Source organism: Eulemur rufifrons, chromosome 7, assembly GCF_041146395.1.
Source record: "Eulemur rufifrons isolate Redbay chromosome 7, OSU_ERuf_1, whole genome shotgun sequence".
Classification (NCBI taxonomy): domain Eukaryota; kingdom Metazoa; phylum Chordata; class Mammalia; order Primates; family Lemuridae; genus Eulemur; species Eulemur rufifrons.
Genome location: NC_090989.1, coordinates 234,665,897 through 234,737,985, shown reverse-complemented (window position 1 = coordinate 234,737,985; position 72,089 = coordinate 234,665,897). Strand labels below are relative to the sequence as shown.

Here is a 72,089-nt window from a genome sequence, read left to right as displayed (position 1 = left end):
GGAAAGCAAACTAAAAATCAATAACTCTTATGAACTCAAATCAAAAATACTTGATAAAATCCCAGTGAATTTTAGCCAATAATATATTTAAAAGATAATATATCACTACCAATGGATTCTTTCCTAGAAATGTAAGTTTAACATTTAAAAATCAATGCATTTTTGATATATTAAGAAAATATACAAGAAAATCCATATGATCATTTCCACAAATGAAGAAAATAATTTGACAAAATTCAACATTATCTCAGAAAGCTAAAAATAGGTAAGTAATCCAAAGGATCACATTTTAAAATCAGATGTATTCAAATCATGGCTCTTATTACCAATAGCCAGTTTTAAGGATTCAGGCAATCAAAAGGCTCACAAGTGGCAGAGAACGATCTGGGACACTAAGCGTGGCTCCTCACGGGCTTTCTGACCTAAGGCAGAGAACATTTAAATGAAGTGCACATATATCTGCCTCATGTGATGGGGAGCATTTACATTACAAGACATTTCCATTGTATATCTCAGGGAGTTACAGCTTGTGTGACACTCTCTGGGTAAATATACCCACAAATGTACAGATTCTAGATTTATTTACTATAAACACTTATTAACCAGAGATAATCTGTTAAGGACATTGTGTATATAAGTACAGTTCTCCTAGAAAATATCATTAGACTCTCTACCCAGAGGTCCTGTTATCATGTTGACAGAATGATTAGATAGAGTCACCCTATCTTCCTTCTTTTCTTTCTCCTGGGAGCATCACCTTGGAAACAGAATACATGCTTTAATGACTTCTACTCTAGAAGAGAACTTCTTCGGTCTGGTAAAGGGAATTCATGAACAGCCCAGGCTAACATCATATAATCAGTGGTGAAAGACTGAACGTTCTGCCTTTTAATTTTATAAAAGAGCAGGAATATTAGCTCTTACCATTTCTATTTAACATGGTACTGAAGATCTTAGTTATTGTAGTAAAGCAAAAGAAAGAAACAAATACATATTGAAATGGAAGATATGAAGCTGTCTTTAGTCACTAAAACCAAAATTTAATATCAGAAAATCTTACAAAAGCTATGTAATGCCTTGTAACTCATCCATGAATTGAATAAAAGGCTACATTTGTGAAGTCTTTCCCTCACTTCACTCACCTATTTACAGAATAAGCAACTCTTTTCTCTCTTTTTCTATAACATTTCAAACATAACTTCCAACCAAATGTTGTGGGCCATCTTGGACCACTCAATTTACCTTAAGTCCAACCTCAAATGTAGATGTATCTCGAAAAACACAAAAATCCATCTAACAAAAAGCACCGAAGAGCAACCTGTATCTTTACTGAAGGATTCTTGATATCACAGAGGAGGCATTGTACCGTATGTAACCCAATAATACTTCCTAATAGTTTGTCTTAGATTTCCTCTTTCTTTACCAACTAATGATCTACTTTTTATAACAGCTTCTTTATCTCTCAGTCTTTCTCCACATTCTCTATTGCACTGCAGTTTGGCTATTCTTTTCTAACTCTTCCCTTCTGTCATTGCCCCCAATCCTCCAACCTTCTCATTAATTCTTAAAGATTTTTCCCAGGTACTTGTATCTTAACCTCAAAGCTAGTCAGTGTCTCTTTGAACCCACCAGCTCTGATGGTCCAGCTATAACTAAGTCTTCTTAGAAAAACTATAACCATGTAATCAGGCTTTGCTTACAAATGATATTTCTTAAAAGGTAGAAAGACAAATATCTATTTTATTAAAATTATTGTGATTTCTGAAGTAATCATTGTGGCCCTTATTCTTTGTCATTGTGCTTGTTTATGTAACTATGAGCTATTTAAAATCAGATTCAACCCTTTTTTTAAACTTACACTTCAACAAAGCACCTTACTCAGTGAAAGAACATCCAAAATATGTTTGTTGAGTGCATGATCACTTGAAAGCTGAGATTTGTTGTTATAAACTATTTCTCTTCTTCACATGTCGTTTCACTATTCTTCTCAATTTGTAAGTATAAATGTCATTTTTGTCAGAAATATTAAAATAGTTTAGCATTTTAATTCATAAAACTACACATAGGGCAGCTTCCTACAGCTTCTTTTATCTGTATGTAAACGTATTTTTCTCTTCTGGGATTCTACTGGATTCTTCATGTTAAAATGAAGTTTTAATTTCTTTTGTGAGAATTTGATTCAGATTAAATCCAAGCTTAAATAACAAACTTAAGTGGCAGTAAACTTGGTAAGTTAAGCCAAAAAAAGAAAGAAAGCATCCATAAACACTTAGACATAGACATTCTCAAATGAGTGCAATTTCAGGGAGAGCCCTTTTGCTCAGAGTTTAATTATGAAACCAAGCAGAGCCACACATGAATAATGCACAAATCAAAAAGCAATTAGGCAAGTCTGAGAAGTAAAAATCATTATTCCAAAATCAAGTTATACATGATAAAATTATGAACTTCATTTAAAACTAACCAAACAACACTGAAAGGTTTTCTGGAAAATGACTAATTAGTGGGACATTTTTCTGGTATTAGGCATACATACTTATTGAGTATCTACAATGTATTCATCACTAGGTTAAAAAATTTAATCATTTTCAGTGCCAATACCTTTTGAGTAGGTTTTAAAAAGTCTTTTCATGGGCAGAGATGAGATATTCTTTAGTGATAAGCTCGGAGTATGAAACCAAAAGACATCAAGCTTAGTTTCAATAATAGCTGATTATCTTATCTAACTTTTCTGGAACTCTGGCATTTTCAGGGTAGTCTTGCTTTATAGAATATTTTATTTGAAAGTCTTTCAGATGAATCATGAATAAACATCATAATCAGCAAATGATAGTAAATGATTGATAGGAGCTTCCCTACGGAGCTGCCTTCTGTGGAGGAGTGCAGAATCACGTCATGAATAAAGCAGGTGCTGTGTCCTCTAACGTTTGTGGGGGATTTTACAGTAATGCTATCTGATTTACTCCTTACAAAGCCTTGAAAGATAAATTTTCAATGCATGAACAATGATTATATAGCTCATAATTGGACTCCTCAGATTTAAACCCAGTACTATAAGTCTAAAGAAATTATCACTAAAGCATACAAACCTCACACTTATAATAAGGTAAACTTGACATTTCCAATAATAAATAATCTAAAACTTAATTCATCAAATCCAACTCATAAAAATAAAATTAAGCAATGTATAAATTGTCTCCAATTTACAGAATGGTTTTATGTATGATTTTTTGAGTTTATGATGGTGCAAAAGAAATATACATTCAGTAGAAACCATACTTTGAGTACCCATACAACCATTCTTTTTTTAACTTTCACAATAGTATTCAATAAATTACATGAGATATTCAAAACTTTATTTAAAAATAGGCTTTGTATTAGATGATTTTGCCCAACTGTAGGCTAATGTAAGTGTTCTGAGCTCATTTGAGGTAGGCTAGGCTACACTGTCATGTTTGGTAGACGAGGTGTACTAAATGCCTTTTCAACTTATGATATTTTCAATTGATGATGGATTTATTGGGATATAACTTCATCATAAGTTGAGTCTCATCTGTATTTCAAAATGGCTATGAAACAATAGAGACATACATTTCTGCACATGAACCAATGATCAACTTCAATACATGACACTAAGATTATAAAAGATTCTTTACGCTTAAAATAGTCTTTTAAACATATATATTATTTTAAGCCTATAATAGGAAAATAATCAATATAACAATATTGATAAATACAGGCAAAAGATAAACAGTCTATTCATAGATAAAAGTAAAGAGCCAGTTAGGATGAACAGATGCTCAACCTCACTAATTAGTAAGGAAACAAAGTAAAAATGACAATAGAAAAAAGTTTAACTAAACTAGTAAGTTTAAAAAGAAATACAATATCTAGAGATAGTGAAAATGCTAAAGATGGGCTCATTAATGAATAATGATTAATTGGAACAACTTTGATAGAAGGCAATTTAGCAAAGTGTTTTAAAGTTATCTTTAGTTCAAAATGTAAGTGCGGTGTTATAGTGTTTTGAAGTACAAATCGGAAAAACACCACAATATACATATGGCAACAAATTTCACATATGCTCATATTTTGCTACATAATTGCAGTCATTCCACATAAAAGGTATGAATATTTGTCACTTTATATTTTACCTAAATATTTTTATTTTACCATGCAAACTTTATCATTATTAATGGTTGCAATAACAAAATTATTCCAGTGCATGCAGTACAGTTTAATTAACAGTTTTCCTATTGCTAGATATTTAGGTTATTTCTACCTCACTAGTTTAATGTTATGGTAAACGTCTTTCTACTGGTGACTGTCTCTTTCCTTGGATTATTTCCTGTAGCTTTTGTTCTCAAACTTTTAAATTTAGATACTTTCAAATTAAAAATAATAATATACATTTACTTGAGCATACTAATATGTTTTCAAAGATTTGGGGAATTAAATAGGCAAAAATAAAACTTTACTTTTAGTCATTATTTAATTTATGCCAAGATTACTTTTATATGTTGCTTTATTTTTATTTATTTATTTATTTTTTTGAGACAGAGTCTCTCTTTGTTGCCCAGGCCAGAGTGCCGTGGTGTCAGCCTAGCTCACAGCAACCTCAAACTCCTGGGCTTAAACGATCCTACTGCCTCAACCTCCCAAGTAGCTGGGACTACAGCCATGCGCCACCATGCCCAGCTAATTTTTTCTATGTATATATTTTAGTTGGCCAGATAATTTCTTTCTATTTTTAGTAGAGACGGGGTCTCGCTCTTGCTCAGGCTGGTCTCGAACTCTTGAGCTCAAACAATCCACCCGCCTCGGCCTCCCAGAGTGCTAGGATTATAGACGTGAGCCACTGCACCCGGCCCTATATGTTGCTTTATTAATTAAGCGCCTCTGTTTTGAATTTTTCACATCATAAAAAAATTTCATTGTTTTAATATCTGGTGTTTAGATCAAGATGTTTAAAATTAAATATCTTCTTTTCCAATTTTCTTATGGTTATTTTAGAAACTAATGCTAATACATGTGGGATTTAAATTGGTTTATAGTATGAACTATAGGTCTAAAACAGACTTTTGTCTTCAAATTTCTAACACATTACCTTGATGTTGTTGAATAAATATTTTCTCTATTGTTTTCAGGTGCTTATTTTATAAATACTGCATCTTTATATATAATTTTATCTCTTCCATTCCAGGAGATCTCTTTTTGTAACAGAAATACATTGTTTTAATTATTATAACTCTAAAAGAGTTTATTATCAGATAGGAAAATTTTCCTTATTCTTACTTTGCTGAATAGATTCCTTCATATTTTTGCTCAGTCTTCCAGTTATATGAAATTCAAAACTGATTCTTTTTTTGGTTGTATTTTTCTTCTACAACAGTCTATTTTACCTTCTTATTAGTTTCATTAAACATAAATTAATAAGAAAAATTTACATATTTACAATAACTTTCCATTTTCCCAAGTTTTATATACTTCTGAAAGATTTATAGTTTTTTTCAGGTAGGTTAAATTCATTTACTGTTAAAATTATTCTTAAATATTTTACATATTTTTTCATTATTGTGAATGGGATCTCTTGTCATATATGTGAAATGACTATGGCATAAAACAAAATTATAGATTTTTTAAAATGTTGATCATTTTATTAATTTAAAATTTTTAGTCTGGTATTTGGTTTTTCTAGTCAAAAATTATGTAACTTCTTAATATTTCTTTCTTTGATACATTTTATTTCTGTTCTCATATTTTTTTTTACCATACAGTAAAAGCAATTTGAATAGTAGTTTTTCTGGTAACTTAATCATTTTAAATAATAATACTATGTGCAAAATAATACAATTTAAATATTAGTAATAAATAAATAATAGTAACAATAGTAATATGGTATGAATACATTTTTCTATTGATTTTAATGCCAGGGAAGTTAATTTTATTTATTTGGTAGGTCTTAAAAAATAAATTCAACTAATTTAATTCTAGAGATATATATTCAGCATGTACTGAGAATGAATATAATGAAATCTATAATATTCTAGACAATGAGAAGTAAAATTTATTGTCCTACCTTCAAATTACTTCTCTATAAATAAACTCACACACACATACATCATATTATAGCAAATTCTTAAGTACCAAAGCATGTAATGCAATCAATGAATATTATAGGTAACAATTGGTAATTTACATTATAGGTAGCAATTAGTAATTTGCATTTTCTTGTAAGCACTCTTAAGATATAATCTTGTAGTGAAAACTACATGTCATTTGTTTTTCTGTTCCAAATTTCAGAGTGACACTTCAAAATTGAATTCTTAAGACCTTCAAGACCTGCAAGTTCGTATGTTCTTCATCAAAATACAAACCTCAAATAAAAAAGAATTACATTTTACTGTGATATTTTCATTTTTTTTCAAAATAGCATTTAATAAACCCAACTTGTCTAACTCTGCAGATGTTCTGAGAGACTCAGGGTTTTAACATATCTTAATTTGTCAACCATCTTGGAATACACTACATGAGATTTCAGCCATTTTCGTAGATATACTGGTCTCAGAATTTACAGGTACTCTTTTTATCTCAAGTAGGAGTCTGTAGTCATAAATTTCATGAGTACATTCACCCTAAATGCTGGCAAATATTTAGGCTTAGAACCATGCCAATGAAATCCACAAGGATTTTAGTATTCCAAAGTTCCATGAGTAGTAAAAATTTGAAAGGAGGTAGAGTCATGATAAATTTTTGATAAATCATTTGGTACCCTTCTATTGAATTAAAATGATCTCTGTGAGAATTGGTATATGTGACTATAAGAAGTATCATCAGACATCATTTTGTCACCCATTATTTTCTCATGAATTGATTCAACAAAACTGGCAGGAAAAAGTAGGTCAGGTAGAGCTACATTTTTAACTCTTATTAATATCGGTTTTGTTTTTCAATCTATAATAAGTCCAGCAAACTAAGTCATCCTCATTTATCTGGTGTTACATCTATAAGAGATTGAAAATACCAAAGTGGCACATGATATAAATATTTGTTTTCTATTTTTTTAAATAGAGCTCCAAGTGAAATTTGAGATAGCAAATTAACAATACTTTAGAAATTCTTGATGTTTAAAGAATTCTCTATGCACTTTGGTTGGTTTCCAGAAACTAAATTTGAAGAAACAGGGTCTGAAGTTAGCACCTTTTGTCATTCTGAAGGCCTATTCTTCTAAAGCATGGACTGTGAAGGCAAAAACTTGTTTGCTTTTAAAACAAAAAATCCCCATATCTGTTAGCTGTACTATGGTAACCCCTAGGACAGAATAAAAGCAAGTGTATTTAGTTCATTTACTTCACTGCAGGCACTGTGGGTTAACAGTCCTACAATGCAAGTTGCATATTTAATGCCTTTCCTGCAGGAGTTTTACAACTTTGATAGGAAATAAGGATATGAGAATCTCAAAATTTTCAGAGTTCAATATTGGTTTATATAAACAGCTCAAAGTCAGCGAAAGGTTTTCCAGAAGCCTCTATAAGATTTCTGCTTATAGCTTATTGGCCAAAACTTTGTCCCCTGGCCATGACTAGTTACAAGAGTGGCTATAAATGTATTTTACTTCTGCAGCCTCTATGGAGAAGGTTGTCAAGAGAGAAGTTGGCTAGACATGATTATCGGATTGGTCATATAACAATAGTTACACTAATATGCATTATGATGAGCCAGTCTTAATTTCTTCCTTCTTAGATGTAAAACAGATTTCATTACTTGATTATTTATTATAATGATAATAACATCATTTATTAAGCATTTCTGTGTGCTAGGTAGTATTCCAGGTACTTTCTAAATATTAATTAATTCTCCAACAATTTTATGAGGCAAGTTTCATCATTCTCATTTGCAAATGAGAAAACAGGCACAAAGAAGTAAAGATACTGATTCCAAGTTTACCATCTAGTAAGTGGCAGAACCGAGACCATCTGAAACCAGAGCCTTGAGACTCTTATACCACCCCTTAACGTCAAGTTAATGACTATCCCATTTCACTCCTTAAATATCTTTTTTTTTTACCTACTTGTATTACACTACTTGTATTTTAAATGTAATTAATTATTTTTGTTTGTTTTGCATTAAAACACCTTGAGCCATTCATTCTATGCTGCAAGTGTGGATTAGCTCTTTCTCTGAAGCATGATTTAGAAACACATGGCCACACTGTCTATCATATGGTACACATTACCTAAGAATGCCTCATTTCATTATTTGTGTTATTCCACATGTCCTCTAGCAGCCGTTCCACACCTAACACCATATAATCTCTGAATATTAAAAAAAAAAATCAGATTTTTGAGGGTCTAACAGAATATACAAAATCATCTCAGTCAATTTTTTATGACAAAGAAAATTTTCAGTGATTGCTTAATATCTAAAGAATTCTCTCTGCACTTTCGTTGGCTTCCAGAAACTAAATTTGAGAAAACAGCATCTGAATTTAGCATCTTCTTATCATTCTAAAGACCTATTCTTCTACAGCATGGGCTGTAAAGGCGAAAACTTGTTTTGCTTTTTAAAAAAAATCCTCATACCTATTAGCTATATTATGATATCATTGGGCATCATTAATAATTTTGCATAAAATCTTTAATAAAAATCACAAAGAAAATGCTTTGAGCAGAAGGCCAAGTGCCAAGAAGCTGGAATGCATCAGCGATAAAGGAGTAAAGATCTCTGACACCTCGCAAATACTCCTTTGCACGAGAGTGAAAAAATGCAGAGTTGATAGAACTATAATATATTTGAGGTATAGGTGGATTTAGCTGGTGTAAAAATAATCGTAGTAAATTACTCTGAGAATAATCTAAATCCGTCAAGAATGCATAGATTTCCCTGTTGGTACAAGATCCCTCATTAGGAAAAAATGAAATCATGCAGCCTCTGACAATTCTTCCTCCCACATTGGACAAACAGGCCCTGTGCACAATGTTAACAACTTGAAGGAATGCCAACTTAGGGCAAAGTTTGGAATGTAACTAGCACGCAAATATAGGTAGATGAGATACAATCCTGGTACTGTCTCTGGTTTCGCTCAACCAGGCCTTGGGTTAAGTGTGCTACACAAAAATAATCCATAATGATAGATGAGAATATTTAAGTGTTAACATTTAATGGTAATGCTCTACTAAACATTTAAACAACGGTAACAGTGATTACATAGAAATAATGTGAGATTGATATATCAGTCCATGCTGATACATAGAAGCTGTACCCTGCTTGCATTCCTTGGCTCATGACCTCTTCTCCTACCCTCACAGCCAGGAATGTAACATTTACCACATCTTCACCTTGCTCTCTCTTTCAGTCTCTTACTCTGACACTCCTACCTCACTCTAATAAGCCCCACCCAGATAATCAAGGGTCATCTTCCTATCTGGAGATTCTTAGCTTAATCACACATCTTCTCATCTCAAGATCTTTAGCTTAATCACCTTTTCTTTTCTTTTTTTTTTTTTTTTTTTGAGACAGAGTCTCACTCTGTTGCCCAGGTTAGAGTTCCGTGGAGTCAGCCTAGCTCAAACTCCTGGGCTCAAGCAATCCTTCTGCCTCAGCCTCCCGAGTAGCTGGGACTACAGGCATGTGCTACCATGTCTAGCTAATTTTTTCTATATATTTTTAGTTGTCTAGCTAATTTCTTTCTATTTTTAGTAGAGACGGGGGTCTTGCTCTTGCTCAGGCTGGTCTCGAACTCCTGATCTCAAGCAATCCTCCAGACTCGGCCTCCCAGAGTGATGGGATTACAGGCGTGAGCCACTGTGCCCGGCCCCTTACTCACATTTTCAAAGTCCCTTTTTCCCTGTAAGGTAACATGTTCACAGGTTCCAGTGTTTTAGACATGGAAATTTTTGGGAGTAGTGGTGGGGGGCATTATTCTTTCTATTGGAGAAACATACTAGACAGATGAACTCTCTGAGGGCAGCACTCATATCTTCCTTATCTTTGCACCACCAGAACCTAGCGCAGTCATTGCCTGGCATCTCAAAGGCATTCAGAAAATCTTTACTAGTTGTTTTAACCAAAAATATTTATTTGGTATCTACTATGTGACAGATACTCTCCTAGGTTCTGGAGGATATGGCAGTGAACTAAACAAAGTTCTTGCTGTCATAGACCTTACATTCTAATGTGAGTAAGCAGAGAGTGCACACAAAAATGTGTGTTAGGTGCTGTGCTGCTAAGGGTTATGAAAAAAAAAAAATAAGAAAAAAAAAGTGCCAGGGTGCTATGTGAGATGTCCTTCCAGACAAGGTGCCTCTTGATTGGAGACCACAAACAGCTGAGGAATCAAGGCTTATGGATAAATAGAAGAATATTTCAAAAAGAGGAGATAAGAAGTGCAAAGATTCTGTGGTAGGAACATGCTTGGATTTTGAAATGTTTAAGAAATAACAAGGATGCAAATCAGACTTCATGGGGCAGGGAGAGGGATGGTACAAGATGAGATAGGCAGAAGGATGACAGATTGCACAGGATTTTTTAGTCCATGTTAAAGATTTGGACTGGACTCTAAGAAACATAGAAAGCTCTTTCAGGGTTGGAATAGAGGGTGGAAAATTCTAACTTGTATCTTAAGAGTTTACTCTGCTCTATTAAGCACTGACTATGGGGAAGGTAGGGGTGGAAGCAAGGAAACAGAACAAGGCTATTGCAATAGTCTCAGGGAAAAATGACGGTGACTTGGATTAGAGTGGTAGCAGTGGTGGTGATGAGAATTTGTAGCATTCTGGATATATTTCTAAGGTGGAGCTCACGTGATTTGATTGTGTGAGGGAAAAAGTAATTAAAGATGATTTCAAGGATTTGGGCTGAGAATTTGATGAGTAGAGGCACCATTTACAAACTGTGGAAGATTGCAAAATAAGCAAAATTTCAGTTTTGGAGATGCTTATCAGACATCAAGTAGAGAGGCAATGGGGGCAGGCAGACATGGGAGACTGGTATTCAGGGGAGAAATTAGGGCTAGAGACATACATTTAGAAATCTCAACACATAGATGGCATTTAAAACAGGAACTGGATGAATTCCTTAGGGGAGCCATTTTACAAGAGAACTGGGCCCAAGGACACTTGCATTTGGAAGTGAGAAAAATGAGGATAAACCAGCAACGGAATCTGCAAGCAAGCAGGCAGTGGGGAATGAGGGGAAAGTGATGTCCTAGAAGCCAAGTGAAGATATTCTTTAAAAAAAGAGTGATCAAATGGGTGAACTGTGGCTGAGATAGCGGTACAATGAGGACCTCAAAATAAATATTTTATTTTATTTTATTTTATTATTTTGAGGTGGGTTCGCGCTGTGTTGCTTGGGCTAGACTCAAACTCCTGGGCCTGAGTGATCTGCTGGCAAGTGCCTTTATGATCCACTCAATAGTAAAGAATCTCCATTGCATTTCCAAACATTGATGGATACTTAAACTTTATACTATGCAATTTGAGCCTGACTGGTAATATAAACTTTGGGATTTCCTTGAAGTTTAGTTAAGACTTCTAGGTTGGTCATTTAGAGCTCCTTTACTTGCAAAACACCAAAAATGTACTAGCTTTAACTTGTCTAAATTCCTTACATCCAATTATTTCCCTTCCCTTAAAAGACTAAGTCCAATAAAAACAGGGAGATTAATGTAATTCAAGAAAATTCCATTTTCTCTGGGAAAACATAACTCAGTGCAGGCAGAATAGTTTAAAAGATACTTTTGCTTTAACTTTTACCCCATTTCCTCTAGTGATGACAGAGATCAAATATCAAATGCTCCAGGTCAGAGATTAGTTATGGGATTTTTAGTTGAAAATGAGGCACTTCAATGCATTCACTTACTTGAAACCAATGAATATGTTCGTAATTAGTGTTGTTTAACTGCCTATTCTCCTACTCTTAGTAAAATCAACAATTAAAACATTGTTGGGTTATATGTGATTTCATACACCTAAATCATAAGATCTACATTTCCCATCTTTTGTAAAAAAAAAATATATAGCATGTAAAATATTGAAACTCATAGAGCCAAAAAAAATTCTCAAGTGTTCTGCCAATGTTCATTACGGTTTCCTTAAAGTATAATGTATAAATGAAAATGATTCTACACACGTCTCCTACATTATACTCTTGTGCTTTTTTCATTTCCTTTCAACAGAGGGGACATTTATAGAGGGCATGGGATAGACATACAGCAGGGGAAGCTGGTTGGACAAGGAGGATGTAAGAGAAATTTGCCAGATTGAATTCACAGTCTGAAACTAAGATCTGAGTACAGAAATCATCTTTGATGTGCATGGCTTGTTCAAGGCAAGTGTTGGGCTTTAAAGGATTTAGAGTTGCTCTTGATGTCTCCTACTCTTGCTGCCTGCCTGCTTCCCCCCGTTGAGGATATTCTCCTTGCTATGCTATAGACATATGGTTACATATTTCATTACCTTCTGTTTGAAATTCATCCATCTTGATTTTAAGTATATTTTCTCTGCTAGTTCATAATATGTTAACTTGAATTTTAATCTGGTAAACAATATGTGTAAAAATTGTTTGGTTTGATTCCAGATTAAAACCAAACAAAATAATCAACCAACCAGCCTTTACTAAGTTGAAAGTAAAAGTATATAGAAAGGGAGGAATATATTAGGAATAGTTGGTGTATGGCCAACTCCGTGATTCACATATAAGCATAAAACTGACTCTGGACATGTAACTTCAAGAAAGGGCTCAGTGAGGACAGTATTGAAAAACATAGATCCCACTGATTAGAGGAAAAATGGTCATTTATATCTTTTTTATTGTAAGATTAAATTTGTTTTCTCATCCACATTTTATTATTTAATGTCAATTAAATATTATTTAATGTCAACCAAAAAGGTTATTGAGTGTTATTATTCAGAATAAAACAGACCCAAGTTTAAATTCTAGCTTTGACACTTACTAGGGGATTTGACCCAGTTACCTGCCTTCTATGTCCTTCAGTTTTCTTAAACATGGAATGGTGAGAATCCCCACCTACTGAGATTTTTGTGATGAGGCTTATATTAAACAATTTATGGGAAAAGAGTCAGTGCAAGATAGATTTTAATTAGAAAGTAAATAATAATATATGTCTTGGAAACATATAATAAATTGACAAGTGCGTAATAAGTATATAATAACAAACGAAATTTGGGAGAAAACATTTCTTGAGTATAGACGTGTCTCAGTTATAAATAGGAAGACTTTTTGATTCATATTGTAAAGTGTTTAGTGCAGAAACATATAACATTACAAAGAACAGCTTGAAATCCTAATTATATTCCCTCTCTAGGCATTATCAAGATAATAGAAATGCAGAGGATTACTAATATCACATCAAAGCTAATGTTCACTTACCACATGATTTATAATATTTCCAAGTGTCAGCTCAGAAAACTAAGAGATTATTTATTCATCCCAAGATAAAAGAATATATTAGAGTTCTTAAATGAATAATGATTCTGTTTCTTCATGATAAGGATATCTATCTTTCTATCCATTCATCTATCTGTGTGTATGCATCTGTGTGTTTATATATCCTATCAGAATTGCAAAAGGCATATAAGTAAATGTCAACAGAATCTCAAAATACAGTTATATTTAGGACATGTTTTCCTCTAATCACCTTTATATCTAATTTCAAGTATTATTTTAAATTGGGAGAATAATACATATTATCACATATATAATTCTACACTTTGAGTTAGAATCACGGATAACAAAATGCTAATGTACAGTATCAACAACAAGGGTGAGTTGAACAGATTGCATATAGTTGGGGTCTTCCAATGATAGTACTGTTGATTATACACTAAGATGTTGTGGCCTAGAAATAATGCTTAATTTTGTCCCAAGCATTTTATCCAACCTAATATGCAAACAGTCATATTAATATATCTCAATATCTTCTGGAAGATAAAACCTTAAGCCATTTAAGAACACAAGCAACAAAATTAACTGTTATCAGACTTTGGTTTATTGTAAAATTTAGCAAAGATTTTCTTGTAATCCCTGACCCCTTGCTCTAAAAACAAAAGCAAAAACATAATTATTGCTTATTCTTTTCCCCCTACTCTGTTTGTGCCACTGTAAAAGGAGGGAGAAAAATCATTGTAATAAATAAAAATAAAGATGTAACAGAGAAAATAAATCAGTTCAGATGAGAAGTATTAGGAGCAACAGAAATACCATTAAGCAATTTCAAAATAAGCTTCTTTTAAAAAGGCTGTCTTATTTAAAAAAAAAAAAATCACACCAAAAATATAGCAGCGGAGAAGAAGGATAAATACAAGTTAATTGCACACCAGTCCCATGCAAAAAACTGGGTAATTAGCCAAAGCAGTAGTACTCAGAATCCAATTTGGGACGCTTGTGCAGTGCTTGTGAGTCCTCTATTATGGAGCTGTCACTGAATTGGTCCAAGTCTGAAGGGGTCTGGTGGCCTGGGACATCGTCTGCCAAAGTGTCCAGATAGCTTCCCACAGAGATGCCATCCAGCCCGTCACTGCCGTCGTGAAGGCTGTTGTAGCTGCCACGTAAGGAGGTGCTCTGACTCTCCAATAAGCTGCACAGGCTGCCACTGAGACTGCTGCCTCTGCTGGTGATAGTGGCTTTCTCTTCGATCATCCACTTGATGGATTCGATGCTCTCGTTGATAACGAGCAACTGGCGCATGAGCCTGACATCGGTGGCTCTGAGGTTAACCTATAGAGAAAAGGGAGAGAAGAAAGATGTGTGTTATTCTTTATTCTTGAAAGACTCCAAATTCATATAGATTCTGTCTGCGCAGTCCAGAATTTTAAATTCACAGAATAAAACATAAGCATGCTTGATCTCAGGATCTTTTTGAAAACTGCTGACTGATGATTTGATTTTGAATCATAACTAAAGAACCCACTTCCTCCCAGATGCATCAGGCTCCAAAAGGGACAACAAAATTCCCATTTCATCCTTGACCCTAACTAACCAAGCTGTCTGAATGTAGCATATTGAACAGCAGGTCCTCTGCTAGGAAATTTATTCTCTCTCTCTGGCTAGATAATTAGTTTATCCATATTTACATGGGAATATGTGTGTGGATCCTGAGAGGTGGGGAGAAGAGGAAGCTGTAGAAATTAAGGAGTCATCATCAGCATCATAGAAGCCTCTATTTATTGAGTGATAATGTGCCAGGCATCATTATAAAAGCTCAACATTCAGCAAAATCTAATAACATTGTACTCCAGGTATTATTATATTTATCCTCATTTCACAGATGAAGAAAGATAAATTTACAAAAAAAAGTTAAGAGTACAGGAAAGGCCTGCACTCTACTCTTTATGACTATATTGACATAGTACTGAAAAATGCTTTTGCTTTTAAGAAGAACCAAATTGCTCTAATGTTTACTGAATCGAAAAGGGTACCAATACACTAGGCTGATCCAATTTACAAGATGAAGTATACAAATATTTACATAGATCTTATTATTCGTTTCAGATATGTCAGGGGCACCCCAATCAAACTGGGATATGAGACTCTGGAAAGATCCTAGAACTTGCTGAAGTGCCTTCTAGGTTTCTGGTCCTTCTGAAAGTTCTAAGTTACTTCAGAGATATCCGTCTCCAGAGTCACAAAGCAGAGTCTCTTTGTAGGTCCCACAGTTTAAAGAGAACGTTTGCTAACATCAAAGGTGTTGTGGTTTGGGGGCAGGTGCTGTAAGAACTCCCAAGATTGCCCTTGTTCTTGTTGGAATTGAAGAAATATGGATCCTAAAAAGATTCCACTGCCTTGACTGGGAGGTAGGGACATGTTTGGCCACTAGAGGTCCTAATCACATTCTTTATATTTTGAAAATGGATTTCTCTTCCTCCAGTTGGAGTATTAGCCACAAAGGCTGGGCCATGCTAATTCTTTCTTTAAGATACAGGCTAATTCAGATTTATGTCAGTTTCTAAAAATTTCAAAGACACTTATTCTTGAATGACTCAAGCCATAAAGGAGAAAGGAGCCCATTGTTTTCAAAAGTATGCATTCATATTGCAAAAATATTTCCTGGTGAAGAGTTAATCCATAACCGAAGGGAAATTTTTGATTGAGTGAACATGATGAACAAACATTAGAAGGGATGAAATTTCCACCAATGACTCCAATAGATGCAAGATTAAGGATTCAAAATATATATATAAGTATAAACAGAAAAAGCATAAAATACAATTTTAAAACCCTTAATTTTGCTGGATTATTAAAGTGATTTGAGTAACTTCCTCATCTTCTCTGAGAAAAAACCAAAAATAAATTGCATAGAGGGTAATGGTGAAAATTGTGTCTCTCTGAGGTGTTCGTGAACAGAAGGAGGTGGTGGACTTAGCAAGTCTTGAGGTACTTCTCTATTTGTGGTCATGTGTCAATAACCTTGACTTCGTGTTGGGAAAGCGGGCTTTCTGGCAGTCTTTATGTTCAAATTCCCCCCCACACCCCATGAGCCATCAAGACACCAGTCAGGTTACAAATAATACAACAAATATTTACAAAATCACCAGCTATTCACCTAGGTCCACGGAGCAGCCCAGAAAATCAATATGAGTCAAACTCTTACAAAATTCTTCACCAGGCATCTGTAGCTGGTAAAACTTGCAGTGTCCCTTAAAAGGCATGGTGCAGTATCAATCTGATCATTTCCTAACGGCGCCCCATGAGTGAACCACCGCTGCAAGTACTCACATCTCCACCCTGTCCTGTGAAATGCTCCAGCCCAAGCCCAGCTCTGGGCGTCTCCCACCATTCCCCTCACCTGAAATACTTCACTCTCTTCCTCTCCAAATCCTCCCCAATCTTCAAGTCCTACTTCTTTCGTCAACCACTACTTGCTGGTTCCAGCCTCCTCTGCTGGCCTGCTTGACCTCTACGGTCCTTCTAGATTGTCCCTCACAATATGGCTCAACTTTGTACTGTTGTATGCTGAGAACTGTCCTTTAGCCTTTTCTTCAACTCAGCTGTAAACTCCTTAAAGGAAGAAGCCATGTCTAACATTTCTTCAATAATCTTAAAGTCTTTCCTAGGCACTGAATGATTTTTCGAAATAGTCATCATTTTAAGAACTGTGGAAGTTCAGCTCTTAAGGCAGTAAATAATACCTGTTCCCAGCAATCGTGTCACTCAGGGGTTAAAACAGAATAAATCTTTTGTCAGCAATTTTTGTCTGACTTACACAGGTGGCTGCATCAGATACAATTTTTTTCAATTTTATTGAACACTAAGACTAAAAGGGGAGTTGATGATGAAGTAACAAAAGCTTCCTTTGACCGTGAAATGATTTATTTAAATAAGAAAATCTTCTGAAGGCCAAACATTCACAGGCCATTGAACCACTGTTGGGGGAAAAAAATGACGAAAGTAAGTCAGTTAGAACGTGTTGATCTGGCTGATAATGATTATAGATTTAACTGTGTCTAACCCTGTGTCCTCCCGTGAGAGAGTAAACAGCTTCCCACTGTGGGAGCGCTGGGCGCGCCGGTTCACACAGCAGCAGCCGGTCCATTACAGGAGCTCCTGGCGCAGGGAGCCCCGGCCGGCCCAGCTGGTGCAACCGCTTTCTCCAAACACTAAGGTGCAGTTGTGCTACTGATGACCCTTGACAGTATGAGCAATCTTCCAAGGAACTAAATCACAATATGGCTTCTGTCTCCTATAGCCGCCCCGCCTTTCCTCACTGTTACTCATTTCAGTCTTTACGAAGTCTGGCCATCAGCTAAGAACAGAGCAGCCTTGCCCTGGCAGCACGAAACCACGTGCTTCCTTCAGCTGGGGTATTACAAGGTCCTGCAACTTTACTTAAAGGATATTGAGAGTTGGGACTCTTCCTCAGGGCCTGAGTTTAAATGTCACCTTTTGGGATACTTTGACAATCAAGGTATCCAATCCTCATGCCGTTTTATATTACATTCCCATGGCTATTGTTTCCTCCATAATATTTATGACTAGTTGAAATCATCCTGCTTATTATGTGTTTACTTATTATTTTCTGTCTCCCCCATAAACATGGAAGTGCCACAGGGTTCAGGGGACTTCATCTGTCCTGTCCACTACTCTGTGCCAAGACTTAGAAGAGTGCCTGGCACACTGTACTCAATTAGTACCTGTCCAGTGCCTGGTTTACCAACTTTGCTTCAGAGTGGACCATCTGTCAGGAATATGGGGTTTTGCTGTGGGTCAGGGATGTGACTTGAGGGAAAAAACAAAGGGAGCTTCCGGAAAGAACATTTCAGTATTGAAGCATTCCCAGCACATAAGCTCATTTTCTATTCATTCACAGAATTTAAACACTGCAGAACTGGTGTAAGGTTATTTCTAGCTTAATTCTACAGAGTATGAGATAGTATCTCGAAAAGGAAGTGGACTTCAAGGTGTGAGTCACACTCCAAACATCATTCTGTTTGTTCAGAGGTGATAACTGGTACTAGCACAGCACAGGTGTTCTGTAAACACTCGCTGAAATAAATTGAACAAAGGAAACAGACAAACAGGACAGGTACCAAAAAACAAAAGGAAAAAAATGAGGTTGGGACTGATTGATCCAAAGAGATGGGGATGTTCTTTCCTCTCTTCTTCTTCACTTTCTCACCCCAACTCTGGTCCTTTTTATTGGTTTTATTCTGAGCCTCAGTGAACCATGGGACTCAGTGGAGGTGGTAAAGCAGTCCTACGAATAAAGATTAATTGTGCCCAACTGTGAAGATTAAATTCAACTGAGGAACCCACCTAACACCTCTTTCTGCTTTTCATATTGAGATTACATTTTAGATGTGATTTGTTCGATAAGAAGATTCTACAAATCAGATAATCTCAGGATTTCCCTCTATTATGACATTTTCTCTGATTCTTTGTCATTCCTGTGGCCATTTGATTACCAAATTGTTTCTGCTATAAGAAAATCATGCAGGCTACAGAGGAGATGGAACAATCAATTTTGCTGCTCAATAGCTCCAGCAAAAGATGTCACTGCGAAAGACTCGTGGCTAAGGTCAGAAGATTGAGCTCCATGTGAATTTTAATTACTTTTTCAGAAATAATAATAATTTTTGCTCTTGCCAGTGGGTTTAAAAATTATATATGTGTTCTGCTCCAAGACAAATATGCATATCATCTTTCATACATCTATATATTAACTGAAATGTGCCCATGAGCTGCTGAATGTATCATCCAAATAGGGATATTTTTCACTCTTTCTCATCATACTGGAGGCTTGGATGGCACCATGTACTCATATCTCTCATAAAATCGTCTCTACTATTTTTATCCTTTTATTTATGAACATCGATTAAACAGAAAAAAGCAGGCCATGTTGTAGTTATGCATTCCTGCTGTAAATCCACACTATTCATGATAGAAATCCCGAGTTTTCTGCAAGCTGTAATATCAATTAGAAGGAAGAAAGACTTCTTTGCAAGTCCGTAATCACAAACCTGAGGGGAAAAAAAAAAGATTAGACTTGCCTTTGAATGTGATGGTCTAACCCTAGTTTCTAATTGGGAGAAACCAATCAGCATTTTTCTCGGATTTGTAGTTGAGGGAAGAAAGATTAATTCTGGCAAGGCCTCTTTTCTGGCCATATTAATTTCCAAATATATATACACACACACACATACACATTATATATATATATATATATACACACACACACACACATACACATATATATAATTTTAAAGCATCTATATTAACTGAAAAACGGTTGTGAAGCTGCTTAGAATTTTGTTTTTCCCAGCAGTTTATTCTAGTTTTTTACATGTTCCCTTTGCATAACCTCCTCATGTCCGTATTTGCTCCCTCTCCAAATTCATCACATCCTCAATTTAATGATTACAGATTTTCTGCCTACCCATCCTTTAAATTCCCTTACTAATATCTGTATTTATAAAACTCTCCTCTATTATAACTCTTTTCTCCGAGAATCCATAAGGATTGTCTCTTTGCAGTCTGAGACGACATTGTCCAGCACCTCCACCCCCTGCTTTTGGTTTGGAATCTTCCGGAGAAAAGCCTGCAGCCATATACAAGTCAGTGCTGTCCCTTCTACCAAAGCTTTACTTTGCTTTCTCAGTCAGTTCAAAATTTACAACAAAATTTGTTTCTAATTGGGCAGCAGAGGATTCCATTTCTATGTCAGGCATCTTTGTCTTCCTCCGTTTGTGTTGTTTATATGTGGAATTGAACAATAACTAAAAGTTCACTCTTTTCCCAGAAACTTACAGAAGAATAATTTCCCCAAAGACTAAATTACATTCATAAAACCACTGTCATCAGCACAGCTGACTGATTGATGTTGTTTTGATAAAGTAGAAAGCTGCATCTGGTTTATTTGAAACAGGAGGCACATGTGACTCCTCTGAATCTTAAACATAAATTCCTGCCACCAGGCTTGCTCATGAGACCTGTATAGTTTCTGCTGCTTGTAGTTTTCCGATTACCAAAGTAAGACAAGCAGCTGTTCAGTATGAGTCCATCAGGGTCTAGGTCAAACTGAAACTTAGATGCCTGTGATATCAATTCCTTTTCCATATTCTAATACAGTGAAATTGTTTCCCTCCGTGCTTTCAATACGCATATGCAAAGTATAATTTTGGCTAACGCAACAGACTGTAAATCACCCAAGTCAAAATTCACTTAGAATGATTTAACAAATATATGGACTCCCCACATTCATAGCAGAGAAGCTTATCCATATACATGAACACACCAGAGAAGTATTTCCTCTAATTTATAATAAATGTTCTGCATATATGTTTTTTGAATTTAGAACTTAAAACAGTGTGTTCACAATGGAAGACTGGGGCATGGTAATGTGCTCCTCTGGGATCTGTAGTAGCCATTCTATAAAATAGACATCTGTACTAGAATGTTTACAGCAGCACAATTCACAATTGCAAAGATGTGGAAACAACCCAAGTGCCCATCAATACATAAGCTGATTAATAACATATGGTATATGTATACCATGGAGTACCACTCAGCCACAAAATCAATGGTGATGTAGCACCTCTTATATTAGCCTGGATAGAGCTGCAGCCTATTCTACTAAGTGAAGTATTACAAGAATGGAAAAACAAGCACCATAAGTACTCACTATCAAATTAGTATTAACTGATCAACACTTATGTGCACATATAGTAGTAACATTCATTGGGTGTCGGGTAGGTGGGGAGGGAAGAGGGGATGAGTATATTCACACCTGATGGGTGTGGTGCACACCATCTGGGGGATGGACATGCTTGAAGCTCTGACTCGGGTGGGGCAAAGTCAATACATGTAACCTATACATTTGTACCTGTGTAATATGCTGAAATAAAAAAAATGGGGGTGAGGGATGCTCGATCATTGTATCTATGGAATGATACTCTATTGATACATTGCTTTGTAGTTTGAAAAACAAGTAACAAGTACTTAAATAGTTCTTAATGGAAACAAGAAATGTGTAAGGGAAATTAAGGTCATCATTGAAGGGGCCATCAGCATCTCCTACACGACAATTTTTCTCCCCTGTAAGGAAAGGTGGTTTCTTACTCTGAAGGAGAAATGATGGGTGATATGTTTGTTAATTAATGACACAGACAATGCTTTCAATAGATTTCACTTATAAATCACATCCACTATGATTTGAGGGTCATAAAAGTAGGGTATATATTGATAAGAAAAAGTTAATGTAGATAACATTCAGATGTAATTTGAAGAGTTTAGAACATACTAATAGATTAACTACATAGACATTACTGAATTTTCAATACTGACAATGTTATTAAATTGCAATTTTGCTTTTCAATATTTCTTATTTAATTTGAAAATATACTTTAACTTGGCCTCAGTAGTGGGAAAAGGGGAGGAAATTAGGGTAGGGATAAGAGTTATAATTATTGAGTTGCCTCCTATGAGTCAGATTTTTTTTTCATATGTTAAATTATTTTTGTTAGAAGGGTCCTTCTGTAGAAAGGTACTTTTGCATAGGATATATAACTGGGGCACTGGCATTTTATGGTAATTATTCATTTTTACCTAATGTTGATAATTTGGTAATATTTGAAATGCTTTACTTCATGATGCTGAAGATCAGTTTTGTTTTGTTTTTCATATGGTGCCTAAACACTGACTAAATATTTGGGAAAATTTTTGAAGGGACCCTCTATATGGCGTAGTCTCAATAGCTGGGAGCAGTGATAGGAAGAGTAACCAATAAGAAACACCTGATATATTCCAACATTCACTCATAATACATTAACCTTCTTGTCTAGTAATTTATTCAGTTTAAGATTTTAAAAATGGATTTATGAATACTAATAAAAGTATCTGCCATTTATCAAATGCTTCCTATGTGCCTTGTACTTATCTAGATGCCTTCAATATTCACTTACCTAATAAATGTAATGCCACTGTCACAACAAATCTGTGACAAAGCTGTTTATTATTCTCAGTATGTTTCCATTCTGACATATAGAGAGCTTAGAAGTCATTACTCCCATCTTCACAACAAGGAAAAAGCTGAACAAACTGGAAATCAACAACTATTCTTAGATTCATCAGAAAATTGAGGTCACTCAGAAAACTGTAGTCCTCAGAGACAGACAGGTGGATACAGAGAATCAAAGCTTACTGGCAACAGAAGCCCAGCAGCAGAAGGCCCCAGCTTTCTGTAGGAACACTTTAACTGTAATGGATGAACTGCTGGAGGTTCAGTACGGATTAGCTTGTGAGTTAAAAAATCCAAAGGGGCCTAGTCTCAGGGGCACCACTGTATTTTCATGAATTTTATCTCTGAGAGCCTACCAGGTTCTCAATATCCCCTGTACTCACGGAAGGGGGAGGGAAGCTCTGAAATGCACCCAGACCTCCCTGTTCTCCTTAACAAGGCCTGCCCTGTTTTACCAGAGCCTAACAGATGGGGGTTTTACCAAGCCTAACCAACCTGAGCAAAAAAAAGTACCTAACTCAGAATCACTAAAAGACTGAGACATAGTCATGGACTATAGACCACTTCCCCTTACCCTACATCTTACCGCCAGATCAATAAGGCTACTGTGTAATAATAGGGAATTACAGCTAAAAGAACTGCAAGCCTCTGACCCTATTTAAAAAGAGTGTGTCTAAGAAAACCCAAGGACAATAGAGTAGACAAAAACAAAGAGACTAGAGAAAATTTTAATCTCTGACACCTATAGCCACGGCAAACTGTAAAGAGAATCTAACTCCTACTCACATAAACATAAAACTTTACACTAAAGGCTTATCTATCTCAGTTCCTTTTACATAATATCCAGTCTTCAACAAAGAATTACAAGGTATTCTAAAAGGCAAAACCAAAGTCTAAAGAGACAAAGGAAGCATCAGAACCAGACTCAAATATGGCACAAATTTTAGGGACTATAAGACTGGGAATTTAAAATAACTATGATTAATATGCTAAGGGTTCTAATGGAAAGAGTGGGCAGAGGCAAGAGGAGGTGAGTAATATAAACGGAAAGGTGAGAACTCAAGGAAAGAATCAAAAGGAAATGCAAGAAATCAAACACTGTAACATAAATGAAGAATGCTTTAGATGGGTCCATGAGTAGATGGGACATAGCCAAGGAAGGAATCAGTGAGCTTGAAGATATGTCAACAGAAATTCGCCCCCCAAAAAAAACAAAAAAAAAGAAACTCCCAAAATTGAAATGCAAAAAGAAAAAAAATGAAAAAGACAGTATAGAATATCTAAGAATCGTGGGACAATTACAAAAAGTATAACATATGTGTAATGAGAATACAAGAAAAAAGAAAGGAACAGAAGCAACATTTGAAACAATAATGACTGATAATGTTCCCAAATTAATGACAGGCACAGATCCACAAAGCTCAGAGAATACCTAGCTGGACAAATAACACAAAACCCCACATCTTGGCCTATTATATTCAAATTGTAGAAAATCAAAGGCAAAGAGAAAATCTTTAAAGAAGCCAGAGGAAAAAATACCTTACCTACAGAAGAGCAAGGTTTAAAAATTACACCAGCCTTCTTTTCAGAAACCATATAAGCAAAAAGAGTGTGGCGTAAAATACTTAAAGTCATGAAAGAAAAAGGCCACCAACTTAGAATTCTGTGTACAGCAAAATTATCCTTCAAAACTGAAGGAGAAGTTAGGGAAGATAAGAAAAATTTCTGAAAACGGACGGTGGTGATAATTGCTTAACAATGCGAATGTACTTAATGTCACTGAACTATACACTTAAGAGTGGTTAAAATAGTACATTTTACATTATATATGCCACAACTTAAAAAAGTGAAGGAGAAATAAAGACTAAAGATTTTCTCAAATAAAAAAAGTGAGCAATTTGTTGCCAGTAGACTTGCCTTAGAAGAAATGTTAAAGACGTTCTTCAGAAAGAAGGACATGATATAAGCCAGAAACTCAGACCTACATAAAGAATGCAAGAACATTAGGGAAGGAATATATGGAGGTAAAGCAAAATATTTCATTTTTTTTATTTTTAATTGATTTAACAAATAACAGTTTGTTCAAAATAACAATGTATTCACTGATTATAGCTTATGTATGAGTGAAATGAATGAAGCCACTTATAAGGGACAAAAGTAAAGAACTGGGAATACTCTATATTATATAGTACTTGCATTACCATGATATGGCATAATATTATTTAAAAGTGGACTTAGATTAGTTGTAAATACATTCTAAAAACTCCAAGTTAATCACCAAAACTTGATTTAAAAAGAAGTACAATTAACATGCCAAGAGAAGAGAAACGAAATCATATAAAATGCCCAATCAAAAGCAGAGAAATGGAAGACAAAAAAAAAAAAAAAAGGAAAGAAAAGAAAGGACAAAAGAAAAAAGAATCAATGAATGAACAAAGGAAACAAATAGAAAACAGTTAAAATATGATAGGTATCAATCTAACTATATCAACAATCACTTTAAATGTGAATAGTCCAAATATATCAATTAAGTGACAGACTGATGGATAAACAAACAAGACTCAGATATAGGGTGCTACAAGAACTCACTTTAAATATAAAGACAAGAATAGATTAATTCCATTAGGCAGGTGAAGGAAAATGAGACTCAGAGATGTAAGGCTCCTGTCCCAGTTCTTATAGATTTTGAGTGGCAGAGGCAGAATCAGACTGAGATTTAGTTTCTTGTCTTCCTCTCAAACTGCACTGCCTAGAAAGTGCTTTTATGTTCTCATGCTATCAGAAATAGCCAATGTCTTCCAAAACTTACTGGTAATACATCAGTTTACCATTGCCAATTGTCCCTTACTGTCTCATTTTTAAAAGACTGTAGTTGTTCAGAAGAGTAGCATGATATGTTTGAGTATCATTCAAAATGACTTACAGAGGGGAAAAAAAGGGCTATTAACATTTATTGACAGACTGTATATAATATATGACATTCTGCTAGACCCCAGTGGAACATAGAGATGATATTCACTGTCACCCTAATTGAAGAATTTTACAATCTAGAAATGGAAATCTCAACATCTTATTTTTTTCCTCTAGACCTACCAGAAAAACAAAGTAAATTATTACAATCTACTTTAATCAAAAATTTCCAAATTTCCTTGAGAATATCTTATAGACTTCTAAAAAAATAACATACAATTGTTTTAAAAATTTATTCAGTGTTTTGAAATAAAGCAAAGGTTGAAAATCTCTTCAATGATATACTGGAGCATAGCCTAAGAGGCCCAAGAATGCATTATTTAATTTTCTATGGGGATATACTTTTCTCTGACCTGCTATTTACTACTGAATTGGGCCAGACTTATGAAGTTATAAATTGAGTTGTAGATTTATGTGTTGAAGAAATGAAAATGACTTCTTCCCAGCAAAATAATAATCATCATTATCATCATCTTAAAGGTTACAGTTTTATTGTCCTACTAGACATCTGATTGTTTTGTCTCTAAATTAGAAAACTCATTTCATATGACTTTTCTTGAGGAAATAACTTATTTTTCTAATTTTCTTTTGAACCAGTTGTACCATCTTGGTGATTCTTTCATTAAATGAGCTAAATCAATCTTTGACACACTTCCTTTATGTTTATATGAAAGTCACATTTTCAACTGTTAAAAAAGTATACTTTGGCAGATATGTAGTTTGCCCTAAAGATGCACAGTGTGCTCACTTGCTAGTTCTAGTTAAATAGAGTTGCCTAAGAAGATCCTGGAATGAATCACAAACAGCAATAGAACTTTGCTCTTCTGATTCTGTGTGTGTGTTTCTGGTTTGTTTGTTTTGTTGTTGTTTCAGATCTGGGCCAGGAAGTTCCATGTTTTGTTTAACTGCTTGTCATGTCCATTTTCATAACTGGATGATATACCATTGTCTCAATTATGTGGTTAAAAGAACCCCATGTGTAAAACGTGTGTAAAACAGCCAATTTCAGGGGCTAATCGGCACTGAACAACTAGTCCAGTAAAGGTTACATAATCATAAATTATTCCCCATTTGGGTAGAAATAATTAGCAATCTGGTTTCATGATGTGATTGATCACTTGTTGATCTCTATTAGAAAGATGAGAATTTATTATGTGTTGAGTGGTGACAGAAAATATAGTTAGTTGGTCTGTATTGTTTGTGTGTCTACTTGCCTGCTTAAATCCATGAAAAAAATAATCCATTTCCACTGAATAGCAGAATTACCATTTGAGATCGTGTGTTCTATGCTTTCTGGTGCCCTGTGCCTGAGGTTGTAGAACTGAATTTCCAGTCTTGCAGGTGGATGTGTATTTAATTGAGAAAAATCTTTTACCTCTCATTGACAAAAATAGGAAATATTTTTTTACTCCTACAGTGTACCAATAAATTAAATTATGTCCTTTAAGTAAAAGTAGACTTTTTGTAATTTCAGGTGTCATCAAACACTTATAAAAATTTAATATTCCCAAAATTCTGAGAAACTAAAGAAACTGAACTCTAATACACTGAATATTCTGGCTTTTTAAGGAAAAAAAATTCTCACCAAAAATGCTAGCTCAGGAACATTATTACATAAGAATCAAAATGAATCTTTAGATGTGTATTGGTTTGGTAATTTTAGCTTATAAATAGCTAAATGTCTTTTCCTTGCTTTTGTCAGTATGAAAAATAAACATATAATTAAACTTAATTTTTTATAATTTAGATTTATTTTCTAATGAAGAGACCAGTTAATCTTAACTTCTAAAAATTTCTTTTATTGGTTACTGATGAGATAAGCTAATGTTTCTTCCATATAACATTTAAGATTGATAAAATATACAATTAGGTACTCAATTCTACTGAATTATTAATCTGGGCCTTTTTAATTCATGAGCTACGATCGCAACACTGCACTCCAGCTTGGGCAACAGAACATGACTCCAACTCTAAATGATGATAAGAATAAGAATACTTCAACTGTACTTATGTTCTATACTATGTCAGTTTAAATATAATTTGGAAGATAATTTTTCATTTTAGGTCCTGGACTAATATTAAAACAAGTTAATAAATAAAAGTCTATGAATATTTGTATAGTTTCTAGGAAAGATAGAATACTGAAACACTGGTCACCAATGGTTATGAATATCTTTGTCTTTTATTTTAAGAGGTAATAAAGTGGCTTTGCTTTTTGCAGTCATTTAAATGAACATATTAATTTTATCATCTACAAAGGTGTGAAAGGGATATTTTGGAATGTAGAGATCTTATAGTTGTATAAGATTTGCTGGTCTGCTAAAATGCTTGCATATAATAGTGCTTGTATATGTTCCAGTTTTTCTCCAAAAGATAAGTAATTTTGATTAAAAATTATGGCCTATATGGATGATCACAATAAGAAAGGGCATGCTGTGTTCCAGTAAAAGTATTTACAAAAACATATACTCCTAGGTATTTTATTTTCTTTGTTGCTATTGTGAAAGGTATTGAGTCTTTGATTTGGTTCTCAGCTTAACTGTTGTTGGTGTATATGAATGCTACTGATTTGTGTATATTAATTTTTTAAACTGAGACTTTGCTGAATTTATTTATCAATTCTAGTAGTCTCTTGGCAGAATCTCTGGGTTTTCTAGATATAAACTCATATTGTCAGTAAAGAGTGATAGTTTGACCTCTCTGTCCCCATTTGGATGCCCTTGATTTCCTTCTCTTGTCTGATTGCTCTGGCTAAGACTTCCAGCACTATGTTGAATAGAAGTGGTGATAAAGGGCAAACTTTTCTGGTTCCAGTTCTAAGTGAGAATGCTTTCAATTTTTACTCATCTAGTATGATGTTGGCTGTGGGTTTGTTTTATATATATATATATATATATATATGTATGTATATGGCTTTTATGATTTTGAGGTAAGACCCATTTATGCCTATTTTGTTAAGCTTCTTATCATAAAATGGTGCTGAATTTTGTTGAATGCTTTTTCTGCATCTCTTGAGAGGATCCTATGGTCTTTGTTTTTAGTTCTATTTATGTGGTGAATCACATTTATAGGTTTGCATATGTTGAACGATTCCTGCATCTCTGAGATGAAGCCCACTTGGTTGTGATTAACTAAGGAGGTGAAAGACCTCTACAGGGAAAACTATGAAACACTGAGGAAGGAAATAGCAAAGGAAATAAACAGATGGAAAATCATACCATGCTCATGGATCGGCAGAATCAACATTGTTAAAATGTCTATGCTACCCAAAGTGATCTACAGATTCAATGTAATCCCTTTTAAAAACCAACATCATTTTTTGCAGATCTAGAAAAAAAAATAATTCTACACTTCGTATGGAACCAGAGAAGACCCCATATAGCCAAAGCAACCTTAATCAAAAAGAACAGATTAGAAAGCATCAATTTACAAGACTTCAGGCTATACTACAAGGCTGTTGTAGTAACCAAAACAGCATGATACTGGCACAAGAACTGGGACATAGACGAATGGAACAGGACTGAGAACCCATATATAAAACCATCCTCACATAGCCATCTGATTTTTGACAAAGCAGACAAAAATATACACTGTGTAAAAGAATCCCTATTCAATAAATGGTGCTGGAAAAATTGGATAGCTGCACGTAGAAGACTGAAATAGGATTCACACCTCTCACCTCTCACAAAAATCAACTCACAATGGATAACAGACTTAAATCTAAGGTATGAAACCATAATAATTCTAGGAGAAAATGTTGGAAATACTCTTATAGACATCGGCCTAGGCAAAGAATTTATGAAGAAGTCCCCCAAAACAATCACAGCAACAACAAAAATGAATAAATGGGACTTGATTAAATTAAAAAGCTTCTGCACAGCCAAGGAAACTATCATTAAAGTGAATAGACAACTTATAGAATGGGAGAAAATTTTTGCATGCTATATACCTGATAAAGGGCTGATAATTAGAATCTACATAGAACTCAGGAAAATCAGCAAGAAAAAAATCAAACAACCCCATTAGAAAGTGGGCAAAGGACATGAACAGAAACTTTTCAAAAAAAGACACACTAATGGCCAATAAACATATGAAAAAATGCTCAACACCTCTAATCATCAGGAAAATGCAAATCAAAACCACAATGAGATATCACTTAACTCCAGTGAGAATGGCTTTTATCAAAAAGTCCTAAAACAACAAATGTTGGTGTAGATGCAGAGAAATTGGAACACTCATACACTGCTGGTGGGAATAACGAGGAAACCTAAAACTTTGGTTTTAGGTTTTGTTCCATCAGTAACTTAACCTGTGACATAATAAGTCATCTAATCTTCCCACACCTCCATTTTCCTGTATGTGAGATGAGGACATTGGAAATAACTTTCAAATTCCTCCCACCTCTAAAATGTCTTCGTTCTCTGATATAGCATGTTAGACGTACATGTGCCCAAAAGGACACTGTTGGAATGATCTCAGAGTTTGATTTGAGAAGATGGCTGCATTGATAAAAAGGATTTATACAAGAACAAGGATTTTTCAAGATAGGAAGTTTTTCAAGATGTAGGAAAAACAAACATATTGGTGACAATCAAATACAAAAACAAGTGACAAAGAGGTGCTAAGCGTGAACTCCTCCAGTGCAGTGGTTCTATCTTACCCTTCCTAGTTCCTAACATGATATATGGAAGAACAAGAAACTCATGCTGAATGCACACCTGGATGAGAGAGTTAGAACAGGTACATATAATATGTGGTAATTCAGCAGAAAGTAAGTAAAGATTCATTTTTGTTGGGGAAAAAAAGAAATATGTCAATGAGATGGGTATGGGTAGTCAATGCCAAGGAGGATATTATAATTTGAGTCTGGAGTGAGGGAGATTAGCAAAGGCCCAGAGATAGAAAAGGTCATTTTGTGCTCATAAAATGGCAAACCAAGCAGAAGGGCTGGGGATTGAGAATGTGGTGGGAAGTGAAAGTAGAAAGGTAAGTTGGAGGGTCTGGAGTAGTTGAACAAAGATGACCCTGAGAAATGCTGTGACAGTTCATTCCATAGAAAAGTTCCCCGTATTATCTTTAACAGAAGCACTTAATCAGAGCTTTACCTCACGGCTGTGCTGTGGGTTACTGACTTTGAGCTGCCCTCCAAAAATCTGAGGACCCATTCTTTAGTGTGGACAAAAATGTGTGAATAAGTACAACAAAGGATGTTAAAGTGAAAGTAGTACGGCTGTGTAGAGAAGTTAGGCAAGGACTATAGCTTAGACTGACACCAGGCCAATTTTATCATGTAACTATCTTTCTGAAATGGATGCTAACTCTTCCAGTGCTCATTTTGCTGAGCTGTCAATAAACTACTATTTCATTCTGCTGAATCCAGACAGCTTCACTCTTAGGAGGAATTGGTCTGGGAGTTCAAAAAGAGTTAATTTGTATATGTGAATCATCCTCGTTTTCCATTTCTCAATCAGAGGCAATGAAGTGCTTTTCAAGTATATGACACACAAAGGCCCAGGGGGCTTGACTCCAAATTCTTATTCTGATCTTCCATTTCCTCCCTATAAACCCAGTCTGACTGTTCCTAAAATTCTCATGATAAATATGTTCTTCCTCTCGTGTTTTTTTTTTTTTTTTTGACAGAGTCTCAGTTCTGTCTTCCCACCTAGAGTGCAGTGGTGTCATCATAGCTCACTGCAAACTCAAACTCCTGGGCTGAAGTGATCCTCCTGACTTTTTTGTAGAGACAGGATCTTGCTCTTGCTCAGGCTGGTCTCAAACTTCTGTGCTCAAGCAATCCTCCTGCCTCGCCTCGGCCTCCCAGAGTGCTAGGATTACAGGCGTGAGCCACCACTGCATGCAGCAGCCCTCCTTTTGGGTTTTGACTTTTTCTCCCTTTTTGGGACATTCTAAAGTTTTTCTGAAGTCTGTGTTTATGCCTTTTAAAAAAAAATGTACTCAAAAGGAATTTCTCACATGACTTTTAAATGCGATCAAACTCATCCTTCCCAATTGTAATTCCTAAACACACTTCATGTTTTAAATTAATCCATTTAAAAAATGTTCCTAAAGCATGGAACTTCTTTTAAATTGAAGCCTTATAGCAGTTTAATGAAACCGATCTTATAAAAATTTATTCAAGTAATAGGTTATTTGAGAATCACGTTTCCCTTTAGAGAAAAAAAAATATACACACACACACACACACACACACACACGTATGTGTGGCCTGGTGCTCCATTATAAGGAACAGAGGTGCAAATTTCTAAAATATACTTTCAGTAACTCTGAATTCACAACTTCATCATGAACATGTTTCTTAACAGCTTTAGCCATCTTTAATGTACTTAGCCACATTTAAAATAATATCCTGATAGTAGGCTACCTCAGAGAGATGCAGCTAGACTCGATTAATTAAGAGCTTGTGGGGTAGTTAGATGTTCTTAGATGAATGTTGCCATGTGAAATTGCAGTATAATTATTATAATTAAGAGACCATATTCTCTGCTTATGCAACTCACTGAGACAATATTTTTGTACCAAAGATAAGAATTTTGATCTTTATCAGTATGTAAAAGCCGTAAATATTTTCAGTTGCTTTTCCACCTTAGGTATCACAATTAACTTATGGAGAGTCAAAATTAAAATAATAGGTCTTGGTTTCTGTTTGAGCTTGTCAAGAGAGACTAGTATACAGACATTATTTCTTTTCCACTGTAGAAATTACTAAAATATCAAATATTCAGATGACCTTGACAGATTCTGGTGCAGACATTGATTATACCACTTTATAGAAAGAATTTACCTGAAGAGTTTCTCTAAATCTAAATTCAACTAAGGAGTAACAGATTTTATATTCTTTTTAATTCAATGTGTTTGCACATTTTTTTTTCTTTTGCTAAACCCTTGTGAAGTCCCAAACGTAGACAGTGTAGTAAAATGGTATTCCAGGCAGTTTGGTACCCTTTGAAAAAAACATAGTTTGGCTCTCAAATGACTGGGTTTAAAATGCCATTATTCCACTGATTAGCTCTGTGATGTTTTGCCAGTTAAACATGCTACTTAACACTTTCTCTATACCAATTTTCTAATTTATGAAGTGGTATATATTATATACTTGACAATATGGTTGGGAGAACTGCATAAGATAATGTAAGCATGTGGCATACAGCCTGGCCCAACAGTGCTCAATAAAATTTAGTTATCCCCTTTGTTTTTAAAATAGCATAAGGTAGGTCAAAGGGCACAAAGCTGCAGTTATGTAGGATAGGTCTAGAGATCTAATGTACAGCATGAGGCCTGGGGGGCGGGGGAAAGGGCAATATACGTAACTTAAACTTTTGTACCTACATAATATGCTGAAATAAAAAAAAAATGAGGCCTGTAGTTAATAATATGGCATTATATATTAGAATTATTTTTGCTAAAAGTAGATTTTAGGTGCTCTTATCACAAATAAATTTAAAATGGTAACTGTAGGAGATAATGGATATGTTAATTTGTTTGACTGTAGTAACCATTTCACCATGTATATCAAAATATCATGCTGTGCCCTTTAAATACATGCAATAAAATATAAGTGGCATAAATTTTTGAACTGCTTATCATATTTGAGGATGTTGAAATTTAATGCAATTAAGCAGACTGAATTTGCTTGCAGTAAAAATCTGGTAGTTCTCTAGCTCAAAAATGGCATTTATATTATGTTAGTTTCAGCATAGAAAACCTGCCTGATACACATTGCTTAAGTAATTTTACTTTTCATTTTAAAAGACAATGCTATTTCAATCTAAATATCTGATGTCATCGATATTATATCTATTGCTCTGAAGAATTACATGCATACATGGAAAAAGTGGGTTGATAAATGATTATTTCCATGCAACAATGAAAATATACCCAAAAGACAGTAAATTGCAGATTCTTAGCACTAAAGGAAACCATAGTAAATGACAGAATCAGACTACCACATTCTATGAATCTTAGGCAGACACAAGACTGATGACTTGCCCAAAACTGTATCACCACTTAGTACTAGAAGGGGGACTAACAGCTTGTTCTTCTGACTCCAATTCACCGATATCTCCACAATACTAAAAAATTGAGAAATATTTTTATTATGATCTGATCAGTGTGATATTAGCCCTTAATATTCCTTCAATGCTTTCTGATGACTGTTTAGGATTGGATAAAAAATAATCAATCATTTTTTTCAAGAAAGAAACAATTCTATAACTTCAGTTAAACAGGCAAAGACTTTCAGAAGCATTCATGAGTGATTCTAAGCTATTATATTTGATATCATATTCACTTTGATGTATATTCAACAAATAGGTTACAAGCAAGGGTCACTCCTCACATTTTGCTGGTAAAGAAATACAACCATGAAGGTGTTATAATTACCTAAAAGTCATACACTGATTCAGAAATAATTTTCTAATTTCTATTCTTATCCTCTTATATTCCTTACATCTGAAAATTACTGCTGCCGCATTAAACAATTTGCAAATAGCTGTTCTCTTGAAATACAAGTTAGCATAAATTCAATGTTATCACTTCTAGCTTTGAAGGACCACAAATGAGGGTGATAAAAACAGATGCCTAGCATATGGCAACAGATGGGTCACCACATTTAAGAAGAGCTACTGGGAATAGCATGGTTCACTTTTCTCGATTCTTATCACAAAAGGTGAAAAGGATGTAGAAGGAAACAATCTAGGCAATGCAGCCCTAATTGGATCCTAATTTTCCTACAGTTTTTAAATGTCCTATTAAAATATAGAACTTGGAGTTTGCTAGTATGTTTTATATTATAGTGTTGTCCATGGCCAGGCAAAAAAATCCAGAAAGGAAAGTGTAAAACTATAGGTAGGATACTACAAATACCCCACTGGCAAAATATGGCTGCTGGTGGCAAGAATTATTGGAGCAGATGGCACATGATAGACTCATCAGGACATGTTCAGACACTGGGTTTCATAATACCAAGTTTTACTATTCTTGCTCAGATGACACCCTATCCTAGCATTACACTGAAAATTTCACCTATGAAGCACTTACAATTTTATATTATAATTACACATGGCTTTTATTATAAATTAGAAATAAGAAGGATGCTTACGTTAAAACTTTGACTCAATACCCATAAAAAACTGCAGCTATAACTTAGAATGGGATGTTTGCCCAATGAACTAGCATCTAAATTACTAATCATTTTTAAGAAATATTCCATTATGCCTTTGGAATTGGCTCTACAAATATAATTCATAAACTAAGAAGATAAAAAAGAAAACAAAAAGAATATTTATGTTCACACATGTAGAACTATATAATAGCTGGATTTTATTGGGCATAACTGTTTGCCATATAATTTGCAAAAATATGATGCTAAATTATATGCTTTCCCTTGGGTATGAATTTTTTAAACAAGGCTATTTTGGGTTGGCTGGATATCTCTTTATTAAAGCAAATATATAATTCTTAAATAAAATCCTTAGAGAATTTTCTAAAGTTAAAACTCAAAACCTTGTTCTCAGTTATAATAGAGAAAAAAATAGACAAAGTTACAACAATAAAAGCCCAAAATTTCACTCAAGCTATCACTAGAATTCAAGATGATTCTCTACTAATTAAAATCCTGCTCGATAAAACTTGAAAAATATAATCCAGATAGGCATATTGTACCTAGTCATTTCTCAAAGTTATAAAATAGGCTGTTTTTCTTCTCCAGTGTCTATCCCCTGATTCAGAAAAATAATTTTTGTAACCAACTAAAACTTGGCATTGGCTCCTCCTAACATTTTGTATGTGTGGTGCTTTTATAAAGTAATCACAGCGTGATTCCCATTGCTACTCTTCAGTAATAGCAGTAGCATCTTTCTAGGCTGGCTTTGCAATCCTCAGAGTTCACTGCTCAGGAAGCAGGGTAAGGAAGGAGCAGCTGGTGGTGACATGTTGAATTCTGGGAATTAAGTATAGTTCCTTTAAGTAAAGCCCTCTGACTGATAGCAGAAATAGGAAGAGGATCCCGGTACAGAAACATTTCAGAGATAGTGGATGTTTTGGTTGTTGAAAATGTATATGCTGTTTTGATGTTTTTCTTGTCATTTTTGTTTTGTAATCTTGCACAAAAAGTTTTAACCCATGTTGACTTTCACTATGACAACAAAAAATTCTGATGATAATAACAGTATAAACAATAATTGCTGGCCTTTGATAAAGCACTAGTGCCAGGCACAATGACAGAACTTTAAATACATTTTTTTAACTAATCTTAATAAAAACTTTAAATAGTAAAAATTATTGTTTTCAAAATGCAATTCAGTGAAGATCAGTAACTTGCAAAAGTCACACAATTAGAAAGTGAGAGGGCCAGGATTCAGATCTAGCTCTATCTGCCTCTGAAGCCTACATGCTTAACTTGCTTCCTTGTTCCTCAGAAAACACAGCATTCACGCACTCTTCTAAAAAAAAATAATACTAGAATATTCAGTCTGACAAAACAAAAATAAATCAAGAATTGGAAAATCATGTTGTAAAAAGAATGATATTTACTTCCCAAGCCTAGGAATTATTAAGGAAATAACCTGAAATGTGGAAAAGTACATCCCAATAAAAATGTTAAAAAACTTAAATATCCAAAATTAGGTAAACGTACAAAAATAGAATATTTTTCAGGCAATACAAATGAGGTTTAGGAAAATCACATGGGAGAAGGTTTATAATAAAATGACAAGCAAAGGAGTAGGCTCTACAAAAAGAAGATATAGGTTATAAATTAGAATTTCAACAATGTAAAAAAATTACAGTAGACAAACACTTGCATAAAATAGAATAAACATGGTAACAATAATGACATCTGGATATCATATTTTTTGTCTTTCTCATTCCTAATATTTTATGTACTTTCTAAAATATTTATCAGCAGTGTATATTACATTTTAATCAGAAAAGATTTTTAATCACACAATAAAACAATCATAAACAGGAAATTATATATATGAAATCATGTATAAATATAATTTGGATGATTAAAACACTTAATTTTTTGTTTAGTAAAATTCAACATAGTAATAAAGGCAATGAGCATTCATAATTAATTTATTGAGAGCACATTGTGAAATCATAGTATCTGTGTCATTGTGGAATTGTATTTGATAGGAAACAAACTTTTTTTGAAATATTTATATCTTGTACAAGTAAAATCTTCTCACTTTCTTTCTATTCTTGTTCCAAAAATATTTTTGCCATTTTTTGTTTTACTTCATATTTTCATTCCTTAGTAATCAACAAAGTGCTTTCTCGTTTATGACTATTCCAAAAGTGCAACATCTTTTAAAGATCCCATAATATAAAACACATGGAAACTGGTTCTCAAGAAGCGATTTGTAAGAAAAAAACAGAAGTATGCAAAACTACAACACACCTCTCATTATATAAATGCCTAAAGTGACAACTACAACTGGTACTATCCCCTATGAAATCATATTCAAACTTCTTAGCTTGGCATTCAGTATTCCCTATTCATCGGGATTATTTTACCTTTTCAGTCTTGTTTTAATTAACGCCAATATAATCATTCTAAGTTTCTTTATCATTTTCATTACAGTTTCCCAGGCAATCATTGCTTATCACTACCCTCAAATTTACTCAAGTTACTACCACTACCTATTGCTACACTGGTCTCTAATCATTTTCCGAAGAGCATTTTCTAGATAATTAATTTATCATTTATTTATAATTAATTTGCTCCTCCTTAACAATCTGCTAAATTCTAGAGTTGAAATAAATTGGATGTGGTTCCAGCTATGAGAGAACTGATAGCCTAGTAAGGAATAGATATGAAAAAAGTCAAATTTAATCAATGGTGTTATCTGAAGGCTAACAAATTAAAGTTTACTACATGAAGTGTGGGAGTTAGGGGAGGAAAAGGAAGAAAGCCCCAGATGAAAGGAATAGCACCTATAGATCTTAAGGGGCAAGAGTCCACAGGGCAAGTCTGAGAAACTGAGGTGGGGCTCAGGTTGTAAATTGAGAAGCAAATGACCAGCTTCTAGTTACAGCATTAAATGACTATGATGTAATTTCTTTCTTATCAAGATTATATTTTATTACAAATCTGGGACCTGTGAGATTAGACCAGAATTTTTTATACCATGGAGGTTAAATTGTAGTAACCACATGCTTTAACTTAACCTGATTGATTTGTAAGTAACCTGAAACCCATGTCTTCAACTTCATCTGTATCCTTCTGGGGCTTATCATAGGAGTGGAACATAGTTGATGCTTAAAAATATATGTTGTAGCACATGATCTCTAATACAGAAACATTTCTAGAAGCAGAGATGGGGAATAATGTTCAGGGTGGATATTTAAATAGTTAAATGGTGTGCAGCTGAGAGTTTCCATCTGTCTCTATGGCCCAAAAAGGAATGGGGATTTGGAAATATTTATATTTACTGTAGATTTTCATCACCAGTGTTTAATTGAAGCAAACAAGATTTTTGGCTGGGGCAAAATTAATTTCACATGTAAGTTCATAGAGATAGCAAAGAGATTCTTGTTAGACTCAATTCCAAATGCATGAACCAATCTGACATTCTAAGCATATATTTAACTCATTTTGTTTGTTCTCAGAAGAGTTAGTACACTTGAGTAGCTCCAAATTCTGTTTACAAAAGGGCATTGGGGAATTTTCACATAGAGGATAAGTTTTTTGAGTTATTTGATCTTATTGACACACAATCAATTCAATTTGTTTTTTTAAAAAAAATAACAGTACATTTTTCCTTAAAGAATTGGTTGAAATCCAAATAGAATCAATTGGTCTTAAGACTGAAAGTAAACAAAAATGACCCAACACTTACTGTGATGAAATTACTGAGCATTCCTAGTAATGATGCTTGGACTTTTGGAATTAAAGTATAAGTGGAAATGCATTTCCTCTATTTATATTGGCTGCTCCACAGCACTCAGAACAGTTTGCAAAGTGGGAAAGCTGGCCTCATCTTTATCTACAGCGAATCCCTCAGTCATTGTATCTCCATTTCCAACTCAGCAATGTGAGCATTTGATATTGCTCCTAGGAGACTTAATTCATGGTTAATGGTTTTGAACTGTAACAGCCTCTAACAATTATCATTTCAACCCACTTTTTTATTAATGCCAATAAGGTAAGATAGTTATACTATGATTATTTAAATAACTCCAACAGAGAAAGTAGCATCCATTTGTGAGTTCAGCCTTGTTACTTATTTATTGACTGCTAATTACCATATTCTGAACTCATTTTATTTGTTAATTAAATCAAAATGTTTGGGCAGTTCCATATGTTCTGGTACCACCCTTCAGAGCATGTTGGTTTTCCATGGCTAGTATTAAGTCAAGCTATCATTCACTAGAGAGATTTCGTTACACCATGATTGGAAGGAATACTGTTTGAAGCAGCTTTTCCTTGTGTCTTTAACATAATGCAAAATTGTCATTAAGATCTTCTCAAAATTCCTGACCTTATCGTGTATGAATCCATATAAGAGAGTGGAAATCGTCAATTGCTTCATTGAGTAAATTTCCCACCTTCTATGACATTTGTCTATGAAATTCCCACTGGTAAATTGTAATGTTGTTGGAAAAGAGGGCAACAAAAAAGCATTGCCATTGAGTAATCAAATAAATCTCAAAAATGCCCAGAAGGAAATATGGGATATGCTTCAGTCTAATGCTACAAGGTCAAGGTCATGAACAACACATATATATATATATATATATAGATAGATAGATAGATAGATCGATCTATAGATATATGCATGCTGATAAGAATCAACTTGACTAAGTGATAGGCCAGTCATATCAATATGGACATCTAAGAAAATAGTTCTCTTTTGTAATAAGCATACTGGTGTGGAGAATTTAGATTTCATTTCCCTATGGTATGAGATTACTCTGAAACAGAATATATGTTTGGAAGACATAGGAATGGTTTTATTTTATTATTTTCCAGGCTACTGCAGGATGATAATTGGAGGGACAGGGACAAGCCAGAGCAGGGGAAATTTCAAGATCTTCTAAGTCCTTATTTAAATTGGATCCTTTTTAAGACAATTTGTAATCTGGGTTAACTGTCATGAGTCCAGTGTCTACCAAAATAGTCCTTGTCATATTCTAGTTCATTTGTCCCCAGCGACCAAAAAAACATACAGAGAAGACCATAAATCTCTTAGTTATCCTGACTTTCTTCTCACATATTTATTCTGGCATTTCCAGTCTAATTTGTAGAAACTTCCAAATAAGGAACAATTGAAACTAGTACAACATTACAAAGCAAACACAAAAGAAAATAAAAATTGAAGTAATAAACTCAAAGTTAAGAGGCATAAATATAAAAGTTAAAATTCTGTTTCATTTCTCAGGGTTGTCGGGATCACAGTTCCTTAAAAACTAATCATTGCCAGATTAAGGGAAAAGCAAGTGGCTATTTTTCAGGAGTTAATTTAATATATGAACCTTACTATTAAATATAATCCCTTAAAGGAATTTGTCTGAATTTTAAAAACTAAACTTAATTTAGCTCATGGTTATAGTGATTAGTATTGCTAAATTCATTATATTCTCGGCCAAGCAACTATAATATCAGGTAGAAAGTTATTATTAATAGCCACATTTATTGAGCAAATGCTATATTCTAGAAAATATATGCTGTAAATATTATATGGAAATATATATTGCAAATGTTATATTCATCATCTAATCATTTAAACCTCATAATTTCAGAACTGAGGAAAGAAGATCACATACATAAAAATGCCTTGTAAACTATGCAAAATATCTACAATGAAAACTAATGTCTCGCAGGAGAAATCTTTCATTTAGACAAAAGTGTAACAAATTATTTCTTCTTCCTGTGTCCTTCTTTCTCTTTTTCCTCACCTAACAAAACTGAATCTCAGAAATCTTGCTCCCATAGAGCTTAAATATTGCAAAACAATAGTGTTGTTACTTCATCCAACATTCAAAATATATTTACTAACTACACATATGGTCCAAAACCTCCCAGTTAATATAAATAATAATTATATATTTTCATATGGATCATAATCTCTGGCTGAAAAGATGACTTTGTGAGAGTAGAATTTAAGATTAAAAGCAGCAAAATCCCATGTAGCATAGCTTCTAGGAAGGTGGTGATGTCTTTGGGAAAGTGAGTATTTAAAAAGTTCATGTAGAGACAAAAAAAAAAAAAAAATCCAGAAGGAAACCCTCATGGCTGATGGTCTAGTTGCAACACTAAAATATCTGGTAGCCATTTTTCATCTTTCAATTCTATTTCCAAATTACAAACAGAAAAATGGGTTGGTTTTTTGAAACTCATTCCAATTCTAGAATCTTAAAATGAACCCTCAAGAAACCTAGACTTCCTCATTCTATCTATCCATCCAGCTTACCTGAATGGAAACTCTTCAAGTTTGCTAACCACTTCAAACATCTCAGATACAATGTTGCCAAGTCACATCCTACTCATAAGTTTCCACGTCTTCACTGAGGGCTGTGCCATGGATAGTCAGAGAATTAATGCCCTAATGATGAATGCAACTCAGGTCATAAATTAGGCTGCCAAATGAAATGACTATTTATTTTCAGCTAAAACCACAAAGACAATACCATATATCAATATGTATAGTATATTGTATAGTATATGTATAGTATATAATACTATAAATAATGTTCTTTTTTCTTATAAATTCTTTCTTCTTATCCGGAAACTTCAAAACCTCATTCACAGTAGGAAAAAAGGCTGGCAAAAACTAATGTGTGCATATTTTTTGTGTACTGATGAATGAAGAAAAACTACCACCTTTCGTTTCTATGCTCGGCCCACACCCTGAGAACAATGGCTCCTGAGATCCACAGTATCTGAGGATACAGCAGGTCCTGCAATCAAGAAGAAATTCTCCTGCACCATTTCAAAGCAGGCAGGAAAGCTTTCTTTTCCTTATTTTTTCCCCTCAGTCATCTATTATAGTAACACACAGTAGAAATATGTTTTAGTCTTTCTTTAACCAGGAACTTAAGTTGCAAGTGACTGGGCTTGGCTGGTGAGAGGCAGAAGAGGCACTGGGATTCTACGATCCACTCCAAAAAAGGAAATGTTGCTAGTGCACTCCAAACACAAAAATTAGAGGCAAGATTAAGATATACTTTACTTCACACATTAAATAAATGCTTAGTCCCTAAATAATTGCCCAAGCATTAAGGAAATACAAGCATTGATGAGTCGCAGCTCTACCTTCAGGGTGATTATGGTACAGGAGAGAAAGCTAGTGAGCAATTTTATCAACCTAAAGTTAGAGGATAGAGCCTAAAATCTGGCAGAATAGGAAAGTGACAAATGAAGTCATGTATATAGAATTTCATCCACAGACTTTCACTCTGTGGAAAGCTTTAGCCCCAGAGACTTATAAATATTTTTAAAGCAATAATATGCTTTATTTGCAGAAAGATTTTTGTCAATGCATAATGTTTACCAATAAGTCATTAAGTTTTACAGTGTGACTAAAATCACTGATCTAAGTGATAAAATTAATCTACACTTAGTGGCTCCCTGTGCATTCTTTCTTTCCAAAACAATTTTATCATCACATTTTGAAATGATAGATGACTAGAGTATGCTTTCAGATTCTTGCCCTTAGTTTGTTTCTATGTAATCCTGAAAAGGGCTTTATCTGTAGACTTAATGATTTCTAATTTTTTCTGCTCTCTGGGCAACGGCTCATTTTTTTTTTCTCTAAAAATCTATATGAACATCTATCTTAGTCTTAATATTTTCTGTTCACCTATTTCTGGCAAGAAGCATAAGGCTCTCATTTGCTCCTATGAAGAGAATGTAGACTGCTTTGTACATATTTCTGAAAGTAGTTGTCAACTCCATTATCTCCTTATGATAGACCTATCCATGATTAGCATTGGCCACTATAACTAAACTCCTGAGGGGTCAGTTGGTTATTAACTCACCTTACTCTACAGAGAGGAAATTCAGAGTTGAAATGGACAGTTCTTGCTTGGCCACTAATCATGGTAGGTGCTGCTCCTGTGCAAGGTGCTAGATACCAAACTTAGTGGCTCAGATGTAGTATGTGCAGGAAAACAAGCTATTTTTTTTTATATTGCCATGCCCTCTTCTACGAAATAAAATTAAAAGAAAAACAGATAGGTAAAAGATAGGAAAAATTCTAGTCTCATCTTTTCCATCAGAGTGTTAAACCACTAATCAAAGGAGAAAGCAAAAACACTTATGCTTAATGAGTGCTCACTATTTAACAGGCAGAATCCTAGCAACTTTATATATATTCATCTCATTATTTAAATTATGTGCTTAAAGGCATGTAGCTAGGACTTCGGTTCCTTGAATTCAACTCTTATTCCAAATCCTATAACCTTTGATTTTTATTTTCTTAAAATTCTATTTATCTATCAATAATTTTTCTTATCCAAATGTAATATATACTTAATGTAGAGAAACCAAGAAAAATGAAAGAGCTGAAGAAAAAAAAGTCCCACCCATAGTCCTCCATCCAACGATACCTCTGTTAACATTATAGAGTATCTCATTCCAGCCTTTTGTTTTATACGTGTAGACATCCATAACCATTCTCTCTATTCCATGAATAATTTTAACAACATAACTTTAATAGCTACATAAATTTCTATCATATGCACATAAGGAACCTATCTGTCATTATTGATCATTTAGACTATTCCAATTTTCTCAATCAGACATAATACCAAATGTACATGCAAAGTACATTTTTGTGCCAATTCATTATTTATATCCTTAGGATGGATTTCTACAGTAATACTGGCACCAGAATTGCCAGGTCAAGGAGTATATATTTTTTATTTAAAAAAAATACAGTGTCCAGTTTTTCTGGAAAGGTGCTTTTCAGGTTACACTTCCAGCAGCAGTACAGGGGACTGCCCATTTCCTTCCACCCTTGCCACTGCAAAGCCCTGCCATTCTCTTCTCATTTTGCAACAGGGGCATGGAAGTCCCTTGTTTATATGTATTTTAGTCATATACATATAAACCTATGAGAAACACACTGAGCTTTCTTTGTATTTCACATTCGACAAAGCTTCCATCTTAAATTATGAATCCCTGGCTTGCAGGCATACACGTTGAAGCATTTTTGTCCCATGGTGAATGATTATGGAATTTATCTTTTGATGAACAACTGGAATGCCAATTAACAAATATACTGCATAGAAGTGTCTGAAAATGGAACGATCTGCCGTAGGCGCCAGTGAAGTCCCCATCACTGAAGAAGTTCAAACAAATGTTGATGATCAACTGGCCAGGATGCCAGTGGAGAATTGGTCTGGATGACCTCTAAAGTTTCTTTTGCATGCTATGGTTCCATGATGCTTTCTTCTATTTCTGGAGATTACTGACTCTGTCTCTTTGCCTCATCAACTGTGATATTTTTTTAGACAAATAGAGTGACTCTCCCTGAATGCCATTCTTTGCCAGTAATCTATTCAAAGTCACAGCAATATAAGTTGTGCTTTGAAGCAAAGTGCATATATATATTAAAAATAAAATCAATAGAAGGGTATTTGCTGAACCTAGAAAAAAATGTCTATTCATGAGCTCCTAAGAGTTTCAATTTTAAAACTATATATATATATATATGGCTACAATTATAGCTAAAGGTATAGAAGAAACTAGGTATGCTTACCTATGTTCAGAAAATTTCTAGAAAGATACATAAAATATTCATAACAGTCATCTCTAGAAAATGAAAATTGGGAATAGGAACGTGGAGAACTTTTATTTTTCACTTTAGATCCTTTGCATGTTTTAGTAATAGTATCATTTTAATAATAATAATTTGAAAACTTTATGAAATTAAGAGAAAATCTAGAAACACAGTTAACTTCATACCAGTTAGAAGCCAATAGTAGCTATTTATGACTAAATCGTCAGCAAAGGAACTCAGTTCTCTGAATTGAGCAATCTTGAAAGTTGAACTTTATCACCTTGAGTATGGGATCTTCCTCTCAATCTTAGTCTTAAGCTTTGCTTGCTTGGCACTAAAACAACAAATCAATGTTCAGTCAAATGTCCTTTTCAAGTATATCAGGAAAACTGTTACAATAATAGCCTGCCTTTGCAAATACTGAGGTGTAGCAGATATAGCTCACTGTTGGGAATGCTGGTGCCAAAACATTTTTATGACTTTACTGAGATGGGTATTAACATAACAATAATTTTATTCTAATCACCAAAATATAGAAAACCAAAAGACTTAATTCAAGTTTGCTTTTGGTGTCCCAATTTAAAATATACAAAAAAAAATCCACAATTTGAAGTATGAAGAGATGATTCTGATCAATTTTAGTTTATATAAAAACAAGCCATATTATCCAGGAAGTGGGTGTTTTTAAAATTAAAAATTATTCTAAAAAAAGCAATGTGCAACTGATAGTAGAGGGATATAGGCGAGTATGATGTGTACCCCAGGACTTAGAAATGAGGGAAATGACTAGCCTCTGACAATCTGAAATCAATCACAAAGCGTCAGAGATCAAAATGAACTCATCCTTTAACTACAGTTCAATATGACCAACTCCTGATGGACAGGATTACGTTTTAAAGAAAAACAATGTGTCAGTTAAAATATAGGATGGCTGCAATGGACATGCTAGCAGGTCCAACCAAGAGAGAGAGGGGCAAGAGCTGCCCTGAACCTGCCAAATGAAACCTTGGGTCCAACAGTGCCAGGACACAAGCAAATTGCTGTCTCACTCTTGTCCTGATTCTACACTTCCCCAATCTCCGAACGCTCCAAAATATGGGCCTCCGAAAAGAAGCCTCATTAGTCAGTTATATATTATAGTTGTAGTTTTATACATTACTCTCTGATAAGAGTCAATTTGAGGAATATTTATTTCTTCAATTAAAGAATAAATGTTCTGATGATGTCTGATCTCTAAGAACAGAATTTGATTTGTTATCATGGACATCCCAAGTCTGAGCAAATCTAAGATGATTTTGACCATGAAGACTAAAGTCACACTAAGTTCCTGGGTGGCCATTCTGCCTTCTCTATGTGATAAGTATCACTTTGTGCCACGTTAGCCTTTTGGTCCAATTTTTAGAAGTTTTATTAATATTATTACTAAAAAATAAAAACAACAATCTTAGATTACAACAGTATGTGACTGAAGAGATGTGCAGTCCAGTTTGAAGACTTTTAATTATTTTTCTATTGAGGAATGAAGTATTCTGATTAAGTCAGATCTCTATGAACAGAATCAACTTTCATGAAGAACTGTTAGATATTTAGTTAATCATTTATAATAAAAGTGATGTAATTAACTTTTCTTTATAGTTAGTAACTATTTGCGGTTTGTACAGAATAAAATAAAATTTGACTAGATGAAAATTTCCTGAGCTCTATCAGGAATCTGTTTATATCTACCTAAATTAAAACCTCATAGTACTTACCTCATAAGTGGGTGAGGAGTAAGAACAAAATGACATAATATATGAAAATTGTTTAGAATGCTGTCATAATCATCCAATAAATGCCAGGGAATATCATAAAACATTATGTAAAATAAGGAAAATGAAATCCAGACACACCAACATTGTATAAGTGTACGTGTGCACATATATGCAGGAGAAGACATAGAAAAAGACCTGAGACGATGCACATCAAATTACAAGCAGCACTTCCTTTAGGTAACAGAGTAAAATGTAGAGGTGTAGTGCTGGGTAGGTGAGGTAGAGTCTTATTCTTCTTTTTACAATATAGTCCTGTATTTTTGGAAGTTTTCCAATGAGAGAGCATTTATTTAATTTTTTTAAAAAGAAACAATACTTTTAAAGGAACACCAAAAGATCTATTGGTAGAGGTGTGATGAAATTACTATAAAAATGTTCGTTCACAATAAATGGGCACATTTCATGGTGCAAGGATATAGTATGGTCTGGGATTAATTTGGATCCAGCATATAGCCAGGCTTACCATAGTTCTTGCTTGCATGAATGGCTGGGAATCATAGGTTCTCTAATTATATTGACTTTGACAAGTTACCTAACCTTAGTATGCCATAGTTTCCTTATCTGTAGATTGAACATAATACTGTCATATCTATAGATAAACGTTCAGCACAATGCTTAGCCTCTTTTTAAAAAAATGAATTATTCATTCAGGTTTTATTTTGAAGTCTAAGATTGAGACTTTCAAAATGTATATTTGAAAATATAACTTTGTTTTTCCTTGTGAATTCGATAAATGTAGTTTACATTGAGCACAATTTTGATCAATGTGTTTTCAGCCACCCATCTAGGAAGTCACAACACAGTGCTGTACAACTGATATCATTTGAGAAAAATACAGAATAATAGAGCTCCTTGTTAGAAAAACAGCAATTTTAAAGTACTGCTTGAATGCACACAAGATGGTGTCAGGATTTCCAGGTTCTAGTTTTTTCTAGTGAATTATCTAAGGTCCAAGTTTTACCCTGAACAAAATCTCTTGGGAAACTAAAATGCTACCCATGGTAAGCTCTTGAAACTATTGAGCTCTGCACAGGGGATCCCTTGCTAGTAGCTCTTGTGGAGTGAGAGGAAGTACTAATGGAGATCTTGGTGACAGTGGCCAAAAAGATAGGGTATGATTGCTGGGAACCAGAGGGCTTCTGGATATGTTCATTCAAACCCTGAGTGTTCCTAAGACAGAGACTGTCTTTTGTGCTTATTCCTTCTGGAATAAGGCTTATGGTGAATAAGAATACAGTTTGACATGTTTAATGTTTTGAAATTCTGGAAGAGAAGATATACACATTTAATCCTGATTGTCTATATGAGCATCAAGGTATTCTAAAGCATGAGATGTGATAACACAGTGCCGGTAAAAATCTTAGCTTCTGACCTCAACCTGGCTCAACCCCTTACTATCTTGAGCATTAACTTCAATAAACCTCAATGTTTTATTTATTAAATTGTTGTAAAAATTACATTTAGTTAAAAGATTACAAAGTTTCAGTAGGATAATACAAATAAAATGTTTAACTAGCACAGTGCCTTATGTATAAAAAGGTCTCACTATAAGTAACCTAATACAGTAGCCCACCCTTATCTGCAGTTTGGCTTTAAGGGTTTCAGTTACCCATGGTCAACCGCAGTCCAAAAATATTACAGTATTTTGAGAGATAATGAGAGACCACATTCACATAACTTTTATTATAGTATATTGCTATAACTGTTCTATTTTATTATTATTATTAATCACTTAGTGTGCCTAGTTTATAAATTAAATTTTATCATAGGTGTTTATGTATAAGAAAATACACAGTACTCTATGTATAGGCTTCAATACTATCTGTAGTTTCAGGCATCCACTGGGGATCTTGGAACGAATACCCTGCAGATAAGCGGGGACTACTGGACTAGTCTGTTCCTCAGACTTCCTGGATGCCTGACAGTAGGTTCTAGAGTTCTTTAAGATATGCTACTTCAATCAGCAGCATCCTTAGCACACAGCATGTGTTTAATAAATGCTAAGTCTAAAATAAAAATCAAGATTTCCAGCTGCAATGAAGCTGGGGAAGGCCATGCATATTTCATTTTTTACTTTTCCAGAGAAACATGGTTTCTACGAAAGATCTAATGACAGAGGAAGCGCCATGGTAACAGTCAATCTGGTAGAGAAGGTGCCTAGGCTTTCATTAGTCCCAAAGCCACATTGCCCTTCTATGGCTTCCTGTGTAAAATGAACAGAAGAGCCCTGTCATTGACATAATGCCCATTGCTGCCACCATTCTTACTGTTTTGAATGAATATGTAACAGTTGTCTTTCTTATATTATTTCATTGAATTCTTACAATGCCTTAATAGAGATACTTTTATCCCTACGTTTACAAGAAAGCTGAGTCCCGGAGTGGTTATATAACTTGCTCAATGCCACACAACAGTGAGTAAAAGAGCCAAGACTGGACTGAGGGCCACAAAGAGCCGGACAGGCCTTTCTACCTGGGAAGATGGGCTAAAAGCCTCCCTAGGCTGGCAGCTCTGACAGCCTGCAGGACCCTGTTGATTTGTCTCCTGACCCTGTTGATTTGTATCTAGACTGGCATGAACCCTTGCATGTCTGGCTCCCAAGCCAGAAGTTTCCACCAAATCAGAGGGCCAACATTTGAGCAGTAAAGAAATATTCTTCAGAAAAACAAAATAACCAATTCTCAGGGATCCTAGAGACTCTCACCATGAATCCAGTTGCAGAAGTAGTGTTTCAAAAAACTAAAGTCTTAATATATGAAAAAGTCTTTTAATTGTGACTCATCACTCCAATGGAAAGTAAAATGTATATTGTCATGTTATAATGGAAATGAATATCATCAGTTAAAAATTCTCATGCAATTTGTAGTTTCTCTTGATCAGGACAGTGTGGTTGTACAACCTAAATGGCAGGTAATTCTTTTTGTCAACAAATGTTCTTCATATGTGTACCAATCATTCCAATGTACATTCCTAGGGGCAGGGTGGGACTCATCAGTTGTTGAAATCACTGTTTTCAAATTATATATAAATCCTCTAAATTGTGTCTATGAGTTTCTAGCAAAGTGACATTACTGCCTTTGTCTGCTCTGCTGCCAGTCTGGGAGCCACTGAGTAAGGAAATGTGTTTCAACAAGATTTATTTATTAGAGTAAGTAAGTATGTTAACATTTCCTGGGTAAAATGACAGAAGCCATGGTTAGGAATCAAATTTCCTCTTCTCTTTGATGTCTTTATCCTTAATAATAGACCCTGAATTTGCATAGTTAGCTGCATTTTTTATTTCTTGGACAAGGCAAATTTCCTGTGAGAAATAGCCTCAGCTTTATCCGTTTGTCTCAACACTTACGTGAGTGAGATCTATTACATAGCACCAGGCACCTGCTGAGCTGTTGGTTTGTGATCTTTCCCTGACCAAATTATAGTCCCATTTTATCTTTTCATCTATTTTATAAACTCATCAAGGAAGATGCCTTCCACGTTCCAGCTTCTCAATTATGTGCCTAAGTATTTTCCTTAAATTTTTATCCAACCTAAAAACAAATAATAATAACTTAATGATAGAACTTCATAACTAAATAACAGAATGATAGAAATGATTTCTATCATTTCTGTCTGAGTGATAGAAATCTCCCAACCTATTCTGAAGCATGTCCAAAGCAACTATGAAGTTAATTTAATGGAATTATCTCTTTTTGAGGCCTGCTGTTGTAACTTTCTTCATCTCCAAGCTGGTAGAAAATGCTGTTGCCTATGGTTATTTTCTTCAGAGGATTTAGGAAGGCAATCGTCTTCCCCAAACAGATCATCATTGTACAAATATACTGAGATCTCCAGAAGTGATGTGACCTGCCCAAGAGCTCACGGCAAGTAAATAGTGTCTTAGTCTAAGTACATCCGGAATAACAAGTATTGCCATTGTTGCATGCTTAGGCTAACGTTTGCAAACAGCAGGGAAAACAATTGCAGATTGAGGACTGAAGGAGATGAGTAGATGGTCATTAACTGGGGATCACCTGCTCGCTGGGATCAAAACAGGGAAACCGGCTATTCATAAGCACATCAAGGACGAGTGGGCCATTGTTTTCAGAACCAGCTGTGGAGAATCTGCTCAACCTTGGCCTTGGAACAGCTGCAGCTGCTGCACCAAGTAGGGAGGGAAGGTGGGAGGGTGGAGCGGTGCTGGTGAAAGAGTGAGCCAGCCAGAAGGGCAGCAAGGACCCCTCGGCGCCACCTCCAGGCAAACCAGGAAGTATTTTTGCAGCAAGCTCATTGGACTGAGCCACCTTTCCAACCTATCCAAAGTGTAAACGGCGCACAGCAGGCCCCAGGTGGGTGCAGTAACAGCAAACCCTCGGGGGCTCGTGCTGGGAGCTGCAGGCTGGCAGCTATAAAGTCAGAGCCGGGCTCAGTGAGTCGGCGCTATCCAAAAGTACACAGAACAGAGCAGACTCTGCTGTCGTAGCAAACCGTGACGGAGCAAAGTCCCTGGTAAACAAGCCTCGCAGCAGCTGTCTCCAGACGCGCGCCCCCTGCGCGTTGCTCTACGCGGCATTTCCCACGCGCCCAACACTCTGCTCTGCAGTCCCCGCCGCCCTCTCTCCCGCCCCGTTCTCTGATCGCCCCGGCTTTGGGCCCCAGCCCCGGCTCCCACCCTGCGGCTGGCGCACCACACTCACCATCTCTTGCTTGAGAAGGTGAAGCTTGGTTTCCAGCCTCTCCAGGGCGCTGGAGTGGCTACGTCGCGGAGAGCCAGAGGTTGGGGAGGACGAAGAGGAGGACGACAAGGAGGGAGGGAAGCTGCAGCTGCTGCTGCTGCTACTGCAGCCGCCGCCACCGCAGCCGCCGCTCCCCCCGCCGGGGTCCCTGTCCTTTTCTCGGGGAACCGGCTCCTCCCCACGGAGCGAGCGCACTAGGCTCTCGGGTACTTTGCGTCCCAGCTTCAGCTCAATGTCCCTGAGATCTGGCAGCGGGTTGTCTTCCATGACTTTTCGAGAACGGTGATAATGGTAATAAAACGCAGCGGATGAGAGGCAGCCACGGCCTAGAAGGCTGCCATGAGATCAGCAGACCCCTCCCAGCCTCCAGGTCTCTATCCTCGGCGGTTCCAGTGTACCGTCCGCTCCATAACCGCCAGCGCGGTGTCAGCCCCGAAATCTGCACAGGACGCGGCGGTCACAGCCGCAGTCCCCCAGCCGCTGCGACTCCTCCGACACTTCCTAAGATTGTTAAGATCGCCTCATTCGCTTTCTTTTTGGCCACCTCACTGCAAAGTTGAGTTAACTGATATTGCAGAGAGGGGGGAAAGCAAGTACTATAGACCCAAAGAGAGAGAAATGAAATCTGTTTTAGCTTTATCGGGGGGGAAAATTCACATCATAACACTGTCCGTTCCCATCCCTGCGCCGTTCACTGACTGCCCATCTGGTAGTACGCGACACAAAATAATGATGCGGTCAGAAACGATGTCCTGGGTCGTTTCATTTTCCAGCCATATGTCTCCAGCTTTCGAGATATCCTGAATTGTCAGAAATAATCTCTGGTCAGTGAAAAAGGAATTCGGTCGTGTGCACGGACGCATAAAAAAGAGTTAGCTTAGCAGGAGTTCAACGGCTTGCTTGATGCAGCAGAAATACCCTTCTTCGCATTTAGGCTGTTTGATCCAAGTCATTGTGTTCCTGGATGCCTGGAGCCTCAGAAACTTTAAACTCCGCTGGCAGGTGGACCAAACCAGGGCCAACCCTGTACCGTATATCACAGACAAGGAGAGCAGCACAATTTACCCAACCCTGCTGGTAGTAGTACAGTTCCAATGTCCTGGTTTAGTTAAGAGTACCAGTATTAGGGTATTGGATTTTCAGTTTTCCCAACAAAATCGCCTCTAAAACGGTTGTGAAAAATTAGAGACAGAACAATGACTTTAAATTTGGTGTCATTTCCCATCCCCCTACCTTATTAAAAGGAAAAAATCCTAGCTTTAGAAGCCTTTCCTAATAATTTTATACTAACAAAAAGAGTAAAATGATTTTTCCAAAAGTTCAGTGAATATGTACAACTCAAATTAATTACCTTACCAAATGTTATAGTATGTCACTGCAAGCCAAGTGAAGCATTTAAATAGTCAGAATAACTTATATGACTACTGAGATAGTCGTGGAATTTTAAAAGCAGACAGTTGCTGAGATATTTTAACCATGGGAAAAAATACTGAGCATAACTAGTGAAAATATTGTCTTAAATAACTTATCTATAATTTTTCAACTATTAGAAGAAACACAAATTGTGTAATTTATTAATCTGAGATACTTCTACCAAGGAAATTACTATGGGCTACATGGATTACAAGTTTGAATCAGCATTTAGTTTGTGTAAATAATCTTCATGTAATGGCCACTAATTTCAATCCAATAAACTACAATTTTTGGTTTCCATTGGAATATTTCAAACTATGGCCCCCTCTATTTCTGTAACAAATAAGTATTTCTGTTCTTGGTCCCTCCCAAGCTCCATTTCCAGAGACTTTACTCAGGTTTTACAATTGTAAGAATGTAGGCAGACATATCCCAGAGTTTTTTTTTTTATCATAGCCTAATCTAACCTTTTCTAAAGAGAGGAAACATAGGCCTTCTGAATGAAATATTTCATGAGAGGGAGAAAGTTGCTTAATTCTCTTGTCAACATGCCAGAAATTTGTATGTTATTTCTCCCTGTTAAAAAGAAATGAAGAAAATAGTTGTAGGTTAGGTGGCCCATTTCAAAGTTAGAACCACCATTTATGGAATCAAAGGAGAACAAGACTAAATCTCAACTCACTGATAAAACTACATGCTTTGTCCTAAATTTGGAAAACCACAAGCTCATTGCATAAGAATTGCACTGTGATATGTAATTTTGGAAGGCTTGTGTTTCAGTCAAGAACAGGTTTTTATAATAAAACACTTACAAAGTTCATTTCAGTAGGGCTAGCTGAGAAGAGCAGCGTACAGATGCAATTATCTAGCTTGAAGCTGGTCAGTAAAAAAGTTTATTGTGAAATTATCATAGTGTAACTTTGGAAAAATGGCACACCTTTGCTCTGAGTCACAGAAAGTAAAGTTAGTATTTGATGCTGAAGGCAACTCAAAAATATTTTTTTTTTTTTACTTTTTAAAGAAGTCTGCAGAAAAGACTTCTCTGATAGTAAATATGTGATGTATATGTAAAGTAACACTTTGTTCCAGTGAAATATAAGCAAATGTAAACTTCTAAAGAAAAGCTTAGCATGTTAAGCTTTTAAAAAATTTTGCAGTTTAACATCTTATAACATTTAGTTTAAAATAGAGATGCGTTGAATACCAGTTTTGCTAATTTTCGGAACATATTAGAATCACAGAACTTTTATTAGGCATACATTAGATTGTGTTACCCTACCATTATTGCTTTATGTGGTCTGATCTGAGGACATTTCTTACTCACAATATTTGAAAGTAAAAGTATTTTTTTTTACCTTGAACATATTTTTTTTTTGTTTGCTTTCAAGATTCATCCATGATTTAAAGAAAATATGTGAGAGGTTTTACCAACTGCTGTTAGCCAGATATGTGAATTACACATCTTGATTGAAGGGATTAGTTGACGAGACTTTGCAGTGTTGGGTCCAGAATGAAGGGTAGGGGTGAGGTCCACAAGTAGAGGAGAGAACATAGGGAGAACTGAGGATAGAAAGAAAAACTATTGAGCCCTCATCCTTAGCATCACTCCCTCTCCGCTCCTACCTTTCTGGTCCATCTCCAACCATATCTGTTTCTTTGATTAATAAGCATTTGCCAACAACAACTGAAACTCAGGAGGTTTTCCCAAGCTTAATATACTGAAAAGCAAAATTGTAAAAATAGTTGTTGTATGGTTTGTGTTTGTGATATAATTTTTATACTTTATTATATGCTTCCTTTTGTGCCTTATGTATGAGCTAGATTTGCCTTATCTTTCCATTTAAAAAGCATAAGGAATCTAAGAATGGGTGTTAAACTATGGAGAATTATAAGAGACTTTTCTTCCCCAGCTGGATTGTGTTCACAGAGAAGGAAAGGGAGCCTCTTATTTATCATAAAAAAAAAAAACAACAAAAAAAAAAACTAGTGGCTAATTAAATAGGAACATTGTTGGACTCAGATGACAAGTTCTGAAAGAATGCCTCAGTCACAACAGTCTGATATGATGCACACTTCACATATTCCACACTTAGAATGCTTCCTGGTATGAGACACAGTACTCACAAAGTAGATTCAGCAAGACTTTGTGTAGTGTGGGTAACGCCACTCCTTAATCTGCTGCTGGCATTGTGGTTAAAAGAAAAAAGACCTTCCACCTTCTTTCTGGCACTGATTGAAAGTTTGCAACACTTCCAACTCTTACTGGCACAGAGTTCAAGAACTAGGGCAGAGTCTCTAACCTGAAACTCCACTCCCCACGGTGCAGAATAATATCAAGCAGCCAACAGCCTCAAATTACCCTTAAGAATTTTAGGAAGTAACCATTTAATGGGTATCAGGTTCTTTGAATCTTTATTTTAAATATGTAGAGCTGCTGTTTCTATAAATATTTTTGTTCAGTTTATATGCATAACAAGGACGATGTCATAGCAAAGCTAAAGAATGTTTACCCTATCCATATATAGTAGAATTATATATCTGCTAAGGCGTCTAAGGCTTTATCTTGCCTGTTTATAGAGTCATTTAATTCACCTGTAGTTTTGTAACTGGCTTGGGTCTGTTTTACTATGTGAAATCATCTAGTTATTACCAACTTAAGCAACTTGTACATGTGTATGCCATATATATTGCTATATCTCTATATAAATCTACCAATTTATTTATCTATCTGGATTGTCTCTCCCTAAGGAGCACAGACCCTTTAAATAATACTCTGATTTAAATCTAAGTAATATTTATAATCAGAGCTAAACACTTCCCTGGGAGATTTAGTAGACAATACTAAAAGTAGGTCACCAGGATCTAAGTCTTCCTTATCCCCTCTTCACAATCCCTGTCAAATCTCTCTGCCTTTATTATTTGTAATAGAGTCCTTTATTTGCTTTTTCTTACTTTTCTGAGCTCTGAATTCCTACTGAAAGGTACGATGTAGGGCCCAGGAAAGAGATCTCTTCAGCTAACTTGGTCTGTTCCTCTGTAGCCATCCCAGTTTCGCTTATAGAATTGGCTGTATAGGTTATTTTGATGCCGTGCTGGTAAATGTTTACAACTAGCTCTCTGAAAATATAAAGATAACTGATTTGTAGCTTTTGACAATTTTCATGCTGTAAATAATCCCACTGTGGCTCATATCAAGCTACCAGTGTGAGTCGGGAAAAGATGGGCAGTTCAGCAGTACATAGTGTTTCCACCATACAGATAAAACAGATGTAAATACCCTCAATAGCATAGGTAGTAGTAAAACGTACGAAAACCATTAGAAAGTGGTGAGCTTTGGTTATTTATTACCTTTGTTTTGGTTTACCTAATTTAAATCTTATACAATGTAATTTTTAAAATAATGGTTGTGCCTAGCAATTGGCTTGCAAAATTCCTGAAAATTTAACAGTTGTCTCCTGCAAACTGGTATGGGCTGAGGCTAGGACACCTCTGTTTTACAAATTCATTGGTTGGGCAAAGGCATAATTGGGAAAATGAGTCCCAAGATCAGAAGGCAGGAACACTAGGAAACTTGTGACACTGTGTGTCTGCTCGTGTCCCTGGGTTGCCATAACAAATTATCACAAACTGAGCCACTTAAAACAACAGCAATTTATTGTCTGACAGTCTGTAGGCTAGAAGTCCAAAATCAAGGTGTGGGCAGGGCCGTGCTGCCTCCAAGTCCTCTAGGGAAGGATCCTTCCTTGCCTCTTCCAGCTTCTGGTAGGCTCAGGCATTCCTTGGCGTGGGGCAGTATATCTCCAATCACTGTCTCTGCCTTTAAATGGCTCTTTTCCCTCTGTGTTTAACTTTCTCTCTTCTTATAAGGACACCAGTCATGTTGGATTAAGGGTCCACACTGCTCCTGTATATCTTAACTTAGCAAGTTACAATTGCAATGTCCATTCCCCAAATAAGGTTACATTCTGAGGTACCAAAGGGTTATGACTTCAATATATCTTTGGGGGAGGACACAATTCATCCCATAACACCGTAGTGTTGAGTCTTGGAAGTATACTTTAGACATGAGGCTATGAATAATATGAGAAAACTGGAATCTTCTTTTTGTTTCATACTTTTTTTATTTGGCAGCAATATAAAGGCAGCCCAAAAGGCTTAAAGCCACAGGGAAGAATAGATAAGAAACTTCTTTTGTTTGTTGTTTTTTTGAAACAAAATCTTGCTCTGTTGCTCAAGCTAGTGTGCAGTGGCATCATTATAGCTCACTGCAACCTCAAACTCCTGGGCCCTAGCCATCCTCCTCCCTCAGCCTCCTGAGTAGCTGTGACTACAAATGCATGCCACCATGCCCAGTTGATTTTTAAATTTTTTTGTAGAGATGGGGTCTCCCTATGTTGCCCAGGATGGTCTCAAACTCCTGGCCTCAAGCAGTCCTCCTGTCTCAGCTTCCCAGGGTGCTGGGATTATAGGTATGAGGCACCATGCCTGGCCAGATAACAAACTTGTTCCCAGTTACAATAAATGTATTAAAAATGACAGGCTACTTTATCTATTGCTTATAATTATTTATGAGCCATAAGCTTCTTTTTTTTGCTTTTTTTGAGTGCACTTTTATGGGATAGAAAACTGATCACAGAGACATCCTTATCTTAAAATCTAGTGGCATACTCATGGACAAAATTCGTATAATCTGCCTTTAGTATCTTTCATCAAATACACTGATAATGTCTAAAATTGGATTTGAGGTGAGCTTTCATAGTATATAGCATAACTATTAAAATAAATATTAAACAAACCTAAAGAAATATTCTATTTCTATGTCCTAACTTACAGGCAATCCTATCAATTTGATTTGCAAAAGACTTGACAGATTTTAATTGAAGTACTGATTTTATAAATATAAGATAGAAACTAAACAATTGAAACTATAACCCCACTGAGGGTAGAGAAATGCAACGGTTCACACCCACAAGAGGATGGTGTCCAAGAGGTTTAGCGAGAACTATGATACTCTGCTATGGTTTTGACCTGCAGAGGTGGCACATGCCATAGAATTCCTACTTGAATGTCATGACTTTATGATCAGTGCCCATTTCTGGAAATACCTTATGGATATATCAATTCCTGTCCATATTTTAGGCTTCTAGCTTCTCCTTATCCTAAGAGGAAGAGAATGATGAATGAAAGATTTTTATGCATTTTTCTATTTTGAAAAGAACACGAAGATTCTATGCAAAGACACACATGAATTAGCTGGTGTTATTTGAGAGTTAAAACTCAAGAACTCTCCATGTTAGAATTACAGATCTTAGTCTTATGACTTAAGAGCATTACTCTACAGTTGAAAATTAGCCTTCTTAAGCTATTAACTAGACTTGCTGGGTGTCGTGTGTGTATGTTTATGTGATTTTTTAAAAAAGTAGGTGTGATTCATTGAGAATATTTTTGTGACCATAATGAGACATATTGAGTATATACACTTTATTTAAAAGATAAATACTGTTATTATTTCCTCAAAATAGTAGGGCAAATAGTTACTGGTCATTATATCCATTTGATGAATCAGCAAGAGCCTTTTTCAAGTAGAAAAACACTTTTAAATCAGAGCAGCACAAATTATGGTGATAATGTGGAAGAAACTGAAAATGTTGGCTACAGTGGGAACTACTATGTATTGAGCACAATTTTATGACAGATTCTTAGGTATTTTGTGTCATTTAATCCTCATAACAACCTAGAGAAACAAATGTTATTTAACCTCTTTTGATAAGATGTATTTGAATTCCAAGAGGTAAAATCACTCAGTGTTCCACTGGCATCAGGTGAGGAAGCTGAGATTTGTCCTACATTATTTACTCCCAAACCCATTTTTTCTATTACCTACAAATAGTCATTAGCCCTCTTTCAAAGCAATCCCATTATTGGGTATTTACCCAAAGGAACAAAATCATTTTATCAAAAAGACACTTACACTCCAATGATTATTGCAGCACAATTCACAATCACAAAGATGTGAAATCAACCCAAGTGCCCATCAATACATGAGTGGGTTAATAAAATGTGGTATATGTGTAGCATGGAGCACTACTCAGCCACAAAAACATGGTGAGCTAATTCCTTTTGTAACAACCTTGGTGGAAGACCATTCTTTTAAGTGAAGTATTGCAAGATTGGACAAACAACACATGTACTTACTATTAAATTGGAACTAATTGATCAACATTCATGTGCACATATGGTAGTAAAACTCAACAGAAATCAAGCAGGTGGGAGGGGGAGGAGGGGATGGGTAAATTCATATCTAATGGGTACAATGCACACTATCTGGGTGATGGACACACATAACTTTGACTCAAACTACACAAGAAGAATTCATGTAACCAAAATGTTTGTACCCTGGTAATACTCTTAAACTAAAAAAAAACCCAAACAAACAAACAAACAAAAAACTATTAAGAGGTTGGTTCTATTAAGAGGTTCTACTGCTAAACATGTATAGTCATGCCATTCTTAATGATGGGACTACATTCTGAGAATTGTGGTGTTAAGCAATTTTGCCCTTGTGAGAACATCATTGAGTGTACTTACACAAACCTAGATGATATAGCCTATTATGTTACTATACTGAGTATTGTAGGCAAATGTAACACAATGGTAAGTATTGTGTAAGTATTTGTGTATCTAAGCATATCTAAACATCAAAAAGGTAATGCATTGTGCTAGGACTTTAGGACAGCTATGTCACTAGGTGATAGGAATTTTTCAGCTCCGTTATAATTTTATGGCATCACCATCATATATGTTGTGTAGGACATAACTGTATTGTTAAGAAGCCAAAATGTGTTACGACTACTGCTTATTTTGGGAAATTCATATTTCAAGTGAGGTAGAGCTCAAAAATATGTGAAGAAAAGCAAAAAGAAAAAAGGTGGTAAGTTAAAAAAAAAAGGGAGGTAAATGTATTCATGGAAGATTCATTTATAATGAATCATTAAGTGACGTTAGAATATTCTGGAAGACTGTTCCCATTCTCTACCTGTGATTTCATATGAACTCTCATACCCTTTTCTAGCATGGAGCCAATATTTGAGACTGAATCTGCCATTTGGTGGAGACCAGATCTGAATAGATATGGGTATTAATTCTTTGCTTCGCAAAGTGATGGTTCTAAAAGTGTGGAGGTGGGGAAAGGGTGCTGTATGAAAGTTTGTGCTATAAGCAGAACTGGGCAGAAGAGTTTATGATGTTTGACTAGAGAGACTGTTCCTTGCCAGTGTGATGTGGTAAATGCCAAGGGCATGGCAAATTCACAGGGGTGGGGAAAATGTCCAAGGCCCCCTGCCATTCCGGAAAATACAAGGCAGCTGAAAGTGCAATAGCTCACCCTCTTCTGTCTTTTGGTGATCTTCCTATACCCAACCTGTGTGCTTTAGCTGATTTTGCAGTGGTTGACCCTCAATTTCATGATAACCTTTGGCTTTGGTAGTTCAAACACTTCAAAGTTTGTTTTAAGAACATGCTAAGTTCTATTTAAATTTCATTATGCTCTCTCTACTGGAAAGCATTTCATATTTGGTTTGAGTTTCTGAGTCAATCCTGGTTCTTAGTGGGTTAATTGAGAAGATATGATCATAAATATCTGAAGTGCCAGAGCAGAAGATTCGGTCTCAAAAAGAAAGAAGGAGGAAGGAAAAGAGGGAAGAAAAAAGTAGGGAGGAGGAGAGACAGAATGAGAGAGAGAGAGAGAGAGAGACCTTCTGACAGAGGAAAACACCTTAGTTTCATGTAGACAAGGATGGTCACTCTGCTACAATAGTAACTAATCTCATTTGACAGCTGTGTAGAAATTTGGAGCAGAAATACACCTCTCTCTGTCTCTGTCTCTCTCTCAGTTTTGTTTTGTGCCAGAGATGATTTAGGCAGATAAGAGAATTTTGAAAAGGAAAATTTTTATTATTTGTTAAGTAGGTTGTTATAACTCCTTTGCAAAAATAAAGCAAAGTTTAACTAATTAATTAATTTACTAACTTATACTTTCAAAATACATGAGATATTATTGTATCTCAGGTGAATTAAATATACTGTTAGCATATATAGTATATATAGTAAATATACTGTTAGTACATGTAAATGGGTCAACATTTTGGAGGGCTAGTGATCAGGTTTTAAAATCAGACATTCCATTAGACTCAGCAATTCACCCTCTAAAAATTTATTTTTAAAAAGGTAACCAGCAATATGTGAGAAAATTTTTTTTCACTTGTACCTTTTTTTATTGTGGTAAAATATACATAACATAAAGTTACCCTTTTAACCATTTTTGAGTGTACAATTCAGTGCCATTAAGTTCGTTCACAACATTATACAACCCTGACCACGATCCATCTGCAGAACTGAGAAGGTTTATTTATAAATATGTTCAATATAAAATCCAAGGAAGCAAAAAACCAAGCAAGCAAAAACTGCTCCATAAAGTTTTGGCAAGAGGAAAATAGTTAAATAAATTATGTATAGACATAGCTTGAATATCCTTGCAACCAATAAAAGGGAGGTGATAGAAGAATGCTTAATGACTTGGGAAATACTGCCAACATACTGTTAACTGCAAAAAAAAAAAAGCTATAAAAAAGTGTCAGCAATGTGCTTTAACATATATATATATACACACACACACACAGAGAGACAAACATACACATACACATATATAATGCTTATCCAAAGTAACATAAAATATATATGAATATTTACTAAATAATGAAAATGCTATCACTCTGTGATGAGATCATGGGACATCTTTGTGTTCTCCTGTTTTTATTAACTTTGATTAATTATAAAAATAACTCTGAACCTTGCTTTTAAAAATTTCTTTCTTGTACTTGTTTTTCATTTCATTTTTAATATTTATGTGTAACTTTTATAGCAAATGTTGGTTTTGCTTTTTTTAATTCTGAAGAAAAAAAATCAAGTAGAATGCCTTAGAATGGGAATCCTGAGTGTTTCAATAAGTAAAAATGTCATTACCCAATAACTCTATATCTTAATTATGATAATTTTAAATAGAATTTGTTAATAACAAATATAAAAACCTAAATCTATAAAGTGCCAATAATATCATTGGCTACTTTGTGGCAAATTTGCTTTATATCTCTCTCATAGTGAATCAGACTGCCTATTCTGCAAGTTATTTGATTTTGGAATAACTCTTAAGTAGGGAGCCAAGGATAAATCTAGAAATTGTGCAAGGTGATTGTGGAAAGCATAACATAACTTTATGGAATAAAATGGTGAAAAGTAGAGTACATGTAACTTTTATCATATACTCAATGTTCTGTATTTTTAATAAGTGATCCAACATTATTATCTGCCCCACACAGCAGTACCATTGCACCTTGTTTGCTCTAATTTCCCCTGCAATTGCAAATATGTTAACTAGAAATGAATTCAATCCATGCTTGTTAGGAATCCTTTGCCTGGTTTGTGTTATGCCATATTGGGTAGCAAATAACTGGTCAAGGGGATTGAAATACAAGGTAGTGTCATGGAAAGAGTCAAAACCACAGCTAGAGAGTAGGAACTTGATTGGGTGCCCTGTGTAGGGGAAGATAGATGAGTCCATGTATATGTGTGTCTGGGTGTGTGGGTGGGAGAGGGAGCTGAGAGGTAATGGATCATCAAATACAACTGTAGGTACTACACAATTTTGCCTGTGGCCGACCCTGAATGTACACATCTTAGCATTAAAAGTTTGCAAAAGTCTCTTGGTCCTTAAATTAGCAAATCTCAGTCCATATAAAGGATATCTCAACTCACAAGTAAATTGCATTATGTCCTAACTCAATGAGATTGGATCATTTATTAATATTCATTTCTAAGCATAATGTGAGCACCTTAAAGTGAATTATTTTTGGTTCTTGTGTGAGAACTGTGGTAATCTCAGAGCACAGAGTTTATTCATTTCTTCAGCATGCTATCAACTCCAGATATATTTCACAGGCATTTGGTCAGAGATTCATTAAAAGAATGGTTTAGTTGATATATAACCTGGCATTACATCATTCTGAATTGTGTATGAATAGGGATTTAAAAAAAAGATTTGCTAGTCTGCTGGAATGTAGCCTCTGTTTCATAGAACTGACGTTTCCTGTTGTAATATAATATCTTTGTTTTGTATTATAGCACCATTCCTAATTATATAAGTGTACTTTGTTTAAAATAGTGTATAAAGGCCAAGGCCTATTTGAACTAAGAAGGCTTGTATTGCATGTTATTTAAATAAGCCTTTTTTTACAGTGATAGAAAAGAATTAGATGAAGTCATATTTCACATTTTCAATCAATTTCCATATGTCCAATACCAATGCTCTTTCCTTCCTTCTTCTTCAGCTTTCAATAGAGTATTCCATTAAAATTTTCTATCTAGTTTCATTCAAAATTACATTTTATTTTGCTCTGTTTCTGCTATGACGGCTAAGGAAAAAAATAGAAATTCCAAACTCTAAGTACTAATTTTAAGAATTCTTCCCCATTCCCTTTTACCATTGCTCTTTTCAACTTTTTCCGTCATTTTCTTCTTCATTCTTCCTCATTTTTATCCCATTTCTCCTTCTTTATTTACCCATGCTTTTTACTTTCTCTATCTTTGTCTCTCTCTTTCTTTCTTTCTTCCTTTCTTGCAATCTTCTCTTTCTCTTTATTCCCCCTCCCCCTTTCTCTTTCTTTATTTCTCCTTATATTTACAACTTCAACTAGAAAAGTGTGGTATGCTTATGCTGGTTAAAGTATATTTAACACCCTTTCCTTACAATATTGTCAGCTTGTGGATATTGCGTACTCATTCTGTGTCTCATCATATTTTCACAACAACTTTAGGAGGTAAGTTCTCTTATCATGCGTGTGATATAATTAGCGGCTTAGCTAACTTCAGCTAACCTCCCATTGCTACACAGCTAGGATCTGTGTGTTTTATCTGAAGATAAACACTCCTCTGCCTGTATCTAGAGTCCATAGGCTTAATCATTATTAAATGCTTCCTCTCCGCCCTTAATCAAAATCTCCAATAATCAGATCCTTTTCTCTGCCTGGTTTTAGCTCTTTGTAGATCTGCTATCACTCAGAGAGCCCTATAGCCTTGTCACCCAGTGCCACTGCCTCCCTCTTCTACCTACTCAGGGTCCCTGTCCTTGTGTTTGCTGAAACTTGCAGAACAAATTTGTTAAATGGGTAGGGAATGCCTTGTTCTTATTTTATAGTTAGAGAAATAGAGGTACTTGGTTGGCAGAAGAAAGCTCAACCCATTTCTAGGATTTCTTTTTCAGAAAATAAATCCTGTGTTCTCTACAGCTTTGCTGTCTCCCATCCCTTTGAAAGTGAGTACAAGACAGTAGCCTTCATCTGTAAGACTCTAGAAAAGGCAGACAAACCACCTCTATATGGATCAGGCAAAAGTATATACCTCTGCCTCTGATCTCTAATTTATATAAGATTTGACAATTTCCAAGAATTCTAATAATCATCATTTCATTTTTTCCTCATAGTATGGCAATTATAGCAGGAATTAATGTGCCCTTGTAATATTTTAAGAAGCATATATACTTAGAGATGTTAACTGACTTAATGAAAGTAATAATTCGACATCTTTATTACCTTCTCCATGCACTGCACCGAACTAGCAGCTTTGCTGATTTGATCTCTAATACGGGGTCTTTTTCTCATGCTACCCCAATTACCTGGCTCTTCATTCTACCTATCACTTTATTTTTAAAACGCAGGGTATATCTACCTTTGAATTGCACATCACTATATAAAATCATCATGCCCAAAATTAAATTTGTCACTTTTCTCAAACCAACTATTTTCCATACTTCCTTATTTAATTTATGGCACCATGATTTGTGAGTCAACTTCTCCTGCCATTTAAAGATTTGGGAATATTTGCTATGTCTCTATCTCCTTTACCATTACATTCAGTTAATTATCAAGCCCCACTGATTTGTTTACAGTGAAAAAATTTTGTGGCTTGTTGACCCTGCTGTATTTCAGGTTCATCACCCAATGATCACATTTGGATCTCAGCTGATTTTTCTTCTTTAATATTTTTGTTTTCATCTACCTTGTAAGATGCCATTTCTCAGTTTTCCTAAAAATGTTTTTCGTCATCTTAAGAACCTATAAGGGCTCCATTGCCTCTAGCCCTAATTCTACATTATTCATTCTAACTTTCACTGTGTGGCCTCCACAGCATGAAACATATCTTACTTATTCAACATATTGTCCTGTGGCCTCAAAAAGTAAGTTTCTTTTTACAGGTGGAATGGCCTCCACATAATTTCACACACACGTACACACTCACACTCTGCAAATTTTAACCATTCTGCCTTTGCTGATAATGTCCCTCTTGCCTAGAATTTCTACTTTTTCTTATATTCCACTCCATTTTTCAATACTCAGATTCATTCCTCTCTCCCTTCAATTCTCCCTCCCTTTCTACTTTCCTTCTTTCATCAAACATTGCCATATCTACTATGTGTCAGGCATCATGCTAGGACAAAAACAAGATAAAACATGAAAATGACATGATCCTCATGCTTCAAGAACTCACAGTCAAGTGAATTCAGTGGTACCTGCAACATAACAACCTCATAGAAGCATTGTCTTTCTGGTTGCTCCATTTTGTGACTTTGTACTTCACTAACAATCATGAACATTTTTATGATAATCAGTGAAAAAATCAGTTGTGCATCCAATTTACAAGACAAAACATCTGGCTTTGAAGACATAAGAAGGACTGTTTTATAGGCGCTGATCAAGAGAGTTATGATCTAGTTGGGGAAGTGGGTTGTATATTTAAAAAATTAAAAATTCAAAGAATATATATGCTAATTGACAAAGATGTGGTTAAGATAAAAAGTGTTCCAGGGAGGAAGCTATGAGCTAGAAAATTCAGAAAAGGCTTCATAGAGCAAATGGGGCTCTAGTTGTTTTTCAAGAAAAAATGTGGCTAACAATAATGGTTAGACGCGGTTGGATGTCTCACCAACTTCCTGGTAGCCTTCTATGGATGCTGTGTGTGTAATATATTTGTTTTAATCTCCTACAATATCTAGAACTGACCCGGGCATAAAGGACTATCAGTTGATTGTGTATTCACATCAAACTTATGGGCGATACTATTGTGAATTTAAGTGTATCATCATTGAATTACTCACTCCTTTTACTACTCACCCAAGTTGTACAATTTTGATTTTACAGTTGAGAAAAGCAATACATAAATAGATTAAATAATCTATTAAGGATTTTTCAGTAAAGTTAGAAGAATCCTCACTGTGACCTGGGATCGTGACACTTATACCTCTCTATTTTCCATTAAGATTCTTTAAAGATATCTGTGAGGGAAGATTATTTTTTGCTTTTTAAATGCAACTATCAGCTTTCAAAAGTGCTTCACTGAATTTTTTTACCTTCTTATACAGTACATGCAGACTTAGTGGAGGCTACCGACAATAGTACTATTCTTAGTTGTACTGCTTGCCCTTATTAAATATTTCTTAGGCAAAGATGTTCCCTAAACATCATTTTCTGAATCATGCTCATGAATGCAACAAAAGGCACAAAAAGGCCTAAATTGAGAAGAATTAAATTGGGTGTCAGAGTACCTGTGGCTTAATCTAGGCTCTCCTGTGGGTTTGATGGAAGTTGCTTAAGCTGTGAATCCAAGTTTTATCATCTATAATATAAAGGTAATAATACCTATAACACAGGAGGGCTGAATTAATTTTTCCTAACTACCTTATTTAAGAAAAGTGACCTTTTCTTTCAAATTGAAATTTTTTTTTCCATGAAAGAAAAGATGATCACACATAAACCCCACACCATCCTCCTCTGAAGTTACAAATTCTGCAGTAATTAATTTGCAAAAGGATGGCCAACACAGGCTTACTACTGTATTTATTCCATATGCTGCAGGGCAAGTGAGAAGACCTGCTAGATTCTTTTTGAGTGAGGTCTGTGAAGTGGTTCAGCGCTGAGCATGACACGTTTGTTGTGGCCTTATTATCGTCTGCTTAGAAGCACACAGAATGAATGAAACTTCTTTAAACGGTCAAGTCACACATTTTGAGGCTCACGGTATTGCTAACATGATATAAGGTGCCAGAGCAAACACTTAAAATTAAAGACAGTTGCCAAAGGTTCCCAGAAACCATGGCATGGACTCTGTTGTCATAGTAATCCTGCACTTGTTTTGTTTGATCACAGTCACACGAAGCACCATCTACTATGCTACAGGTTTCATTTGTCTCTGTGTGTGTGTGGCGGGGGTGTGGGAGTGAGTAAGACAGAGAGAGAGGACAGCATATTAAGTATTGTATTTCTGCCCTTTGTGAGATATTGCCTCACATAGATTCTGTCCCATTTCACTGACACAAGACAGAAAAGTTGAACAAAAGAGGATTAAACATGAAGATTTTCTACTATTGTGTTACATTCATATCTTGTTTTGTTTCAGACAAAATAGACAATATTTAAGAGGTCAAATAGTGGATATGAGATGAAAAAAACAACTGTATTTAGGAAAATGAGTATAGAAGTATGATTTTTTTTCTGCCTGTGTCAGTCATTGCTATAAATCCCTACTCTTTAGACGACCGGTAATTTCATTCAATATTTATTTCTTACTAAAAATACTTACTGAGTGCTGACCTAAATAGGAATAGCTAGAAAGTTGGTATCCATGCATCTTTTCAAAGAAAAAGACTGGTAATTCATGAAGAAATACAAGATATGGAGAAGTATTTAAAATTAGTGTCTGAGGCCGGGCGCGGTGGCTCACGCCTGTAATCCTAGCACTCTGGGAGGCCGAGGCGGGTGGATCGCTCAAGGTCAGGAGTTCGAGACCAGCCTGAGCAATGAGCGAGACCTCGTCTCTACTAAAAATAGAAAGAAATTATCTGGCCAACTAAAATATATATAGAAAAAAAAATTAGCCGGGCATGGTGGCGCATGCCTGTAGTCCCAGCTACTCGGGAGGCTGAGGCAGTAGGATTGCTTAAGCCCAGGCGTTTGAGGTTGCTGTGAGCTAGGCTGACGCCACGGCACTCACTCTAGCCTGGGCAACAAAGCGACACTCTGTCTCAAAAAAAAAATAAAAAATAAAATTAGTGTCTGTTTGCTTCTACTCAGAAAAGACCGGTGCAGAGAGGTTATTCTCTCTTTGCTTCCAGAATTTGGTTCAGGAATATCATCCTATTTACGGCTGAAAAAGAGTTTCCCAGCAGATGTTTATTGAAATCTTTCATGTGGTATGAATCTGAACTAGCTTGCAAAAGGTGTTGATAAAAATCAAACATGCTATTATTAGCCTGGATATCTATATAGGTGGTCACACATACAATTTTTAAAGACTTAGATTTTAATGGCATGTCTGCTATGTGGCTGTTCCTGATGTGATTACTACTACTTTTTGAGTACTTACTAGGTGCCAGGCACTTTACATATCTTATCTCAGTCTTCAAACTATTACATACACACACACAATTTTTGTTTTTTTTTTTTTTTTTAGAGATGGGGTCTTGCTATATTGCCTTGGCTGAATTTCAACTCTTGGGCACAAATGATCCTCCCACCTTGGCTTCCCTATTAGCTGGGACTGCAGGTGTTCACCACCATGCCTAGCAAAACTATTATAATCCTATTTAACAGATATGGACAGCATCCCCAAAAGATAAAGTAACTTGCCCAAGATCACCTATTAATAGAATTCACCCCATTCTGTTTGGCTCCAAAGCCTTTTAAAATATGGTACCAATATTTCCCCAAATTCTTGGTTCATTGGTAGATCAGTATGCATTAAAAGTAAGTTTGATTACACGAGATCTGTCTGGAAAGTATCCAGCCATGTAACATGAAAAATAGAGACATTTATTGAAGAAGATATTGATACAAATACAAGAAACATTGTACATGGGACAATGACGCCTCCATCCCCTTTAAAGTAGACAGCTTGGGACCTCACACAGTTTTCTCAGAGTCTCTTAACATAACCCATCTACTTTAAACATTCTCGGATGTTCTGCTTGTTGCAGGCCTTCCAGAACATGGATCACTTCCAACAGGTGCTCAACCATCTTAGAAGCGTTTGTGCCACACTTTTATTCGTGTTGCACTCATTGCATTGTCCCCGAAAGCCTTCTGCATCATCTGAATAGTTTCCGTGGAGGAATGCGCAAGCTTAATGCAAAATTTGATCCAGATCGGTTACTCTACTGCTCCTTTTGAATGCCACGGCCACACAGTACACATGCTCATTCAACAGTGTCTAGCGCCCCACTGACTAGTACAGTGAAGGCGTCGTTGTTCACACATGCGCATTCCAGTCCACTCGCCTTGGCTGTCAGATTACAGCAACATTGCACAAACCGTACTTTCCGGACAGATCTCGTGTGTGTGTGTGTGTGTGTGTGTGTGTGTGTGAGAGAGAGAGAGAGAGAGAGAGAGGGAGAGAGAGAGAAATTGTCCCCCAAAGTATGCTCTGCTAATCTTTGTGATAGAAATGAAGAAAAAGTAAAGAAGTCAAAGAAAGTGGCATTTTTACCAAAGACGTTTGGGGTAAATAAAGAATTTAGTGACTAATTTAGTGAAGGTATTTGGGATTTATGACATGAAGGACTGTACCCTGTACCACTCACAGAAATAGGAAAAACAATTCAACAAAGTGTGTCAGCGCCTGTTTCTATAAGGGTCAACATTTATGCATTTTATGATAGAAATTATATGCTACAGTGATATTCATGAATTTGGGGATTTGTGAAAGCTCCAGATTATATCCTTCCCAATGGACAAGAGTCTACCAGAAGGTTTCCCAAAATATGCTATGCAGTGTCCTGGCTCACGATGTTAATGGGCATCATGTGGAAAGGAGAGTTCAATAGTCTAATCAATTTGGCAAAAAAGTTAGATTTCATTACTGTAGAGCAACTCAGAGCCTTTTATATGGTCAAGTACATTTTAAATCTCCAAGAGGGGATATAGTTTATGGTTTTTCCTAAACTTTCATAGCCATGGAAGCCCTTTTTCTTAGAAACTTTTGTGAGGTTATTGTTCTACATAAAACATTTTGTGAAATAATTTTCTACAGTTTAAGTAAAAACATATAACACTCATATGTAATCAGTTATAACAGTTGTTTGTGGGTAAAATGGATCTTTTCTATGTACTTATAATCCTATTCATATGACTGAAGAATAAAAAATGTTTTACAAATCATTATAGATCATTATAATACTGTATTATCACTGAGCACAGCATGTGATGAGATTTTATGTATTCAATTTAGTAGGAAAATCAGAGATGCATTTTAAGGAAATATGATAATTTTGTCACTCATTTCTCTATCTGTTCTTTTAAGTATTTTGAAGCTTAAGATATTGTGGACAACAAACCAAACAAATTATCTTTCTCACATGCTCACACTGACCCCACCCCTACTAAGTCACACCAAACAAAATACACTTCTAATTTTCAATCTTTTACATTAACAGAAGAAGTGCTTTTTTACTTTTAGGGGTGTCTCTGCCTCATACCCTTCTTTCCTTGTGTCATCATAGTAGAAAATCAAAATACAGGACTCATTCTCTAACATAAAGAAGTAACCTGTTTTGGCAAGCTTACTTCAAAATGCAAATGCTCCCTGAAGAGTATGATTTCATTTATTTCCTCTCTTGTATAAGAGAGCTGGAAAGCCTGAGGACTTTAGCCAGTTAAATAGCTTGACCTAAGTGCTGAGAAGACAGAAAAAGGTGTTGCATCTGGAGTCAGAGTATAGCAAGCAACTGAAGACAAATCTCCCATTTAAACACTTTGATTTAGGACGAGGTCTGGTATTCAAATGGTGGGTTCAACTACTACGTGTATGAAGAATAAAGTAGTTCATTACTATGAAAAGATAGGAGGCTAGCCAAAGAGATGTCTACTTAATTTGATGAACTTGATTTGAAAAGCAAGACTAAGGCACAGTCAGGCAAGAGTCACTAGGCCAGAAGAGAAGTGTCCAGTCTGCCCTGTTGGAGATTTTCATAGTGAGAAAATAATTTGCAAAAATTTGCCTAAGATTTTGAAAGATTGATACCCTCCGAAGCTTATCAATGACTCCTCTAGTTTTTCAAGGGCCCAGGTTCAGAAACAGTTTCGGACTAAGAAAATGCCATGGAAAGTATAGTTTATCCATTTCATCTCTGATTGTTGAAGAGTGCTTAGCTAGTATTCTCATAAACAGAAAAGGAAGACTGTAATGCATTTAATGCTCTAATGAAAACCATTTAATGAAATGTTCCCAGAAACTCCACCAAAAATCATTTGAGCCTACAGGGAGGGCAGTTTAACACTTCTCCCAAAATTCTACTATGGGTTTTGTTGAATATTTTCCCCTACATTTTGAACAAATTTGAGGTTCTTTTAAAAATATTAAATTGTATATAATATTTTACTCCAGGAATAATGCATTGGGCTTTGTATGATCCACATAATTTATTAATTATGTTTCTGTCTGTATATAAATAGCTGTTTCAAAGAGACAATGCTCTCTAGATACACAGCCCATGGGTTTTGTGGTAAATAGACTGCTAACAATCTGTTATGTCCAATCCTAAACTGCCAGTGCTTATATTATAATCATCCAGCTAAGGAAGAGTGTATCCTAATCCATGTTAGGGACTTGAGTTGACTTTTAACTTCTATTAAAATTTAGGTAAATGTGCTTTTCAGAAAAATACAGACTCTAAAATATATGAAGCAATCATAATCTTGATAATGAGCTCAGTCTTCTCTTCTTTCCCCAATACACATACATATTTTAAACATAGATTCAAATAAGTAGAGTCAAGAATCCTACTTGTTAAATAAATTTTGAGATACATTTTATCAAAGTAATAGAAAATATATTTATGTTGGATTTAGCCAGCTTAAACAGCTTTATATTTAGAATTAATATCTTGTCAAAACAGAAGATATGAACATCTGCGAGAGGCAGAAAAACTTTATGCTTTTAAATTGCTTTGAAATTATATTTTGCAGTTCAAGATTAGATTGAGTCAACATACCGAACCCCATCTCTCCCACTGAATACAAGTAAACACCTGAGCAGAACACATGGAGCGGCAGGTATCTGAGGACTCAGAATCAGGTGGTAGTAGGCAGATTTGGAAAGGAAACAAGAACACAAAGTATAATCTCATGGTGAGTTCCTTATTTTGATTTGTTTGTGTTGCTTTGTTTATTCATATTTCCTGCTTGAACCCAGACAAAGCCTACATGTGGAACTATATGCTAAGTGAAAACAGTAAGTGTTCCTACAGAGTTTTTGACAATAACGTCATTAAACTAGAAATCAATATCAAAAAGATGTCTGGAAAGTCCCCAAGGAAGTATAAATTAAAAAAAAAAATTAGTCTAAATAATCCATGAGATCAAAGAGGGAGCCTCAGGGGAAATTATAAAATATTTTTACTTGAGCTAAAATGTAAATAAACATATGAAAATGAATGACATGGAGTTAAAGTAGTGCTTAGAAAGAAATTTATAACATTAAATTATTATATTAGAAAAGAAAAAAAAACTCTCAAATTAACAATCTAAGTTTCTACTTTAAGAAACTAGCAAATGAAGAGCAATATTAAGCCAAAGAAAGCAAAAGGAATTATATAATAAAAGGATAGAAATCAACTAAATTGAGAACAGAACAAAATAGAGGGAAAAAAATCAATGAAATCAAAAGCTGTTTCCTAGAAAAGATCTATAACGTTGATAAACTTCTAGTTGGAATAATGAAGTGAAAAAAAGAGAAAAGACAAAATTATAGTATCAGCAATAAAAGAGGAATATATCACCACAGACATTAAAAGGCTAGTAAGGGAAAACCAAGAACAACTCTAGGCACATAATTCAACAATATAGATAAAGTGGATCAA

At 35.3% G+C, this 72,089-nt stretch overlaps 1 protein-coding gene across 1 annotated transcript; it reads right to left on the bottom strand.

Moving 5' to 3' along the window:
- Window positions 1-14,005: 14,005 nt before the first annotated feature.
- Window positions 14,006-51,662, bottom strand: LURAP1L (leucine rich adaptor protein 1 like). The gene is made up of 2 exons (XM_069474203.1): window positions 50,681-51,662; window positions 14,006-14,739 (listed from the first exon to the last, which is right to left on the bottom strand). The coding sequence occupies exons 1-2, from the start codon at window positions 50,984-50,986 to the stop codon at window positions 14,365-14,367; spliced, it is 681 nt and encodes a 226-aa protein (XP_069330304.1). The 5' UTR covers window positions 50,987-51,662; the 3' UTR covers window positions 14,006-14,364.
- Between the last annotated feature and the right edge of the window lie 20,427 nt (window positions 51,663-72,089).

What these genes read in the sequence shown, in the direction of transcription:
- LURAP1L (XM_069474203.1), bottom strand. Translation starts at nt 50,986, where the DNA reads ATGGAAGACAACCCGCTGCCAGATCTCAGGGACATTGAGCTGAAGCTG. An exon ending in ACCTTCTCAAGCAAGAGATG is followed by an intron (nt 14,740 to 50,680) that starts GTGAGTGTGGTG and finishes TTTTCTCTATAG; the next exon opens with GTTAACCTCAGAGCCACCGA.